General features: G+C 44.9%; 3 protein-coding genes across 3 annotated transcripts; 2 read left to right on the top strand and 1 right to left on the bottom strand.

The window, feature by feature from the left end:
* Positions 1 to 31,467: 31,467 nt before the first annotated feature.
* Positions 31,468 to 32,227, top strand: LOC133892176 (uncharacterized). The gene is made up of 2 exons (XM_062332892.1): positions 31,468 to 31,602; positions 31,682 to 32,227. The coding sequence occupies exon 2, from the start codon at positions 31,742 to 31,744 to the stop codon at positions 32,225 to 32,227; it is 486 nt and encodes a 161-aa protein (XP_062188876.1). The 5' UTR covers positions 31,468 to 31,602; positions 31,682 to 31,741.
* A 308-nt stretch (positions 32,228 to 32,535) lies between these two features.
* On the top strand, positions 32,536 to 33,351 carry LOC133892175 (protein ALP1-like). The gene has a single exon (XM_062332891.1). It carries the CDS (start codon positions 32,536 to 32,538, stop codon positions 33,349 to 33,351), a length of 816 nt encoding a protein of 271 aa, XP_062188875.1.
* A 10,959-nt stretch (positions 33,352 to 44,310) lies between these two features.
* Positions 44,311 to 45,073, bottom strand: LOC133893553 (uncharacterized). Its single transcript, XM_062334602.1, has 2 exons — positions 44,517 to 45,073; positions 44,311 to 44,421 (listed from the first exon to the last, which is right to left on the bottom strand). Exons 1-2 carry the CDS (start codon positions 45,067 to 45,069, stop codon positions 44,405 to 44,407), a joined length of 570 nt encoding a protein of 189 aa, XP_062190586.1. The 5' UTR covers positions 45,070 to 45,073; the 3' UTR covers positions 44,311 to 44,404.
* Positions 45,074 to 72,089: the final 27,016 nt, after the last annotated feature.

Below are 72,089 nucleotides of genomic sequence, written 5' to 3'. Positions count from 1 at the left end.
TTAGCGATAATGAATGAACATCCACCATACGATGGTTGATATGGTCGTCTACTCATGTGGCGGTTACATGAGGTTTCTCGTAAAGCGCTGGTACGAGAAGTTAGTACGTTGGGAACAACATATGAAACGTCGCTTGTGCGGCGAGTTGCACAAGCACCGTTTGCGCGGATAATTTATCTTTTTTTGCGAAGGGTAATGAATGTGATCATGATGAGTGTGACCTTGATGACTCCCCACAAGCATCGAGCGTATATTTCGGTCTTGGGGAGTGATGCATTCGAGAGAGAACACATGTAGAAAAGGATCGAGCATGCATTCATTTCTCTATTGCTCATACAACATGCATTTTTCCTGGTGTATAGCATTGTGGATCTAAACCAAGTAATGTCTAACATAGAAAAATAGCATTAGTTGGAGTGTGACCATTCCCCTATTTCAGAGTTTCTCTGCACCTTGGAGAGGGAGGTCTCCACCTATATGCTTTGAAGGTTGCCACAGCCACTGATCTCCTAAATATTCCTGTGGTTTGTGAATTTCCTGATGTCTTCCCAGAAGAACTGCCAGGAATGCCACCCGATAGAGCATTAGAGTTCTATATTGATCTTGTGCCCGGTACGGCCCCAATTTCGAAGATGTCATATAAGATGCCGCCAAACGAGTTAGCGGAATTGAATTAGCAAATTCAGGAGTTGCTTGCGAAGGGCTTCATTCGTTCGAGCTCCTCATCCTGGGGATGCCTGGCACTCTTTGTCAAGAAGAAGGATGGCACTCTGGAGATGTGTGTTGATTACCATCCTCTGAATGAGGTCACTGTCAAGAATAAGTATCCGCTTCCCAGGATCAATATTCTATTTGATCAGTTGACCGGTGCCCGGGTCTTCTCTAAGGTTGACTTGAGATTGGGCTACCACAAAATCAAGGTCCGGCTGGAGGATATTCCAAAGATGGCTTTCTCTACCTGTTATGGTTTTTATGAGTTTGTTGTCATATCTTTTGGCTTGACTAACGCTCCCGCGTTCTTTATGTACTTGATGAACATAGTCTTCATGGAGGAACTCGATAAGTTTGTCATAGTTTTCATCGACAACATTCTTATCTACTCCAAGACTGAAGAGGAACATTTTGAGCACCTCCGTGTTGTCCTTGGCCGACTTCGGGATCACCAACTCTATGCCAAGTTTAGTAAATGGGAATTCTGGCTCAAGGAGTTCGCCTTTTTAGGGCATGTTCTATCCAAGAACAGTATTGACATTGACCCGAGCAAGGTGCAAGATGTGCCCAATTGGGTTCAGCCCAAGAATGTCACCAACATCTAGAGTTTTCTCGGACTCGCGGGCTATTACTGTCGGTTCATCGAGAATTTCTCTAAGATTACCAAGTCCATGCCTGAGCTGTTGAAGAAAGGTAGCATGTTCGAGTGGTCCAGTGAACGTGAGTCAGCTTTCCAAACCTTGAAGAAACTACTCATGACTGCTCCCATTCTCACTCAACCAGAAGTGGATAAGGGTTCCAACGTCTATTGCGATGCTTCCCGCATAGGCCTCGGATGTGTCCTCATGCAAGAGGGCTGAGTTATTGCTTATGCCTCATGTCAGTTGAAGCACCATGAGGAGAACTACCAAACCAATGATTTAGAGCTCATGGTAGTTGTCCATGCGTTGGGGATCTGGTGCCATTTTCTGTTGGGAAATCTCTGCCGTATCTATACGAATCACAAAAGTCTCAAGTACATTTTTACTCAAGCCGACTGAATATGAGGCAGAGAAGATGGCTCGAGTTGATCAAGGATTATGAGCTAGAAATACATTATCATCCCGGCAAAGCGAATGTGGTCGCTGATGCCTTAAGCCAAAAGGCTCATTGTCATTGTCCTATGGTCTCGCCCAAAGATTCCACCCTCTGTGATGATTTTTGAAGACTTGGACTTCAGATGGTTTCGGAGGGTTACCTTTCCAACTTGGAGGTGAAATCTGCTCTGATCAACCAAATTAAGGAACATCAAAAGAAGGACAAGGGCATGGAAAGGATTTGTGATAAGATCAAGGAGGGGCAAGCCAAGTGCTTTACCCTGGACGATGAGGGTGTCTTGTGGTTTGAGAAGAGATTAGTGGTCCCTAAAGTTCTGGATTGAGGAAGAAGATCCTGGATGAAGCTCATGATTCCTTGCTATCCATTCACCCAGGTAGTACCAAGATATACCAGGATCTCAAGCCCAGATTTTGGTGGACACGCATGAAACGAGAGATCCCTCGATATGTAGCTGAGTGTGATGTCTGCCAAAGAGTGAAGGTGGAGCATCTTAAGCTGGCTGGCACACTTCAGCCCTTATCCATTCCATCCTGGAAGCGGAAGGAGATTGGCACGGATTTCATTACCGGGTTGCCAAAAACCTCTCATGGATATGACTCAATTTGGGTCATTGTGGATAGGTTGACGAAGTCCGCTCACTTCTTTCCCATCAAGACCACCTTTTTGGTCAAGCAGTATGAAGAGCTGTACCTCACTCGGATTATTTGCCTCCATAGGATTCCGAAGAAAATCATTTCTGATCGAGGTACTCAATTCACTTCCCATTTTTGGAAGGGCCTTCATGAAGCTATGGGAACTGGGCTCTTCCATAGTACTGCATATCATCCTCAGACTGATGGTCAAACCGAGAGGGTGAATCAAATCTTAGAAGATATTTTAAGGTCTTTTGTCCTCACATATGGGAAGAAGTGGGAAATCTTCTTGCATTTTGCGGAGTTCTCCTACAACAACAGTTACCAAGGGAGCATTGAGATGTCATTGTTTGAAGCTTTGTATGGCCGACGATGCCGAACGCCATTGAATTAGTTCGAGTCCAATGAAAGGGCTTTTCTCAGCCCAGATTTGGTCAAGGAGGCAGAAGAACATGTTCTGACGATTTGCAAGAATCTCCTCATGGCTCAGTCCCGACAAAAGAGCTATGCGGATCGCTGCAGACGAGATCTTGTGTTTGAGATTGGGGATTTTGTCTATCTTAAGGTATTGCCTCTCAAAGGGGTTCGATGATTTCAAGTCAGAGGTCAATTTCAAATCGTTGCTCAGTGTGACAAGGTGGCCTATCAGTTGGACTTGCCTCCGTCCCTCCCCACCGTGCACAACGTCTTCCATGTCTTTCAATTGAAGAAATGCCTTCATGTCCCAACTAACGTAAGTGAAATTGCAAACCAAGAATTGCAGCCGGATCTCTCCTATTGCGAACATCCAATTCGTATTCTTGAGGAAGCTGAACAGAAGACGTGGCGCAGGTTAATTAAGTTTCTCAAGGTTCAGCGGAGTAATCACTCTGAAGGCGAAGCAACGTGGGAATGTGAGGATCGGCTTCGTGCCGATTATCCCGAGTTTTTCTCCAAATTGTGAGTGTGCATTAGTTTCTATTTCTCACAGCGTGTAAATGGTGCTATAATAATGTAGACATAATGAAACACCCTGCATGATGTTGAGGTGCATTCACTTTTGAGTAGATAAAAGTTCCATCGTTCTACCCACATCACTTCTGGGTTAGTAGGAATCTTGTATTCCTGTTTTTCTTATATATGTACACAATCACCATCAAGTCACCAATGAGACCCCCCCCCCTCACCTTTGTTATCACATGAATATAAATAGAAGTTGTAACATTTTCATGTCAGTGAACTGAATTGAGAAAGGATGATGACACCTCCGTCACTCACCTGACACCTACCTTGTTATCTTGCAATATCCTTGTTATAAGATTAACTTGTCTAGGTGAATGTGGCACACAGAAACCTGGGACTTTTCTCGAGGTCTGAGAAATATGCCATGCAGCACTGTCGTATCATCTAGTGATGCCATTGTCATTGCAGTCATGGAAACTCCTTTTCCTCGCTCGCTTCCCCTGCACTTCACCTGAATCTCAGGACGAGATTCTTTTAGGAGTGGGGGGGGGGGAGTTTTGTGATGGCCCAAAGTTGTTAATTAGGTCATTAAGAATTAATGAGCATCATTAGCATCATGTTTGTTGTTTTGAGAAAGTTTTGGCATGCAATTAAATTAAACATAAATTGTTACATTTAATGTTAATTGGTGGATTGTGAAGCATCTCACAAAGATGCTATAAAACATAGAGCTGGAAATAATTTAGAAATTAGTCCATGCCATGTGTAGAATATAAATGAATTTTCTCAAATTTTTTAGAATAACTTTGAGGGCATAAAAATTGCCACAAGTTAGAAAAGCTTCCATCTTTGGACAATTTTTATTCAAAATTGGCCCATGCCTTTTTGATAATATAAGTTAAAATGGGTTGCACAAGAATTATGATTCCACACAAAAATTATCCCATAATTTTTGGGGTCATGAAAGATCTCCAATCGGATCAGTAAAGAGGTGTATATTTTGTTTCGGTCGGTACTATGCATGGCGGCCCACCCGTCATCCCCCTCACCCTCATTGCCTCTCTGCCTCTCACTGCTGGTTTTGTGCACTTTGGAGGCCGACCACCCACAACGCTGACACAACCTCTGTTGACTCCGAGCACATGGCCATCACCCTTATGTCCTCCTCTCCCTGCCCTCTACTCTCTCTCTCTCTCTCTCTCTCTCTCTCTCTCTCTCTCTCTCTCTCTCTCTCTCTTTCACTCTTGCTTCTCCCCACCGAGAACGCAGAGAAGAGTGCGAGCTCATAGCCGCACGCACCGCCAACCTAAATTCATCGAGCTGAGATCGAATCAGCCCCGGCCAAGCTCCTCTGAGCACCGAAGGGTGGTGCCAGAGCTTCCACCAAGCCCTCACCGGTCGATTTTGTGCATTTCCCGCTCGATTTGGAGGTCGAGCCGTCATCTTCTTCATCTCCAACAGTTTCACTCCACACCTCACCACTAAGCCACCGAACCACTGCCCCTCCGGCACAACCAAACCCACGGTGAGCTTCCTAGTGACCCCGTAGGGCTTTTGCACGTGCTCGTTTTGCCTTGTCCCGTCGCTGGCTCGTAGTTTCACATGAGCTGCCCACCGTAGCTGTAGTCGGGCTCATCGGCCAACAGGCGCGCCGTTAGATCCGCCTGCTCATGTAGAAGCTGAAGGGGTCCTCAACCGTCTCGTTTTTGACATTGGCGTGCTTGAACCGTGCCGCCGCCATGCTACGGCCACCTCTTGCCACCGCTGACCGCCTTCCGGTCATCACCAGCGTCCACATGTGCCCCCACTGTGTTCGCGCGCATGTGCTGGACCTCGTGCTACCCTCAGCTGGCTGGAGTCCATCACCGTCCGCCGCCGGCTAACTGCGCCAGCGCTGCCCGCCATGGCTGGCCTGGGCACAAGTCGATTTTAACCTGGGTCAAACCCACTGGGCCCGCGATCAGCTGTTGTGGCTAGAAGGCCACCAATGCAATAAGGAGTTTGGCATTTTAGTATTCGGAAAAAAGTCAAAAATTGCGAAATGGAGTTGTTGTTGTACTAATAATTCGGTTAGAAATTTGTAAAATGCCTAGAAAAATAAATATGGCTCCAAAAATAGTGAAACCAATTTTGTTGGCTTTGTGTCAGCATACTCTACGCATTAAAAATTCTAGGAGCTATGAATAGTTAATGGAATTTCAATGACTAATGAAATGTGTTCAATCTTAGGTAATTCATAATTAAATATTGGTAACTCCAAAATTGATGCTAATCTTTGTATATTATGCATTGTTCTTTAAAAATCCTCACGCTCATGATAAACATAGTTATCTTATAAATTTGATTTGAGCTTGCTTAATCATTTTTAAACTATTGAATGTTTAACAATGATTGAATTTAAGAAAACCTTGAGGCTTTAAACTCATGGAATGATGCATTGAACTATTTTCATACACCGTGGAGCATCCGTCATTGCACGTCATTCATGCTCATCATTGTAGCGTTATTCATTAGTGAATGAAGGTCCAGAGTGTGACGCGAGCGCAATCGAGGACAATGCCAACCTTCCGCATTTATGTTAGTTTTGTGCGAGAAGTATTGGGTAAACCCCGGAGCAGCAAGGCAAGCATCTAAGCATATGGCACCCTTTATGTATGCATGTGTTGAGTCCAGTGTCGGGCTGATTTGGGTAGAACCTATGTTCATGCATTGTCTCTGCCTTGACTTATTGATGAATCCTTATCCTTGTAGCCTTGATGATATAGTTGGTGTCTAGCTTCAAGGGTTATTTGAAATGCTTGGCAATGGAGTCTAAATTGATAAATTATATTTTATGTATGCATGTGTTGAGTCCAGTGTCGGGCTGATATGGGTAGAACCTATGTTGATGCATTGTCTCTGCCTTGACTTATTGATGAATCCTTATCCTTGTAGCCTTGATGATATAGTTGGTGTCTAGCTTCAAGGGTTATTTGAAATGCTTAGCAATGCTTAGGTCCTCGGTAGAAGTCAAGCGATGGTGCTGCCATTGTTCACGAGCCTAGGGCTTAATCACTGTTCACAGATACAAAGATGAGGTTGAGATGGATGGTTGAGATGTGAGATTGAGGCGAGATGTGGGCGGTGTTAGGGGTATCTTCTACCCAGGAGGACTCCTCTGGGTAGTTCGGGAGAGGAGCCTGGATGCCATAGACCGCTTGCATCGTTTAACACCGTCCGTCGGTGCAATTGGCTCTAGCACTTTCCGTACTCACCAGATGCTGATCTAATGGTAAGGTAAGCCAATTATCATATGCCATGCCAACACTTGCCTTGTGGCTCTATAATGTGTAAGAGAAAAAGGAAAGGAGAAGCAAGGTGGTGGGGAGCCGGAGGTGTCCGAGACACGCTTGCGGTAACCCTGGTGCCATAGAGGCATTGCAAGTGGGTGGTTCCGGGTATGAGAAAGGTTAACATGAGTTCCCCCTTGTGTGTACTTTCGCAAGTAGCACAAGCCGAATGGTCCTCGAGTCGTGTGGGTAAAGTTGTACCCCCTACATGGTGTAAGAGCAATTCGAATTGCCGCGCTCTCAGTCATGAGCATGCTTCCGTTCATTTGCATCGATCGTAGAGTTTACGTATTTGGGATGAAGATATGGTATGATGCAAATTGTTGGTGGATATTGTTGATGAGACACTATGGTTCCAATACATACATGTTAAAGTTGTGGATTGCAGGGTAGAAAGGTATTTTTGAGTTAAGTATAGATGCTCACACATACGTCTCTAGGTTGCTTACCACATATGTTTTACTTAACCTTTGTGGCCTACTCTTGCTAACAGCTCAATGCATAATTCTTGGAGTCGAGCTATGTATATGTGCTCTATATGGGTTAAGTCTTGCGAGTACCTTGATACTCATGTCTGTTCTTTTAGGTTCTGCTGGTGAGGATGAGGCGGTTTTTGGCTACTGCGTTCCCGCCGATGCAGGTGGTGGGCAAGAGTAGTGCATTCTACTCTGGTGAGGCGTAACTTTTGGGGTGGAGCATACAGGCATATGACTCCACTCTCCTTTTGTTGTTGTTAAGGTTTGAATCTTCTGCTGCGTAGTTTCTCTTTGTGTAAAATGTTGCAAATGGTTGCATGCTTAAGAACTTGTAATATAACTTTATTTACTTGCTCTTTCTTAAGCTATGTTGTGACGTACATGTTGGAAAGGCATGTGTTCCGATATTGGGAATAAAACACATGCCGAGACTACCGGGATGGTATTCTGGTTAATCATTGTGGTTGTGATTATGAGCAATGATCCTCCTGATGATTAATTAGAATGTTGTTTGGACGGTTCCTCACAGCCATGCTTCGTAGTGATCTCCTGGTGACACACCACTGGCGTGTGTTAAGTGTTTGCGCAACACATCAACATGGATATCATGACTCGTGGCTAAAAGTTGGACAACCTCTGCAGAGTGTAAACAGGTATAATAGATGTGCCCGCCGATATGGGAGGCTTGGATCCTCACATGATTAGTTGGTCATGGTAATGGTTTGGCTATAGGTTGATGCTACGGGTGATGGTTGGATGGTTATTGTTTGTAGGGTGGGTAGCCTTGGGTAATGTCTAGTTGTTGGGTTGTTGGGTTATATTACTTAACAACTTCTTAATGCATTTGAATTACACTACCATTTTCTTTACTCGCATTTACGCAAATATACCATGTGTTACCCTATTCTTGTTGTAAGCCTACATATCATTATCTTTCCCACACTTGTTAAGTACTCTATGTGCTCACCCTTGCTATCTTCACAATACATATGTTGCTCCGTGGAAGACTTTGAAGACTTTCAAGACGACGACCAAGTGCACTAGGAGTATGTTCCCAATCGGTGCCTGTGGAGTTGCTGTGGTCGCCGATGCTTTCATTTCGCTGCCATCGTTTAGTTGCTATCGTTTAGCTGATAGGTTGTTTAGGTGAAGTATTTTATGTAAGAGTTAAATGGTTGTAAGTTAAAAGTATTATTTTTGTTACTTCACCTATCATATCCTTATGTGTGTTAAACTTCCTGGGCACACATAAGCCGCACTTGGTTTTGCCCGTTAAAATCAGGTGTGACAGTGGTCGTATCAGAGCCATACTGACTGTAGGACCGTAAGCCTAGCTAGAATGGTCATGCTAAGGTTTTTCCTAGTTTTTCTAAACCCATAGGAGCTTTTTCGTAGTTCTCATACTTGTCTCTTGCTATCCTTAAGGTTAGTTCTTATGTCCTATCTTCTCCTTTATAGATGGTTCACTAGCTGCTCACCGCTCGCCAGTTAACTGGAGGACATCCACCCATTCTTTAATGTGTTCCAACTGAAGAGAAGAGTGATGATCCCACTTTTTGCAACATGGATCCGGTTCTCGACGTCTACGAGAGTGATGGTCTTCACACTGCACACCTTCCTCGCCTACTGTTGGAAATACTTTCTGGACTTGGACATATGAAAAAACCGATCAATAGGGGAGTTAAGAAGCAATACTCTGGATATGTGGAATGGAAGGTAGAAGTCACCATTATGACTACGAATGAAGCAAAGATGAAGGAATGGATGTTCGTCGAGTTGTGGGCATTCACTCAGTAATGACACCAAGAGCAACCTTCACTGCCGGTGTTCAAGATGCAGCATGACAAGCCATATCCCGTGTTCAAGACCAATACAACAACAAGATGGTCAACACTCCTTATGCATACTGTCCCCAAAGAACTCGTGGGAGTGGTGAACCATTCGTGAAGCGCCCTTTCAGAGAAAGCCTCAAACTACGTGAACAAGTTGCGCTCACTATGGCCTTGGAAGATGAACTGGACTGCGCCCTATGGGAGTTGGGAGATATCGTCAATGCCTCACCTTCGTCACTTCACTTCTCGAGGATGAGCATGATCCCAACTAAGGAGAACCTACAGAAGGTGAAGAAGAAGCCATGTCTATCCAATCAACCCCATGCAAGAGTATCTACCTCAATGCCCCCGCCATAGAAGAAGGATTGATTGATTCTTCCCCCTCAAGATCCCGTACAAGAGAGGAGTCTTAGCAGTAGAGTCTTTAGTACATCGTCATAGTTTTGCTAGAGTTGAGCGTCTATGTAATTGTTAAGGATAATAATGATAGGGTGAGAATTGTTATGGTGTTAAGTGTGTGATTTGGATTTTTGGTTTTCGTGTCGGTGTATGTTGTGGTATGCTTTGACACCTTGTCGATAGTTGCATCTTTAATATCTATAATATAATATAGTTGGATTTCCTTAGTTAAATCCTTTTCCAGTCTTGCTTATCTACTCCTATCCCTCTTTCCAACCCTAATTAGACGGTTAACACAAGAAGGAGCACCAATACCAACGAGGAGGACAACAACAACAAGAATCCATCCCCGCCTCCTCTAGTGACCTTGGAACAACAGATGGCTATGCAAACTCAGATCTTACAAGCTTTAGCTCAAACTATGGTGCAGATGCAGCAATAGCAGCCAAATCATGTTCCTCAACCGCATCAACCATCAAGAATTGGAGAATTCAAGAGAACTTAGCCCTCAATCTTCAGTCATGTAGTGGAGCCAATGGATGAAGATGATTGGCTAAAAGAAATAGAAAGGAAGCTAGAAGTTGCATAGTGGAATGACAGAGAGATTGTACTCTATGCTTCGCACCAACTCACCGGTCAAGCTTTGGACTGGTGGGAAGCATACTTCACTGGACATGACAACACAACAGCTATCATGTGGACGGAGTTCAAATCCAGTTTTCGCACTCATTATGTGTCATAGGATGAAACTTAAAATAAGGGGGGTAGACTTTCCATCAAATCATGTAGTCATGGAATCTAAGGGCACATATGTTATCCTCTAAATGGATTGGTTATCCAAGTTTGATGGAGTAATTAAGTGTGCCAGAAGAGCAGTCCTCCTGACCAGAGGAGATGCAACCAAATTTGAGTTCGTAGCTACTACCACAGCAGTAGAGGATTGTTCTCTCAATTTACTTAAAGAAAACCCCATTTATCAATTCAGAGTGGTTCATGAATTTCTTGAGGTTTCCCCCGATGAAGTGCTAGGTATGCCACCAGATCGAGAAATTGAGTTTATCATTGAATTTGTACCCGTTTGGCCCCTATAGCTAAAAGGCCATATAGAATGTATGCTAATGACCTAGCTGAGTTAAAGAGGCATTTCATGAAGAACATTTCAGAATTGTGCTACAGACACTCAGAGAGCATTGATGATATTCTAATTTTCTCTAGGAGTGAAGAAGATCATGAAGAACATTTCAGAATTGTGCTATAAACACTCAGAGAGCATCAGCTGTATGCCAAGCTTAGCAAGTGTGATTTTTGGTTAGATCAAGTCACTTTTCTTGGTCATATCATAACAGCCGGAGGTGTAGAAGTAGATCCAAGAAAAGTGAAGGATGTTTGAATTGGTTACCGCCTACCAATGTGTCAGAGATCCGAAGTTTCCTCAGTTTAGCAGGATATTATCACCGCTTCATAGAAGGATTCTCTAAGATAGCTCAACGTCTTACCTCTTTGCTACAGAAAAATGTGGTTTTTAAATGGAGCCTAGATTGTCAAGCAAGTTTTGAATAATTGAAGAGAAGATTGACTATAACCCCAGTGCTAGTTCTACCAGACATCAGCAAGAACTTTTATATCTACTGTGATGCTTCGTGACAAGGACTTGGATGTGTTCGTATGCAAGAATGTCAAGTTGTAGCTTATGTGTCAAGGCAGTTAAGGAAGCATGAGGAGCATTACCCTATGCATGACCTGGAATTAGCAGTAGTGGTTCATGCACTAAAAATTTGGAGACACTATCTCATTGGAAAATGGTGTATGATATATACGGATCACAATTCAAAATATATATCCACCCAACCGGATTAAACCTTCGTCAGCGCCAATGGCTAGATTAATCAAGGATTATGATGTCGGAATCCATTATCATCCAGGAAAGGCTAATGTGGCAGTTGATGCTTTGAGTCGAAAGAGTTATTGTAACTCGATGATGGTTCAAGATAGTCAACCCAAGTTATGGAAAGAGTTTAAGAAGCTTAACCTTGGTTTTGTGGCAGATGTAGAAGCAACTACCATGGAATTTGATTGCACATTAGAGTAAGATATTTGTAAAGGTCAACTTGAAGATGAAAGGCTCAAGGAAATAAGGTGGGTTATTAAGGATGATAAAGCACCAGGCTTTGCATAAGACAGTCAAGGTATTGTGTGGTTTAAAAAGAGAATCTGTGTGCCCAATCAAAAGAGTTAATTTTAAGGGAAGCCCATGATTCAACATATTCCATTCACCCCGGAAGCACGAAGATGTATCAAGATCTCAAGGATCATTATTGGTGGTATGGAATGAAAAGAGATGTTGCAGAATACATAGCCATGTGTGATACTTGCTAGAAGTCAAAGAAGAACATCAGAAACTAGCAGTATTGCTATAGCCCTTGAAGGTACCTGAGTGGAAATGGGAGGAAATCGGTATGGATTTCACTATCGGATTAGCCAGCACACAAGGAGGGTATGATTCTATAGGGGTTATAGTTGATCATTTGACTAAAGTTTCTCATTTTATCCTGGTTAAGACTAAATATAGTGGAGCCAGATTAGCAGAGATGTATATGTCAAGAATAGTATGTTTGCACGGAGTACCGAAGATGATTGTTCCGGATAGAGGAACTCAATTTACTTCTAAGTTTTGGCAGAAGCTACACGAGTCTATGGACACGAAGCTGAATTTTAGTTCTGCCTATCATCCTCAAACAGATGGTTAGACTGAGAGAGTAAATCAGATACTCGAGGATATGTTAAGAGCTTGTGCTCTGAAGTATGGTAAAAGTTGGGATAAGAGTTTGCCATATGCAGAGTTCTCGTATAACAACAATTATCAGGCAAGTCTCCAAATGTCTCCATTTGAAGCCCTATATGGAAGAAAGCATAGAATATCGCTGTTCTAGAATGAGACCGGAGAAAGTCAAGTTTTTGGTCCAAAAGTTCTACGAAATACAGAAAAGCAAGTTCAGATAATTCGAGAGAATCTAAGGATTGCACAATTGAGGCAAAAAAGTTATGCTAATAACAGACGTAGAGAATTGGTTTTTAAAATTAGGGATTTCGTTATCTCAAGCTTTTGGCCATAAGAGGTCTTCCTAGATTTAAGGAAAGTCATCACCAATATTCATTGGACCTTTCACGATACTGGGTAAAAGAGGAGAAGTAGCCTATTAGTTGGAGTTACCGCCTCAGCTGACATATGTGCATGATGTCTTCATGTGTCTTAGTTGAAGAAATGTCTTCGAGTGCCCTAAGAACAGTTGCCAATGAAAGAGTTGGATATTTAAGAAGATCTCTCCTATACAGAGTATCCTGTGAAGATCATTGAAAGATCAGAAAGGATTACCAGAACCAAAGTGATACCATTGTGCAAAGTCCAGTGGAGTCACCACTCGGAGGATGAAGCAACATGGGAAAGAGAAGAAGATATGAAGTCAAAGTTTCCTCATCTTTTCTCCATTCCGTCTGAATCTCGAGGGCGAGATTCATTCCAAGGGGGGAAGGTTTGTAACACCCTAATTTTCAAATTTGCAAGTTATTGATGGCAAAAAATGGCACGACCAGATTTTTTGTAGACACTGGAAGTCCGGTGATCAATGTCATGTCATCATCGTACTATCCAGTGCTTGTAGTTAGATTTCGGCCAAAAGACATACTTTCTGGAAAAAATAGTCCACTGAGGGGTTCACCGGACTATCCGGTGAGTGGGATGAGAATTTGGTGCAGCAAATCATGCTCCCTGTATAAAATAATCTGGCGAATGGTCTGATGAAAACGCCGGAATATCCGGTGTGTAGAAGGTAAAACGCCGAAAGAAATGGTTCGATGGAGATTCCAGGGTATCACTGGACTATTCGGTGAGAAGAAGAAGGTTTTGATCCAAAAAAATGTTCTCTAGTGAAAATTTTCTGCTGAGGTCTTTGATGGTCGCCGGATCATCCAGTGCATTCAAAAGGAAAACTTTGCCAAAAATTTGCTCTCTGCAAATATTGGTCCAGTGACATAATCCGGTGACTATAAATGTGACGTCGGAATATCAGGTGTGTGTAAGACCGAGTCTTAAAGTTTCAGCCGAGTGAACTCGTGGATGGTCCAGTGTTCTAGAGTTTGTTCTCACCAGACCATCCGATGTTCAGTCTGAAACCGAATCAAAGTGGATTCGTGGATTTGTTTGGATCTCTTTCATGATTTTGGCCGAACAGGGCATGTTTAAGGTTGGAATAGAGTCCTACTTTGATTCCCTAAGGTCAAGACCATACCCCCCTTATAAATAGTGGAGGGGTGGAGGCCGATTTCACATCCATCAGTCAATCGCATCTACTACATCTACTTTTCATTTTACCTTTACTTTCCTGCAATTTAGGGTTAGTTCTTCGCTGCTACATTTCGTTTTTCCTTTACTTTCCTGCTACCAAATCGTTGCTGATTTTATTGTTGATCATCATATTGATAGTGATGCATTGGTTAGTTTGATTAGTGTGTTTCCATGGAAATTATACTTTGATGGCTCGGCTTGTAGAGAAGGTCAAGGTGTTGGCATGGTTTTAATTTCCCCTGGAGGTGTTATTTTTGAAACATCGGTTCGCTTAGAATACTTTTGTACCAACAATCAAGCCGAGTACGAAGCTCGTTTGTTAGGTTTGCAAATTTTAAAGTGCATGGGCATGACACATGTAGAAGTGTTTGGTGATTTATTATTAGTGATGCAACAAGTTTCTAGAGTTTATCAATGCTTTGATGGGTCATTAAATTGCTATTTTATATAGATGCTTAGATATCATAGAAAGTTTTAATAATTTCACCATCGCCACATATCTAGAGAAGAGAATATGAGGGTAAATGATTTAGCGCAGCAAGCATCTGGTTATCAAGTGAATAGAGGGATGTTCTTTATGTTAGAAAAACCATTGTTAGCTTGTGCTAGTGTTCTTTTGGCCGAACAATAGGAAGAAGGTTCGGTTTTTCTCAAAAAATTAGATTTGTATATGTCTAGTGATTTGAGAAAGTAGATGATCAAATATTTAGGAAATCCTAGTTCATCGGTAGATAGAAAGATTAGGCGAGAAGCTTTAAAATATGTGATGTTGGATGGTGAATTATATCACCGAACCACAGATGGGTTGCTTCTAAAATGTCTAGGTTTGGAGCAAAGTAAAATTACTATGGGTGAAGTACATGAAGGTATTTGTGGAACACATCAATCGGCTCACAAAATGGTGTGGTTGTTAAGGAGAGTTGGATTTTATTGGCCGACTATGTTTGATGATTGCTCTAGATATTACAAAGGATGTGAAACATGTCAAAAGTTTGGTGATATACAGTTAGCTCCTGCTTCTATGTTGAATCCTATCATCAAACCATAGCCGTTCCGAGGATGGGCTTTGGATTTCATCGGCCAAATTCATCCTTCATCTTCCAAAGGTCATCGCTTTATTTTGGTTGCTACGGATTACTTCACAAAGTGGACCGAGGCCGTTCCCTTGAAGAACATGACACACAAAGAGGTAATCAAGTTTAATTTGAAACATATTATTCGTAGATTTGGTATTCCGCAAACTTTAACTACATATGAAGGTTCTTCTTTTATTTCTCATCAAGTGCGTGAGTTTGCCGAGTCACTTAGAATTAAGCTTCTCAATTCCCCACCATATTATGCTCGGGCTAATGGACAAGCCGAGTCTAGCAATAAAATTTTGATTAAGCTTACAAAGAAGAATATAGAAGAACATCCAAAAAGGTGGCATGAGGTTTTGAGTGAAGCATTGTGGACTCATCGTATATCTAGGCATAGTGCTACTAAGGTTACTCCTTATGAGTTAGTGTATGGACAAGAGATTGTTTTGCCCGTTGAGGTAAATCTTGGCACATTAAGAGTGGTACGACAAAATTAACTTGTCAGCCATTGATTATTATAATGCAATGATAGATAGAGTAGATAACCTCAATGATGAAAGGCTCAAAGCTTTGAGAGAAATTGAAAAGGATAAGTTGAGAGTAGCTAAAGCCTATAATAAGAAAGTAAAGGCAAAATTGTTTCAAATAGGAGGGGGATTTAGTTTGGAAGAAGATTTTTCCTATTGGGTCTAAAGATGATAAATTTGGGAAGTGGTCTCCTAGTTGGGAAGGTTCTTTTAAACTTGTAGGAATTGTGCTTGGGAATTCATACATGTTGCAATGTGTACAAGGAGACAAGATGCCTCACACTATCAATGGGAAATACTTGAAGAAATATTATCCAAGCGTTTGGCAAGATGCTTGAGAAGGTAACTATACATGGCCGATGTAATTTACTATCGTCCTAAAATATATCATTGTGCACGGCCAGTGTGAATGTCATCGCCCTTAGAACATGCACATATGGCCGACATGTTGTTTGTATCACCATAAGTCTTAACTTGGAGTAGAAGATGAGGTATTCATGATTATCCTTTGTAAAAATATTTTTTGGTGCGTAAGCTTTACCAAACAATAGGAGGGCATGTATTGATGGCAAAAAATGGCATGACCAGATTTTTTGTATACACCGAATAGTTCGATAATCAATGCCGTATCATTGCCGGACTATCCGGTGCATGTAGTTCGATTTCAGCCAGAAGACATACTTTCTGGAAAAAATAGTCCGGTGAGGGGTCATTGAACCCCGGACTATCCGGTGAGTTGGATGACAATTTGGTGCAGCAAATCATGCTCTCTGTATAAAATAGTCCGGCGAATGATCTGATAAAAACACCGGACTATCCCGTGTTTAGAAGGTCAATTTACGCCGAAAACTTGCTCTTTGGAAGAAATGGTTCGGTGGAGATTCCGGGGTATCACCGGACTATCCGGCGAGAAGAAGAAGGTTATTAGCCGAAAAAATGTTCTCTGCTGAAAATTGTCCGGTGAGGTCTTTGATGATCGCCGGATCATCCGGTGCGTTCAAAAGGAAAACTTTGTAAACAATTTGCTCTCTGCAAATATTGGTCCGGTGACCTCGGAATATCCGGTGTGTGTAAGACCGAGTCTTAGAGTTTCGGCCAAGTGAACTCGCTAGATGGTCCAGTGTTCTAGAGTTTGTTCTCACCAGACCATCCGGTGTTCAGTCCGAAACTGAATCGAAGTGGATTTGTGGATTTGTTCGGTTCTCTTTCACAATTTTGACCGAACAGGGTTGGTATAGAGTCCTACTTTGATTTTCTAGGGTCAAGACCGTAGCCCCCCTTATAAATAGTCGAAGGGTGGAGGCCGATTGTATATCCATCAGGCAATCGCATCTATTGCATCTTCCTTTTGTTTTGCCTTTACTTTCCTGCAATTGAGGGTTAGTTCTTTGCTGCTACTTCGAATCCCTGTGGTTCGCGTGGTAGTTCTTTATCGATTTACTTGTAAATCATCCGAGCGGCGATCCCCAAGGTTGCTGGCCGAAACCTTTGCTTGTTTGCTTGTAAACAGGTTACGTGTCGTTGCGAAAAGTGACAAGTATCCTTGACTTACCCATGTTGGCGAGGTGTTGCCCAATTCCACGCCAACACAAATTGGCGACTCCGCTGGGGAACAAGATTTTTTGGCTACCTCTTGGCTGAATTCTGAAACCCTAGCCATGTCTACTTTGGAAATCGACAATGACAACATCATAACGGCGTCCAATTGCCAGAAGAGGCGCATTTGGCGCTCGACACCGATGTGGAACGAGATCAGCAACAGCTCCTTTCGTGCTATGTGAAGACTCAGCAAGGCGTGTTCAAGAAAGAAGACTCTCCACAGCCCCTCGACCAAGTTCAGGTAAAGCCCAATGTAAGTGATGTTCCCCATGCTTTGCAAGAATACATTGTGCATACAGTCGATCAGTCCTTAGGAGCTGCAGTGAGTAATAAAATTGATGCTTTAGCTCAGGGTTTAGATCAATCACTTAATAGATGCTGCGATTCTATAGCTGTCGATGTGCAAAGCATTAAGGACAACAAACAAAGCATTAAGGACACATTGAAACAGCCTTTGTCATGTGATGCTAGCACTTTGAATCCTAATAACTATGGCAAATTTCAGCATGTCCTGTTTAGTTCATTGGCACAGTCTATGACACCCATACCTATGCAACAAAACATGCCGATGCGACAAATTCAAAGCTAGAACAATGTGGGTTTGGCTAATGCGGCGACATCTCCATTTAATACATATTATACTAGTAAACCGGAGGTTTCATCATTGGTTTTTCCGGTTCCAAGCACTTCATCTAGCATAACTAGTTCGGTTCCACACATAACTAATAACCGAGCTACTGAAATTTCAGCAAGCATGCTGCTAGGTCCATACAATACCATGGCGTATAGCACACCTCCCATACCTCGACAAGGTACCGGCATCCCTTATGGTCCATTACCAGATACTTACTTCAATGTGTCTCCACCAAATACTACACATGCGCAATCCGTAGTGCCTCCGCAAAGCATTCGACAAAGTAGTGCAAATCCTATTCGGCCCATGGCCGAACAACCTATGAGATGTGAGAGCATTAGAGAGGAGATGGCTAATCTTTTGAAGGAGCACTTTGGGGTAGAACCTAAAGGGAGGGCACGTGTTCATCAAAAGCCATATCTTGATAATTATGATACAATTCCATATCCCCATGGGTTTAAGGTTCCTGATTTTGTTAAGTTTAATGGGGATGATAGTAGAACCACAATAGAACACATAGGGCAATTTCTTGCACAATTTTGTGAAGCCAGTAGTAGAGATGCTTGTCGTTTGTGTTTTTTTCCTTTATCACTTTCCGGCAATGCATTTACTTGGTTTACTTCGCTTGCACCTAATTCTATTTGCACATGGGCGCCACTTGAGCAAAAGTTTCATGAATAATTTTATACTGTAGACACGGAGTTGAGGTTAATTCATTTGACATCAGTTACACAAAAGTATAATGAGTTTGTTTTTGAATACATTAGAAGATTTAGAGATACTAAAAATCAATGTTTCAATTTTTCGCTCTCCGATAGAGATCTAGCTGAGTTAGCTTTTGCCAGGTTGCATGCACACATTAAAGAGAGGTTAGAAGTGCAAGAATTTTCAGATGTGAACAAAGTTTTGTAGCGGGCTCTAGCTCAGGAAAGCCGTGCCAAAGAACATAGAAAGGTTCAACAGTTTAGTGAAAAACACAAGGTGGATCATCCGGGTGTTGATGTAGTTGAATATGAGGACGATTCGTTAGATTATGATAGCATAGATGTGTGTTGCCGAATGGACATGGAAGTCCAAATCTAAGCCATTCTTGTGCTCTGCATTGAAGCCGACTCCACAAAAGAATCGGCAAGAAGAGATGAAATTCACATTCGATGTCACTTAATGTGATAGGAAATTTGATCTCTTGTTACAAGGAAAGCAAATTAGTTTGTCTCCTAATCATGTTATTCCATCATTTGAGGAGATTAAAAAACATGCATATTGTAAATGGCATAATTAATATTCTCACGCTACTAATGATTGCAATATTTTCCATCGACAGATTCAATCGGCCATTAATGAAGGACGATTGAAGTTTGCTGAAAAATTCTAAGATGAAGCTAGATAATGATCCATTCCCCATCAACATGATGAAATTTGAAGGGAAGAAGGTCTTGGTTCGGTCGTCTCAAGCCGAATCGACTAAAGGCAAGAGTGTGATCATTGGTGATAATAATGTAAGGCCAAAGATGATCAAACCTAAAAGTCTAGAAATTGGCCGTTGGAAATTGAATTAAGATAAGAACAAAGATATTAATAAGCATAAGAAGACAAAACTTACATTTCATACACTTTTGGCTAAGTATGAGAGTGGCAAGGCTGGCCAAAAAAGGGGCAGCTAGCCCGATGCTCTTAAACGTCCAAGATCACCTCCGAAGCGTGAGTTTGAAGGGAGGAGGAGGCAATGGGAGGATAATATTGCAGCAGCTTCGTTCCCTCCTTTCGGGCCGCCAATGCCTATGATGTGGGGGTCTCCTCCGATGGTTTGTCCTCCATGTTCGCCGTGGGGTTGGTGTGCACCTTGGGCACCACCTTCTATGCCATTTGCACTATTTCACCTAGGGTGGACAGCACCACTACCTTCGGCATTCGACAGACTATCTCATCCTAGACAAGACCGTTTTGATCCCAAAAATCAGTCAAATGATAGAAGGGATAGGAGACATGTTAAGAAGGTCTATCGTGTGAAGAACACGAGTGTTTCTAATTACAAATCAGATCTGGAACCGAAAGAAAACAGCTGGTTGTTGATGAAAGCAAAGTGCAAAAGCAATCGGCTAATGACAGATCAAGTGGCAGCAACAAAGGGGAAGTTGTAGGTGTAGTTGGTACTGATCTTGAGCTTAAGGGGGTACCACCTACAGCATTACAATGGCCCATGGCGCCAAATGTTCAAGAAGCCACTTCTGGTTCAAAGCCGATCGCTAGTTTAGACGATCTGAAGGTTGAAAAGGAGAAGTCCTTGCTACCCGGGACTAAGCCATAGCCACTGTGGTGTCCTCGGGGTCTCTCACATTCCCAAAAGAGGAGACTACAAAGGTTACACAAGCAAGAGTTGGGAGAAGCACAAGCTGAAAAGGAGAGATCAAGTATTCAATGAAATCAAGCCAATGGTGCCTATTCGGCAAGAATGGAGAGTAAAGCAAGTCATAGAGCCTATTGTGACGTCTAGTGATGATGAAGATGATATGCTAGGAGATTCCAATTCTTAGAGATGGCATTCTGCCGCATGATAATATGGATATCAATATGGTTTTTGTTTTACCTTCGGAGTTTCAGGCTGTTATGAGGAGGTTGCTCAACTAAATCTTGGTTCGAAGGAAGCTATATTTGAAAAGTTCAAAGAATCGAGCCCACATTTGAGACCATTGTATGTCAAGGGGCATATTGATGGAAGGTCAATTTTGAGAATGCTAGTGGATGGTGGAGCCATTGTGAATCTAATGCCATATTCAGTTTTCAAGAAGCTAGAAAAACAAGACAAAGAGCTCATAAAGACAAACTTGGTGCTTAATGGCTTCACTGGCGAGCCTACAAAGGCAAAAGGCATAATTTCCATGGAGCTCACTATTGGGAGCAAGACAGTTCCTACGGCCTTCTTCATCGCCGATGTGCAAGGTAACTACAACATTTTATTAGGCCGTGATTAGATTCATGCAAATCATTTTGTACTTTCTAGCTTGCACCAATTATTGATTCAATGGGTAGACGATGAAATTGAGGTTGTACATGCGGATACATCGGCTTTTGTTGCTTTGGCTGATGCTTCGGTAGATTGGCAACATGGGAATGTACAGTGTCTCTTCGTTCAAGACCTTCCGGAGTATGATTTTCTTAGTGTTACTAGAGATGGTTTTGTACACGTATCCGTACAGCCGATTTCTTCATCTCAGCTTAGCAATGTAATGTTATAAATGAATAAACAAAGTAATTTAGAATGGTCGCAATAGCGTGTGGAGCAATATCAGTCTAAAAAGTACGATATTTATGAGACTATTGATGATTTTGATCAGATAGAAAAACTTGGACAAGGTTTTTCGTCGACTGATCCATTAGAAAAGGTAGATATAGGAGATGGTACTGTTCCTAAGCCGACATTTGTGAATAAAAATATACATGATGTTCAGAAAGGCGAAATGATTGCATTACTCAAAGAATATATCGATTGTTTCGCTTGGGAGTATCATGAGATGCCGGGACTTAGCCGTGAGCTTGTAGAACATCAGCTTCCTATAAAGTCGGGTTTTAGACCTCACAAACAACCGTCTAGAAATTTTAATCCTAACATGTATGGGAGAATCAAAGAAGAAATAAGCCGGTTGCTCGTTGTGGGGTTTATTTGTCCTTGAAGATATGCTGAATGGATATTTAATATTGTCCCGGTTGAGAAGAAAAATAGTGATAAATTGAGAGTATGCATTGATTTTATGGATCTAAATAAAGCTACTTCTAAAGATGAATACATGCCTATCGCCGGTACGTTGATTAATGATGCTTCGAGTCATAGAGTTATTAGTTTTTTGGATAGTAATGCGGGTTATAATCAAATTTTCATGGCCGAAGAAGATATGTCTAAAATAGGTTTCCGTTTCCCAGGTTTTGTTGGTTTATTTGAATGTGTTGTTATGACATTTGGTTTAAAGAATGCCAATGCTACTTATCAAAGAGCTATGAATTTGATCTTTCATGATTTGCTTGGTGTAATCTTGGAGATTTATATCGATGATATTGTTATCAAACCGGATGCTATGGATAGTCATTTAGCCGATTTGCGTCTAGCTTTTGAAAGAATGCGTTGGTATGGTTTAAAGATGAACCCACTTAAGTGTGCTTTTGGTGTATCGGTGGACAAATTCTTAGGTTTTATAATACATGAAAGGGGCATAGAGATAGATCCTAACAAAATAGTAGCTATAGATAAGTTGGGAGCGCCACAATCAAAGAGAGAGGTCCAAAAATTGCTGGGAAAGGTCAATTATTTGAGGCATTTTATATCTAACTTATCCGGCAAGATTAGTGCTTTTACTCCCATACTTCGGTTAAAGAAAGAAGCCGGTTTTACTTGGGGGCAGAACAACAACGAGCTTTTGATGACATCAAAAAATATTTGTCATCACCTCCTGTGTATGGCGCCCAAAGCCGGGATTCTGTTTCAGCTATATGTTGCTGCACAAGAGACGGTAATAGGTGTTGTTCTTACACAAGAAAGCAAAGGGAAAGAATATGCGATCACTTATTTGAGCCGGTGTCTCTTGGATGTGGAAACAAGGTATGCGTTTATTGAAAAATTATGTTCACCTTTATACTATGCATGCACCAAGTTGAGATATTATTTGGTTTCTAGTACTTGTCTAGTTGCACGCCAAACCGATGTTATTAAGTACATGTTGCAAAATCTGATTTTGAGTCGTAGAATCAGAAAGTGAGCCTATGCTTTAATTGAATATGATTTGGCTTATGAACTGTTAAGATCTATGAAAAGCCAAATCGTTGCTGATTTTATTGTTGATCATCCTAGTGACAGTGATGCATTGGTTAGTTTGATTAGTGTGTGTCCATGGAAATTATACTTTGATGGCTCGGCTTGTAGTGAAGGTCAAGGTGTTGGCAATGTTTTAATTTCCTCTAGAGGTGTTATTTTTTAAACATCAATTTGCATAGAATACTTTTGTACCAACAATCAAGCCAAGTACAAAGCAACTTTGTTAGGTTTGCAATTTTTAAAGTCCATGGGCGTGACACATGTAGAAGTGTTTGGTGATTCATTATTAGTGGTGCAGCAAGTTTCTAGAGTTTATCAATGCTCTGATGGGTCATTAAATAGCTATTTAGATAGATACTTAGATATCATAGCAAGTTTTGATGATTTCACCATCGTTCACATATCTAGAGAAGAGAATATGAGGTCAAATGATTTAGCGCAGCAAGCATCTAGTTATCGAGTGAATAGAGGGATGTTCTTTGTGTTAGAAAAACCGTTGTTAGCTTGTTCTAGTGTTCTTTTGGCTGAACAACAGGAAGAAGGTTCGGTTTTGCTCAAAAAATCAGATTTGCATATGTCTAGTGATTGGAGAAAGCCGATGATCGAATATTTAGAAAATCTTGTTCCATCAGTACATAGAAAGACTAGGTAACAAGCTTTAAAATATGTGATGTTGGATGGTGAATTATATCGCCGATTCATAGATGGGTTGCTTCTAAAATTTCTAGATTCAGAGCAAAGAAAAATTACTATGGGTGAAGTACATGAAGGTATTTGTGGAACACATCAATCGGCTCACAAAATGGTGTGGTTGTTAAGGAGAGCTGGATTTTATTGGCCGACTATGTTTGATGATTTCTATAGATATTACAAAGGATGTGAAACATGTCAAAAGTGGACCGAGGCCGTTCCCTTGAAGAACATGACACACAAAGAGGTAATCAAGTTTAATTTGAAACATATTATTCATAGATTTGGTATTCCGCAAACTTAACTACAGATGAAGGTTCTTCTTTTATTTCTCATCAAGTGCGTGAGTTTGCCGAGTCACTTAGAATTAAGCTTCTCAATTCCCCACCATATTATGCTCGGGCTAATGGACAAGCCGAGTCTAGCAATAAAATTTTGATTAAGCTTACAAAGAAGAATATAGAAGAACATCCAAAAAGGTGGCATGAGGTTTTGAGTGAAGCATTGTGGACTCATCGTATATCTAGGCATAGTGCTACTAAGGTTACTCCTTATGAGTTAGTGTATGGACAAGAGATTGTTTTGCCCGTTGAGGTAAATCTTGGCACATTAAGAGTGGTACGACAAAATTAACTTGTCAGCCATTGATTATTATAATGCAATGATAGATAGAGTAGATAACCTCAATGATGAAAGGCTCAAAGCTTTGAGAGAAATTGAAAAGGATAAGTTGAGAGTAGCTAAAGCCTATAATAAGAAAGTAAAGGCAAAATTGTTTCAAATAGGAGGGGGATTTAGTTTGGAAGAAGAATTTACCTATTGGGTCTAAAGATGATAAATTTGGGAAGTGGTCTCCTAGTTGGGAAGGTTCTTTTAAACTTGTAGGAATTGTGCTTGGGAATTCATACATGTTGCAATATGTACAAGGAGACAAGATGCCTCGCACTATCAATGGGAAATACTTGAAGAAATATTATCCAAGCGTTTGGCAAGATGCTTGAGAAGGTAACTATACATGGCCGATGTAATTTACTATCGTCCTAAAATATATCATTGTGCACGGCCAGTGTGAATGTCATCGCCCTTAGAACATGCACATATGGCCGACATGTTGTTTGTATCTCCCTAAGTCTTAACTTGGAATAGAAGATGACGTATTCATGATTATCCTGTGTAAAAATATTTTTTCGGTGCGCAAGTTTTACCAAAAAAATAGGGGGGCATGTGTTGATGTCAAGAAATGGCACCGCCAGATTTTTTTGTGTACACCGGATAGTCTGGTGATCAATGACATGTCATCACCGGACTATCCGGTGCTTGTAGTTTGATTTCAGCCAGAAGACATACAGTGAGGGGCTCATTGAACGCTGGACTATCAGGTGACTAGGATGAGAATTTGGTGCAGAAAATCATGCTCTCTGTTAAAATAGTCTAGCGAATGATCCGATGAAAACGTTGGACTATCCGGTGTGTAAAAGGTCAATTTGCGCCGAAAACTTGCTCTCTCGAAGAAATGGTCTGGTGGATATTCAGGGGTATCATTGGACTATCCAGTGAGAACAAGAAGATTTTAGCCGAAAAATGTTCTCTAGTTAAAATTGTCCGATGAGGTCTTTGATGATCGCCGGATCATCCGGTGCGTTCAAAAGGAAAACTTTGCAAAAAATTTGCTCTCTACAAATATTGGTCCGATGACATAATCCTGCGAGTATAAATGTGACGTCAGAATATGGGGAACAACATAATCGCATACCATGTTGTAGAACATGATGCTTCCCAGCAAAACGTACAAGTACACCTTATAGTGTTGTATTACTGTAGCCTCGTCAGCATCCGGTGGGCATGGACCGAACTGTGGTAACACATGAATCCAGTACATGGAGAGGCAAACATCCTTCTTGTTATATGGCACACCAAACCTACAAGATGCAGATGGTCAATGAAGCTTGAATAGCTATACGATATTTGAACTGCAGTACATAAAAAATAATTACCTGCCCTCCACGTAACCCTTGCACTGTTCCTTCGCTGGTCACGAAACTACTAATGGGACGCCCCTGATTGGCAGCCCGGTTAGCATGGCCACATCCCTCAATATTACGATCATCACTCCAAAAGGAAAGTGGAATGTGTGCGTCTCAGGACGCCACCGGTTGACGAGACCTGTGAGCAGTGGTTCCTCAATAGGCAAGAGAGGTGTCTTGGCACCAACCATCATGGGAGCTCCAGCCATCATGAGAGTGAACAGTAGTAAGCCTGCCCGTGCGAGTGGCACGTGGAATCGAGGGTCTAAGTCCTTAATCGTGTGGACACTCTGGGCTCGCAACGGAAGCAACTATAAAAGGTATCCAATACATGTACTGTGTTAGTAGCAAATTATGTTAGCAATTAACAGCACATATATTCGTGTTACCTGCTGCCTTGTGAAAATCATCTGCCCTCAATGGTTCTCATTGTACCACTGCTGAAGAAGCTCGGGAAGACCAGCATGAGCCATGACAATGATTTCAAGCTACATGGTTCAATAAGTAGGTGAACAACAAATATGAATATGTTAAAGCTTCATGATTCAATAAATAGGTGAATAAAAAAATATACTACACAATAAATAGGTGAATAACAAATATGAATATGTTACAAGCTCGGGAAGACCAGTATGAGCCATGACAATGATTTCAAGCTACATGGTTCAATAAGGAGTTGAATGACAAATTAGAATATGTTACAAGCTTCATGGTTCAATAAATGGGTGAAAAACATGCTTCATGGTTCAATAAAATGCAACAACTCTAAAACACTACAGTTTGATAGTGCATGATAGTTTACTGTTGGGTCGGGCATGTTCTCTTGTCATGGCCAGATTGTTTGCAAAGTTTGCACTTGCGTAGGCCGTCAATAGCATCTGCTTCATCCATGTCACCTTGCAGCCTCATTGATCTAGGACTTCCAGGATCTATACGTCGTGCTCGAGGATAAGGTACACACATAGGCCCCTCGATCACTTTGTAGCTGCTTCCGATGTTGAAGGACTGCATCTTTGGAAACCATATGCTCCTCAATGTATCTATCGTGGAGTACGATGCTACGTACTATGATCCGTCATTGCCACCCATGTCCCTACAAGCGGCTAAGATATGCGAGCCTGGGATATGGTGCAGTTTTGGCTTATTGCATGTGCACTTCGCCTCGTGAGGCCCAAGTTGACATTGCTTCACGGTGTCCCCTGCGCTATACCCTGAAGTATACCTACGGTGACACATGACCTCAAAGTCATTGTTGGTCATGTCGTAGATCCTCGTCTGATGAAAGTGTGCCTTGTTCCTCCTTCTTGTTAAGGTTGCCTCCATCTTAGGTGCAAACCACGTGCTTCAATTCATAGCGGCATTACCATAGTCTTGAAAGTAGTCCGTCGTTCTATAGAATATGAGCTCAATAATGGCACACAACGGGAGGCCCCTTACTCCCTTTATGACATTGTTGAACGCCTCCACTATGTTTGTTGTCAAGATGGCGTACCTAACATGGGATATAAAATTTTAGATGGCCTATTTGCATAAGGTAGGGTTCAATATGTAATTTAAATTTTAAGTGCTAACCTAGCATTGTGAGTGTCATGGATTAGGGTCCAATGCTCCACCGGCTTCTCTGCTATCCACTGGCTAAACGTAGCACGTGAACGGCTAACGATAGTTTGTCCCCCAACCATTTGCGTTTGCATATGGTCCTCCTGTTCTTGTTGATCTGTCATCATCTTGCGAGTGGTCTCATTTCACTCTCTCTATATGTCGTTGAACTTCGTCTGCTGGTTCTGCACACATAATCCTTTGAATCTCTTTACAATAGACTTGCTGAGGTACCTTGTGTACAGGTTCGCTCCCAAGTGGCGCATGCACTACCTTCTCTCCATATCAGGACATGCAATAGCGTAGTTTGTGCTATCATGAAGCACGTCCAACACATGCAGAAGGCCCTTGTTACGATCAGAGATGACGCAAACACATTCCCTGTTGCCCACGACACGTGTCCTCAACAAAGTGAGGAACCACAACCAGCTATCATTGTTCTCACTCTCAACCAATGCAAACGCGACAAGAATGATTTGATTATTTGCATCCACTGCCATCGCTGTCATAAGGGTACCATGGTACTTGCCGCTCAGAAATGTGGCATCCACGCATAGAACCAGCCTGTAATATCTGAAAGCTTTGATGCATTGTCCAAAGGACCAAAATAACCTAATGAGGTATCGGTTAGTGGTGCTGTATAACCCATCCTCTAGCTTGATCAGCTCATCCTCCATCGCCCATTGAGTCCCTGAATTCGTCATGGCAATCTTCTGTAGTAGCCATGGCGCATAGTTATAAGACTCCTTGAAGCTTCCAAATAGCATCTTCAACGCCTTCTGCTTCGCTCGCCATGCGGTGTGTTAATTGATTAGCATACCCGTCTTAGTTTGCACCTCCTCCATAATGGATTTTAGCAACAAACAAATGTTCGTGCCAACAAGGGTGATGAGGAGTTGGGCTATGAACCTTGCATCAATGGCGTGCCTCACATTCCTAATAGCCTCTTCGCTGCATGTATGTGGGGTGTGTCTACTGATCACAAAATAGTTCTCATATTTAGGCTTATCTGCTCATACGAAGTAAGGACAAATCAGGTGTTTGAAACACCTGACCTCATACTCTGTAGGGTTCGATCGGACGCACTTGTGGACCCTTCTGGTCATTACAGCATAGTTACTAATAAAGTGGACGACCTCCCCCCTGTTACAAAATTGTTACCTGACCTGGATGTCCCTATTCTGGTATCCCAAGTTACATAATGTGTTATACTCAACGACGGCATAGTCCAGCAAACCAGCACCACAAAAGTGGCACTGGGTCTTCATTGTCAGCATCTTCTTCATTCCCGCTACCACCGGTTTCATCATCCATGCATTCTGCATCTACATCAGAATGGTTCACTCTAGCTCCATCTCTACCGGAACTGCCCTCCCTAACATGCCCTTCATCCTCTTCATGCATCACCTACTGCTCTGATTCTTCCACGGTACTCACTGCATCACCTTGCACCAGTCGTGGCACTATGTTTACGTATACCCCATTATCAAAGTTCTCCTCCAATGTCTTGCGTGAGTACAAAGCCCATGGGTTGTTTCTTCTCATCTCGAACAATGTATGGACAACGACCAAGCTGTTTAGAACAACCCGTAGCCGCACGCTCTTTAGGACAACAATATGGGATTGTAGGTTTACACGCAAAAGGCTCATAACATGTGATTTCAGGTCAATTAGGTCATTAGGTACTTCAACCGAACTCTCTATGTGCTAGCAGTTCTGAATTGTTACGAGCCTCCTATACAAAACTGCGGGACGTTCTCCATAATAAATATAGAAAGTCATATCGTATTTGGTAAACAAAGGTACATCTAATAAAATTACTAATATATTTCCACAATACACATGCTAAATATGTAAGTAATTAACAATGCTAATTAAATCATCATTATTACATAAAAATGAAATAATTAATATTCAATATTAAATATTGAATTAAAATATTATTTAAATTTACATGAAAATTACATTGAGTAAATATTAAATCTCCTTATAAATTAACACTGCACTGTTAACCTATTCATAGATTTATTTACGCTGAGTGAGCTGAGTTGAGGTGCTCTGAGTTTTTTCCTAATTAATTTCACGCTACATACTATTATACAATCTACTAACCTAAGCAAATAAATACTATTACATAACAACACGCTAATTACTATTATACATATTTACACTGATTACTATTACACTATGGTACCTTTTGCATATTTGTTTGTTCCTTGTGAAATATAATCTTCATGCGTCGCTTGATCTTATTGACATGTCCCATCTTTCTTAATATTAAATGGTTTTCCATCCTCATGAGTATTGTTTTACTAGCTCTTAAGTTTTAATACTTTGGTGTTTCTTTTTAATTGTTCTCATGGTGTCGCAATTTTAGTTCAGGATGGTAGCATCATTATTGTCCAAGGGGAGCGAGGAGTCGATAAAAAGTGTGTTTGGTAGAGCTTTAGTTTTAAGAATTTTTAAAACTGGTTATTTTTAGCTCTAGACATTTTCAAAACTAGAGCTATAGACAGATTAAGGGTATTTAATTTAACAATCTTCTTTTTATTTTAAACTAAAAATATATATTTAAACTACTTTATTTTATCTAATAAACTTCAGATCTTATATAGATCTTGGAGCTGCTGATGTGTCAAACAGGACCAATATTTGGTGTCTGCTTTTGACATTGTTTCCGCGATGGCAGCGGTTGGGTATGTTTTTTTTTCTTTTTCTTTTCTTGTCATTGGTGAGTAGATGTGTCTCCTATGTTAGGTCGTGCTGTACGCAAATTGACGGGCTCATCCTGTTCCGAGGCTCCGAGCCATGGGCCATGCAGAGAGGGACAAAACTCGAAATGCCGGTCGGCCTTGCGGTTGAAACGGCCATCCATCGCATGGCAGATAAACATTATAACCTCCATTGCGGTAGCAATGTTTGATGTAACATGAGGTTTGAAAAAATATGAACTGATTCGATTGATAGAAAAGACTGAATCAAATTGAAGAAAAATGAATCAATCTACTCCCAACCCCTGAATTTTTCTTTTTTATTAAACCATTTTAGATAAAATTTTAAGAACAAACCTACGGAACAATATTTTTTGAAAATAAGTGTTTTTGATACGGCCATAGCGAGTGGTGCACTACTCCATTATAAGTTGGGTGTCAACATTGTGTCGCCACACAATCCACAGTAGAGTGGCAAAGCAGTTTTGCCATGCCACGGTTTTTCTCATCGGTAACCTTTTTTAAATATATTCATAAGTTTTTTTTTAGACTCTTGTTGAAAAGATTTTGAAAAATAACAATTACCCACCTCGGACTTGTGTAGGGTTCGGATCGAAATCCTAGAACCCCCAACCCTAGAACCAAAGTCGTAAACCCGCAAGTAGAGCTAGGATATGGGACAGACTTTTTTATGACTCATGGCACAATAGTTTGGCACGGACTAAGGCTGTGTTTGTTTGGGCTTCTAGTTAGCTTCTAGCCTCCAAAAGCAAGAAGCCCAAACAAACACCACTACTTCTGAACCCACACTTGCAGAAGCAAAAGCACAGAGAAACCCAACACGCAGTGTATTTTCTCAAAGCAGCTCGGCGGGTGCTTCTGCGGGTTGAGATATGAACCTCCCCATCAAGTTCCAGGTTATTTACCCGCCTCTACCATCGCTTATATTGGGCAGCCGGTTCGTTTTTTTTTCGGCCTCTCTCATCGAACTCGAGTCGGGCGCTCTCCGCAAGATAGGCGACGGCGGCGGCTAGGGTTTCGCCTCCTCCCTCCGACGCACTCTCAGCCCGCCGAGAAAACCGCGACCCTACAGCCCCACGGTGAGGTCCTCGTCTCCAGCTCCATGGCCTCGGTCCGCGTCTCCAGCTTCACAGCCTCGGTCCTCGTCTCCAGCTCCACAGCGAGGTGCTCATCTCCAGCCCGACGGCCAGGTACGCGTCTCCAGGTCCACGGCCTCGGTCCTCGTCTGCGGCGGGCGCCCTTCCTCCAGCGAGATCCATTCCTCTGACAAGTTGGCATCCCTCCGACAAGCTGTCGGTCTTCCTCTGCCAAGAGCTCCTCAGTCCGGTTTTGCTACGAGGTAACAGAAGCTTGCCGTCCCCAATTGATTGATGGCACCTTTGTTTAATTTTTCAGTAATTTGTATGGTCATCTACAATGGATGTTGTGAACCAAAATTTGAGACTTTGGATAATTGTATGGTCATCTGCAATGAATAATTGTAATGTCTCATGCTATGTTGTTTTCCTAATTAGCTAATTGGACATATATCGCTCAATTATGTGCTGACAATATGTTGTTTTCCTAATTAGCTAATTGTACATATTTGTCAAGAAGGTATATTACTCAATTTTTATGCTGATTCGCTATCCTGTTCCTTTCTATTTGTTTGCAATAGACATGCTACTTTAGGTGTATGTCAATGGCAAGTTGGCCGATAGTGGTATTGATATACAAGGAGTAGATATGCATACTGAACATGCCATGTATACATTGGCATAATGGCATGTTCAGTGAGATTGTTCCATGTTCAATTTGTTTGTACTATTAATTCAATTTGAGAAATTTAGATGGACAAGAAGGACAAGAATGTTGCAAAAGCAGATTGGGATCCCCGTAGTACCACAATTTTTTGCAAGCTTGCTGTTGAGGAGATCCATGCTGGTAATAGACCTCTTGGTGGATTAAATGCAAGAGGTTATCAGAGCTTGGGTCAGAAGTTTTTGGCTCAAACAGGGAGGAATTACACTTAGAAGCAATTAAAAAACCGTTGGAACAACCTGAAGATCTTGTACACTTTTTGGAAATCACTCTTGAACAATACTGGGCTTGGGTGGAATGCAGAATTAGGAACAGTTTCAGCAAGTCAAGAATTTTGGGAAGAGGCCACTAAGGTTATATATTCCCCAGCATTGTATATATACATTGCAATTTATTATACTATGAGGCCACTAATTTTATTTCATTGTCCAGGGACAAAATCAGAGAGAGAAGAAGGCGTTGCGTTATGGTCCACCAAATAACCTCAAAGAAATGGAGTTTATGTTTGAGAGGAGTCATGTATCCGGTCTGTCTGCATGCATCCCAGGTGAAGAAGGCACTGGCAGCCACATAAATGTTGATGATGAGGATGCGGAAGGTATGGAGGAAGACATTGCACCCATGATGGCTGCTAGGACGCAGCAGAAGCGGAAGGGAAATTCTAGTAGCCCAACGAAGATTAGCCCAAGGAAGAAGGGGAAGAATCCTATGGTTAGGGTCATGTCACGCATGGTGGATGATGTCATTAGCTCTAACTCAGTAACCTCAAAAGCATTGACTGGTGACTACACTCATCAGGCAATTAGAGAGGTGATGAATTTGGCAAAAGAAGCACGAGCAGTTGAAGGGAGTGATGAGCATTTCATGGCTACAAAACTGTTTGTGAAAGCTGGAAATCGTGAAATATTTCTCACTTTTGAGACAAATGAAGGGAGGCTCAATTGGCTCAAGAGATGCTATGAAGAAAGGAAGAAATAATATCCTATTTATATTGATGTTTTATTTCTTGAAATTCAACTTTTATGTAATAATGTGACATGAGACTTGGCTATTTATGAATGTTGTTGCATGAGACTTGGCTATTTATGAATGTTGTTACATGAGAGTTGGCTATTTATGCGTGTTGTTGCATGAGACTTGGCTATTTATCTGTGATGATGCATACTTCGACATATATGTATTATGTAATCGTTCATCTTTTTTGTGTAATAATGTGGCATGAGACTTGGTTGTTTATTATTCATTCAAAATTTATATATTATCTGATTCTATTTGTTGCTTTGTAGATGAGTTCAAGTGACACTGACAGTTCAAGTGATGATGATTACGCTAAAAAATTGGATATTGCATTGAAGAGGAGAAAGTTGGTTCTAGATGCAGCAAATGTTTTTGCTATGTACTATGGTCAAACTTTCTTGAAGAAGGCAGCAAGGAGACAACCTGATGTGACCGGTTATGATTGGGTCATCAAAACTTTGAATCAACCTAGATCTTGTTACAAGATGTTTAGGATCACCAGAGCAGTGTTTGATAGTTTGCATGATACATTGGTGTCAAACTATGGATTGAAATCAACTTCAAGTATGACATCTATCGATAGTTTGGCCATGTTTTTATGGACTTGTGGTGCTCCACAATCTTTTAGCCAAATTGACAATCGGTTTGAGAGGTCTAATGAGACTATCAGTAGAAAGTTGGCATATGTGTTGAATTGTGTCAACAATCTAGCAGTGGATATTATCAAACCAAGAGATCCTCACTTTGTTGCAGTGCATTCTAGGCTTCAAGATCCTCGTTTTTCACCTCACTTTAATGATTGTATTGGAGCAATAGATGGTACTCATATTCCTGTTGTTGTGCCTTCTGCTGAGACGGTTGCACATGTTGGACGGTATCGATATACTACTCAGAATGTGCTAGCTGTATGCGACTTCGATATGAGATTCACTTTTGTTGTTTCTGGATGGCCGGGTTCTGTGCATGACACAAGGGTGTTCAATGAAGCATTAAACAACTATGCTGATAAGTTTCCATTTCCTCCTGAAGGTATCAACATTACCTCTAAAGTATATTTATTTACATCATCTAGTTCATATCGCTGACATAGTTATTATATGTTTAGGAAAGTATTACCTTGTTGATTCGGGCTATCCCAATCGGAAGGGTTTTCTATCTCCATACAAAAGCGAGACGTACCATTTAGCGGAGTTTCGACAAGGCCCGGGTCCTATGGGTAAGAAAGAAGTGTTCAATCATTTGCATTCTTCCCTTCGCAATGTGATAGAGAGATCATTTGGTGTTCTCAAGATGAAATGGAGAATACTTCTTCACTTGCCAAGGTATCCAATGTGGAAGCAATAAAAAATTATCATTGCATGCATGGCCCTTCACAACTTTATTCGAGAAAGCCATTTGCAAGATAATCTATTTGATAGATGTGATCAAGATGAAGATTACATTCCAAATGTTAGTCAAGCATCATCATCTCAACACGAAGAGAGCACTAGTGCACATGAAGAGAGCGACATGAACACTTTTCGTGACAATATTGCAAATGCTTTGATGAGCATGAGAGGATAGGCTAGAAGTTATGATCCGTGTCATCCTCAAAACAGGAACCATGCTGTTCTTTTTGTTCTTCACCTTGAGAGCTATGATCAGGGAGTGTTTGTGTGAGGATAAGGTTAAACAATGAAGCTTTTGACTGGATGTCTCTTGGTTTCTGCCTCTTGAGCTGTCCGTTTAGCCATCGTTCTTTTTGTGGAGTGTTATTTATAGCTCTAGTTCAGTAGTGCATTCTGAAAGCCAAGGTTTCCATGGTGGTAGATAGATAAAATTTCAGAAATACACCATCCAAAGTAATCAACCTCAAAAATACATGGCACACACCAGCAAGGCATCCACGAATGCCAATTGCATCCTAATACCAGTTTACAAAACCTAAACAAATCCACTCCAAACATTCAGGGGCATAAGAGACATTTCAGCTCATAGCCAATCATCCACAGCATCCAGAAGTGGGGTCGCCAAACAGGTCACTACTTCTACAGAAGCAGCTTCTGGAGAAGCAACCCCTCCAGCACATAAGCCAGAAGCAAGCTTCTCCAGAAGCAGAAGCCCAAACAAACACGGCCTAAGTACGACATGATATGACACAAAAAGTTATTGGGCCTGCTGGTTTGGCATGTAACCCCAAGCTATGCCATGCTGTGACTGAATGTGCAAGCCATTAGGCAACACGGCCTAACAGAAAATGATCCAAACGGCATACTAACCTACTAAATATACGTAGCTATCAGTGACATGGGAACCAAGGGTCCCTAAGTCCCGAGACCAAGACAGCAGAGTGCCACGTGGTGCCCTCCCTTGGGGATTATCTTCCCGAGGTCCAAGAAGACCAAGTTTCGGGAGAGGGTGCTCAGGGTCATGAACAGTGGTCCCCGAGTACTCGAGTTCCCCGAGGACCCGAGAAGTACAAGTTCCGGAAGAGGGCGCTCAGGGCCATGAACAGTGGTCCCTAAGTACCCGAGTTCCCCGATGACCCGAGAAGACACAGTTCCGGGAGAGGGCTCTTGGGGCCATGAACAGTGGTCCCCGAGTGCCCAAGTTCCCCGAGGACCAAGAAAGGTATATCCGGGAGAGAGTGCTCAGGGCTATGAACAGTAGTCCCCAAGCACTCATAGTTCCCCGAGGACCTGAGAAGTCCTTTGCCGGTGGTCCCCACAAGAGCTCAGTGGTGAGGTGTCAATTGGTGAGAGGCCTGATGCTGCATTTAAGAGGGAGCATGGCCTGTCACTTCTAACCACTCCCCCACGCCTGCTGTCAGTCCCTGCCACTGCTTGGCAGGGAGGCGTGGGGACATTTAATGCGGCGGGTCCCATCGCGCATCATCCGGCGCGCCTCGGGATATCATCATAGGGCTCGAGGCATATCGCTTGCCGCTCTGCTGTGTCAGGCTCGTCCTGACCGAGTAGGTACGCGGGGTTGCTCGGTGGCTGCCCGGTGGGCCCTCCTTGCTGCACCCGCTGAAAAGTGGGATGATGATGATAGAACCGGACAGGGGCGCGTTTTCAACCCCCTCGTAACGTCAAGCTGTAGCCCATGATGGTTGCTTTCCATTTATGCCACCTTGGAACTCGTGCCCTCCTTTCTAGACACGCTAGGCCACCCCGACGGGGTAAAAGAAGGGGCGGGCTCCCTGAAGGAGCGGGAGGGAGACGAAGGCAGAATGAGTTCTTCAGGACCAAGACAAGTTCAAGAAGCACAACAGAGTAGAGGCTCACGTAGACCGAAGCTCTAGACTTAGACAAAAAAACCCTTGTAACACAAGAGATCCTTAGAGAGGCATTTCCAGAGCATTTATAGCATACACACAGGAGTTGGGTATTACTCTTCGTGCAGCCCAAACTTGTATAAAATCCCCTGAGCATTTATTTCCTCTAGCATCCGATCATCCATCCCACCTGCATCTCATTTACTCCAATTTATCTCACGTACGAGATAGATTCAGAATCATCCCTCCGGCCGAATCTCAAGGGGGGTCCCTCTGGATCCCCGCTTGTGGAGTTCATCCTTCGACAGCTGGCACGCCAGGTAGGGGGTTGCATCCCTGAATAAATGCTCAGGGGACATCTGCAGGAAAGATGGCAGGTGGACATCACCTCCAATGCACCGGCTCCAACTCTAGCAAAGAGGTGGAGCCCATCGCTCAGGAGGCCCCAGTTTCTGCTGTTCCTCAGTAGCAGTAGTGGTCGGCCCGTATGGTAGCCCCCTCGCTTGGGGACAACGATGCTGGGCCCAGCAGGGCCATCGCCACCGTCGCAGGTGGGCCTCCTAACCCTCAGCAAGCGACAGACGCCCATGCCGCGAGATCTACGTCCGGACAGCGGTGGGCACCGTTACGGCGTAGGCTCGCCTTCGGTGACGCTAGCCCTGGGAGTATGTTGCTTGCGGTGCAAGCACTCCTCAGGCACCCGCCTGTCCAGGCAGTGGGGGAAACTCCAGAAGGCCGTTGGCTGTAGGAGGTGGCCGCCGTGGTGGGCACAGCTCACTGGTAGGTGCTGGCTGAAAGCTCTCGTGCCACCTCCCACCGTGGCGCAACCAAGGCCGGTCCATCCTCAGGTGGCGGCAGAGCCGGCCGGGGGGCCTCCAGGCGGAGTGATGCCCCCCTGGCCACAACCGGAGCCCAGGACCTTCGCTTACATCTCAATGAGCGGAGGGCCATCGAAGATGCGTGCGTCACGCTTGAGCACCACCGGAAGTCCCGGCACGAGGTCGAGGCAAAGGACCAGGCTTCCTCTATGCCAGCCCATGACCGCCGGGTCTCCCCGGTGCGCTGGCGTTCGCCTCCCAAGGGCGCTGCTCGCGCCGCTGGATACGACACAGCTGTCGCGCATTCACCAGCGAGCTCCGTTGGGTCAACTGGCCCATGAGTTTCAGGCCAGAACTACCGGAGAAGTACGACGGGTCCATCGACCCCGTTGAGTTCCTCCAGATCTACACCACCACTGTCAGGGCAGCGGGCGGCAGTGAAAAGGTTATGGCCAATTACTTCCATGTAGCCTTGAGGGGTTCTACCTGTTCCTGGCTTATGAACTTACCTCCAGGGTCTATTAGCTCCTGGGATGATCTATGCCACCAGTTCGTGGCCAATTTTTGGAGCACCTTCACACGCCCCGCCTTGGATTGCAACCTCCATGCCGTGAAGCAACAAGAAAGAGAGATGCTGGGACGCTTCATACAGCACACTTCAGCCAGGTCCGCAACACCATTCCGCGGATAACCCCCCATGCCATCATCGTCGCATTCCGGCAGGGCGTCCGCGACGAGCGGATGCTCGAAAGGCTATGTACGCATGAGGTCGAAACCACCGCGGAGCTCTTCGCGTAGGCTGACAAGTTCGCAAAGGCGGTGGAGGCTCGGGCGTGGCATGTCCCACGCCCTGAGCAACCCACTGCCGACCAACATGGTTCTTCCCGCTTCGACAAGCGGGAAAAGAAAAAGAGAAGTAGGCGTAACGCTACCCCTGTCGTGCCGTCGGAGGGCCCTACCTGCAGGCCGGCACGCCGGGCGGCTCCCGACAGGAGGCCCGCTCCCGCGAGGGCTCCTGCTCCCCTAAGGGCTCCCGCTCCCGCGAAGCCTGAGCCGGGAAAGTGGTGTGAGATCCACCAAACTAACTGGCACGACCTCACTGAGTGCTGATCAGTTAAAGGACTCATCGAAAGGCGCCAGAAGGAGTGCGAGGAGCACCGCAGGGGTGGCGACGACAAAGCCGCCCCCGAGAACCAAGAGCTCGGGTTCCAAGAGCCCGAGCACACTGTCGCCTTCATCAACAGGGGCACGTACACACCCTCCTCTCGTCGTTGCGTCAAGACAATGCGGCGTGAGGTGTGCTCGGCTACCCCCAGCACGGCGGCCGCAAGGCCTCTGAGGTGGTCAGAGACCCCAATCACCTTCAGTCTGGCGGACCACCCCGCGAGTACTGCAGGCGTGGGGCGACTACCTCTAGTAGTGTCCCCCACCATCTGCAATGTAAAGGTCAGCATAGTGCTGATCGATGGGGGTGCAGGCCTGAACCTCCTGTCCCAGGAGGCCTTCAAGAAGCAGCAGGTGCCTTCCAGGCGCCTAAAGCCATCGCTCCCGTTCTACAGGGTGACATCGGGACACACTCTGCCCCTCGGACAGGTCGAGCTACCCGTCACATTCGGGAGCCGGGATAATTTCCGGATGGAGAACGTTGTCTTCGACATCGCGGAAGTCCCCCTGCCCTACAACACCATACTCGGGCGCCTGATGCTCGCCCGATTCATGATGATCACGCACTATGCATACCTCACGGTTAAGATGCTGGGTCTTGCTGGCCCCATCTTCGTGCCCGTCGAGATCGGCAGCGCTGTCTCCTGGGCTGAGCAGCTCTACTCGGCCTTGGTCTCTGCTCGGGCCGAGGTCGAAGGACACCTAGGGGGCCCAAGACCCTCTTCATCGAAACCCTGACTCGTCGCCGACGCCTCCATCCCTACGAAGGAGGTCGTGGTGGGCGAAGACTCGTCCCAGGTCGTCTGGATCGGTGGTGACCTGGGCGACAAATAGGAAAGCGCGCTCGTCGCCTCTCTTTGGGCTAACATCGACGTGTTTGCATGGTAGCCGTCCAATATGCCCAGGATCCCTAGGGAGGTGATCGAGCACCACCTTGCTGTGCGGCCAGACCCACGGCTGGTGAGGCAGAAGGTCCGGCGGTAGGCGCTCGAGCGCCAGGAGTTCATCTGGGAGCAAGTCAGCAAGCTCCTCAATGCCAGCTTCATCTAAGAAGTCCTCCACCCAGAGTGGCTGGCAAACCCAGTCATCGTCCCGAAGGCCAACGGCAAGCTACGCATGTGTGTCGACTACACCGACCTAAACAAGGCTTGTTTGAAAGATCCTTTTCCTTTACCCCGCATAGATCAAATTGTAGACTCCACTACATGATGCGATCTTTTGTGTTTCTTAGATGCAAATTTGGGTTATCACCAAATCCGCATGGTCAAACAGGACAAGGAAAAAACATCTTTTACTACCCCGGTGGGGACCTATTGCTATATCTCAATGCCTTTTAGTTTGCGCAACGCTGGGTCGTCTTTTCAGCGGGCCGTGCGCATTACCCTTGATTCGCAGGTTGGCCGCAACGTCGAAGCTTACATCGACGACCTCGTGGTCAAATCCTGAGACTGCGCCACCCTACTGGAGGACTTAGCCGAGACTTTCAATAGTCTCCGCACTACTCGCCTGAAGCTCAACCCCGAGAAGTGCGTCTTCGGGGTACCCGCATGCAAGCTCCTCGGTTTCTTGGTTTTCAGCTGAGGAATCGAGGCCAATCCGGAGAAGATCTGGGCCATCGAACAGATGCGTCCCCCGGCTCAACTCAAGGAAGTCCAATGTCTCGCTGGTTGCATGACGGCCTTGGGGCACTTCATCTCCAAGCTCTGGGAGCGAGGGATCCCTCTCTTCAAACTCCTGAAGAAGATCGGTCACTTTGACTGGACATCGGAGGCCGAGCAGGCCTTCAAGACTTGAAGAAGTATCTCACCTCACCACCCGTACTGGTGGCCCCCTCCGAGGGCGAGCCTTTATTGCTCTACGTCTTGGCCACCCCTCAGGTCGTGAGCATGGTACTGGTGGTGGAGCGTGATTAGTGCTCTGGGCAAGGTGCTGGGTCCGAGCTCCCAGCCGCCCTCGAGCAGCATTCGATTCTCGAGGCTCCTCCCGAGAAGGTAGTGGAGCCCGAGACCTCGGCTCCTCCCGACCAGGGAGTTGAGCCAGAGAGACAGACCGGCCCCGACCACTGCGCCGAGCTCGGGGGCTGTGATAAGCCCTCGGGCGAAGCCTCAGTTCGGGCCCGCTGTATACAACGACTGGTGTACTTCATTAGTGAAGTCCTTCAAGACGCCAAGACAAGATACCCTCAAGTCCAGAAAATGCTCTATGCCGTACTCGTCGCTTCCCGGAAGCTGCGCCATTACTTCCAGGCGCACAAGGTCTCGGTGGTAGCCACATACCCACTGGGGCCGATCCTCCAGAATCGAGAAGGCACTAGGCGTATCATCAAGTGGGCAGTGGAGCTGGCGGAGTTCGATCTGCACTTCATCAGCCGTCAGGCAATCAAGAGCCAGGCTCTGTCCAACTTTGTGGCAGAGTGGACATCGGTCCTCGATGAAGGGTTGCGGGTAGGCTACGCTAGCACAAAATAAATTTTCTCTACCGCATTCAACCAGGAAGCCATGCGAGTAGGGGATCATGAATCGTTACCACTTGACGAGCAGTGCAGCGGAAGAAGAGTTGGAGCAGACCAATCCAACGTCGTGCGCGTCAAGTAGTCGATCGTCAACCTCATCCCGAGCACGTCCCGAGCACCTTCCGAGTACTCGCGGGTACGTCCCGAGTACTCCCGAGCAGATCAGCACCGCAATAGTAGCAGCGCCTCCACGGTATCCACACGTACAAGGATGGAATCGCCGTGCGCCGGTGTGCTAGCACCGTGCGCCCGGCTAGGGTTTCGAAGGGAGTTCGGGAATAGGAGGCGGCTAGGGTTTCTAAAGAACACCATGCGCCTTGGCCCCTGCCTATTCTTATATAGAGCACACTAATGGGCCTTTAATCAACATTAAAGCCCATTATGACTCTAAACCCTAATGGTCCTTTAATCAACAATAAAGCCCATTAGCAGATCCAATCCGCAAACTCGATCGCCTCTAGGGCATATTACCAACAATCTCCCACTTGCACTAGAGTCAGCACAAGTTTTATATTCCATCCCCTTAAGTGTGTGACCCGTTAGGTTCATGTGTAAACGGCCGCTATCCGGAAACCCTTTTCCGAATTGCAAGTCAATAGCGGTACCTAGCAGGACATATTGACTCCCGAATGCACACAAAGATCATATCGGCTGAACCTTGATATACTCATGCACCAATCCCTTTACCACACGATACCAGTCAAGCTCAAGGCGAGATTCATGCCACCCTTGTGATAGCTCGACCATTCACTCGATCAAGTAGTGGATTCACCATGATTAACTCTTTAATCACATTGGCATGGCCAAGGACTTTCCAATCCAACTACCTCGAGGGGCCCAGAGATATCTCTCCCGTTATTTAGGAGGGGTAAATTCCATCTTGATCACTCACATCCCATGACATGTTTCATAACATACCCGAAAGCAACCTTTATAACTACCCAGTTATGGAATAGCGTTTGGAAGCCCCTAAGTGTGTTACTACACATTCTGGAATCAATGATGATCTCAGGTCAAAGGATTCTGTAGGTACACCATTTGAGATAACAACTGATGGCACATTAAAAATAACAATCCCAGCAGTATCTCAGGGTGGGTCTATCCAACATCATGTTCTCTAACATGTGTCCACATTACTGATTTGATATCTCCATATCTATGATCCGTGAAACATGATCATCATTCAGTCAAATGTGCTAATCTATAAATCATTATTGTCCCACACAATGATATGAGATTAGGGACTATTTAGAATAACATCATAAAAACAAAGAGTTTCACAAACAAGTCACATACTTGCTGATCAATGTAAATGATAATTATTCATGGAACCAGATAACAATTATCCAAAAGTACATTAGCATAGACAGAACACATTCTCTCACATGCACTAGAGTCTATCCCGCAAGTATCTAATACCCATAGAGCTCAAGTGTGCCTCATGCTTGGGCTGTGGGAGAGGCTTCGTCAACGGATCAGCAATATTCGAATCCGTGTGCACCTTGCATATCTTTACATCACCTCTATCAATAATCTCTCGAATGAGGTGATAGCGCCGAAGTATGTGCTTGGACTTCTGGTGCGACCTAGGCTCCTTGGCTTGTGCAATGGCACCACTATTGTCACAATAGAGGTCCATTGGACTGGACGCACTAGGGACCACACCCAACTCAGAAACAAATTTTCTGATCCAAACAGCCTCTTTTGCAGCTTCCGAAGCTGCGATATACTCGGCCTCCGTTGTGGAATCAGCAACCGTTTCTTGCTTGGAACTCTTCCAACTCACCGCACCTCCATTGAGGCAGAACACAAAACCAGACTGCGATCTCGAGTCGTCCTTGTCGGTTTGGAAGCTAGCATCGGTGTAACCATTTACAACGAGCTCCTCCTCACCTCCATAGACTAGGAACATATCCTTAGTTCTTCTCATGTACTTGAGGATACTCTTTACTATAGCCCAGTGACATTCACCTGGGTTCGATTGATATCTGCTCGTAACACTTAGAGCATAGGAGACATCTGGGCGTGTACAAAACATAGCATACATGATGGACCCGATAGCAGAAGCATACGGGACCGCACTCATCCTCTCGAGCTCATCAGATGTCTTAGGACATTGATTCTTGCTGAGAGTGATGCCATGTGACATTGGCAAGAAACCTTTCTTGGAATCTTGCATATTGAACCGATTCAATACCTTGTCAATGTACGTGCTCTGGCTTAATCCGATTAGTCTTTTCGACCTATCTCTATAGATCTTTATGCCCAATATGTATGCTGCCTCTCCTAAATCTTTCATTGAAAAACTCTTTTGCAATGAAGATTTGACAGCATCGAGCATTGGAATATTATTTCCGATCAATAATATGTCATCCACATATAAGACCAGAAACACAAGTGCGCTCCCACTAGTCCTTTTGTAAACACAAGGCTCTTCTTCATTCTTGATGAAACCAAACCCTTTGATCACTTCATCAAAACGAAGATTCCAACTCCGAGAAGCTTGCTTTAGTCCATAGATGGACTTTTGCAGCTTGCAAATCTTCCCAGCATTTTTCGGATTGACAAAACCTTCAGGCTGTGTCATGTACACATCCTCACTTAGGTTTCCATTAAGGAAAGCCGTTTTGACATCCATTTGCCATATCTCATAGTCGAAATATGCAGCAATTGCTAGGAGAATCCGAATAGACTTTAGCATTGCGACGGGCGAAAACGTTTCATCATAATCAACACCTTGAATTTGCCTGAAACCTTTCGCCACCAATCGTGCCTTATAGATGTGAACATTTCCATCAACGTCTATCTTTTTCTTAAAAACCCATTTACACTCGATAGTTTTCACACCATCAGGTGGATCGACCAAGTTCCAAACTTGGTTTTCTCTCATGGATTCTAACTCGGATCTCATGGCTCCAAGCCATTTTTCGGAGTCTGGTCCCACCATTGCTTCCGAGTAAGTCTTAGGTTCATCATTGTCCAACAATAATATGTCGCGCTGCCCCGTGGTTAGGAACATAAACCGCTCGGGTGCACGACTGAACCTTTCCGACCGACGTGGGGCTGGTGTCTCGACAACAGGTTCTGCAACATCTTGCATACCGAGTTGTGGTTCAATAGGAGCTGAAACACTTTCAAGTGGTTCCCGAATTTCTTCGAGTTGCACCGTGCTCCCACTAACTCTCTTCGCGAGAAACTCTTTCTCAAGAAAGACACCATTCCGGGCGACAAACACTTTGCCTTCTTCCCGGTTATAGAAATAATATCCTTTGGTTTCCCTAGGATACCCCACAAAGAAGCATTTATCAGATTTGGGAGTGAGCTTATCAGACGACAAACGTTTTACATAAGCCTCACAACCCCATATCTTAAGGAAAGACAATCCGGGACGCTTCCCGGTCCATATCTCATATGGTGTCCTCTCTACAGCCTTAGATGGAACCCTGTTTAACGTGAAAGCAGCAGTTTCTAGAGCGTATCCCCAGAAGGACAATGGAAGATCAGATTGGCTCATCATCGACCGGACCATGTCTAACAAAGTTCGGTTCCTCCGCTCGGACACCCCATTCCATTGTGGCGTGCCCGGTGGAGTCAATTGTGGAACGATTCCACATTGCCTTAGATGATCACCAAATTCATGGCTCAAATATTCACCTCCACGATCTGATCGCAGAAATTTAATTGTCTTGCCTATATGATTTTGTACTTCATTCTGGAACTCCTTGAACTTTTCAAAGGATTCAGACTTGTGCCTCATTAGGTAGATGTAACCATATCTACTAAAGTCATCGGTGAAAGTAATGAAATACTGAAAACCACCTCTAGCTGTAGAACTCATCGGTCCACATACATCTGTATGTACTAGGGCCAATAATTCATTTGTCCTCTCACTTCGACCAGTGAAAGGCGTCTTAGTCATCTTGCCAAGTAAACAGGACTCGCATGTATCAAATGATTCGAAATCAAATGAATGTAGAAGACCATCTTTATGGAGCTTCTGCATACGCTTCTCATTTATATGACCTAATCGACAATGCCAAACAAAAGTGGGATTCAAATCATTAAGCCGAGGCTTCTTTGTATCAATGTTATAGATAGTTATATCCTCAAGATCCATTATATATAATCCATTTACTAATGGACAATTACCATAGAGCATACCATTCAAAAATATCGAACAACACTTGTTCTTTATTATGAATTCATAACCGTCTTCTTCCAAACATGAAGAAGAGATAATGTTTTTGCCCAAGGCAGGAATATAATAACAATTATTTAATTCCAAAACTAATCCTGAGGGTAGCGATAAGGAGTAAACGCCAACGGCCAACGCAGCAACTTTTGCACCATTGCCGACGCGAGCATCCAGTTCGCCTCTTGCACACTTCCTAGTCCTTTTCAGTCCCTGCAACGATTTGCAAGTATGAATCATTGATCCGGTATCAAATACCCATGAATCATCAGGACGAGTAGCAAGATTAATTTCAATAACATTTATACCTGAAGATGAAGTCTTACTTCCCTTCTTCTTTTTGAGTTCTTCCAAGTACAATTTGCAGTTCCTCCGCCAATGACCAGTCTTATGGCAGTGGTGGCAAGTGTCAGAAGCGGCAGGGCCAGCCTTGGGCTTTCCAACAGGTTTAGGCTTAGAACTCGAGATCTCATCCGAAGTTTTAGCCTTGTCCTTGCGCTTTCTCTTCTTGCTATCCTTTTGAACCATCATCACATGACTAGAGCTCTTCTTAATGCTTTCCTCAGCAGTTTTTAGCATCCCATGCAATTCAGCCATGCTTTTCTCCATGCTGTTCATATGAAAGTTCAAAATGAACGGCTCGAAGCTCGCAGGGAGCGACTGGAGAATTACATCCGTAGCCAACTCAGGGCTAAGGGGAAAACCAAGTTTTTCCAGGCTTTCAATGTAACCAATCATTTTGATCACATGAGGACTGACTGGACTGCCTTCTGTTAACCTGCACGCAAACAAGGACTTTGAGGTGTTGTACCTCTCGGCCCGAGCTTGGTTCTCAAACATGCCTCGGAGTCCCACAATCATATCATGGGCATCCCTGTTCTCATATTGCTTCTGAAGCTCAGAGGACATACAGGCAAGCATGAGGCAGCTAACATCCAGTGAATCGTTGGTGTGCTTCTCATAAGCCCTCCGATCCGCGGCAGGAGCATTATCAGCTGGTTCATCAGGATAGGGGACCTCTAGAACATATTCCTTTTTCTCTTGTTTGAGAACAATTCTCAGATTTCTATACCAATCAATAAAGTTTGTTCCAGAAAGCTTCTCTTTTTCAAGAATCGATCGCAAATTAAAACTGGAAGTGTTACTAGCTGCCGGTGCCATGATCTACAACAGAAAATGCAGGTTCAGCACTATGCCTATGTGAATCTTCTATTAAACAATTTAACAAAAGGTACTCAACTATATGTGTTTTCCCTCTAACAACATATAGAGGATCAAGATCCATATTCAACTAAGTTCTAGTGAGCTTTGGCATCACTGCTAGAAACTTAGTGACATAGGTAAGCAACGCCTTGCTAATCACATCCCTATGTGACTCTTGTTTGCTGGGTGGCATCGAATGCCCCGGCGCCCAACACCATGCCCCAAAGCCCAAAACCGTTTTGATAGCTTTATCAAGTAAACCAATACTATGCGTGTGGATGTCCGACATCCACTCTAACTGGTTAAGATAAATGATGGCACCCTGCTTTGGCAGACCTACCACACAATGATCAAAACCTTTGTAGGTGCAGCTATTGGAAGGGCATCAATTACTCTTGATTTTTCTGAGGGAAACTACTCTATCATGAAAATCATATCCACCACATATAAAACATGAAAGAATAGTATGACAGGAACATAAAAACATCACAGGCAATCATATTAACTGTGACATAGTATGGCCCCTTCACATGGTGATCTTCATCGCCACGGTTCCTGCCCTCCGGGTCATCATGCTTCAAATCTCCATGATCTTGTTCTAGTCTATTACACCTAATAGCACTAGATAAATTACATGAGAAGAAGCATCACAAGTCGACACGCAGGCCGTTATACAATAACATGACAGCCTTGGGCTGCAATTAACCATGACACGCAGGCCATGAAAAATTACACACATGCATCACATATCACAAGGCCATACCAGTCACAACATTCTCTGCAAAAACGAGTTAAGCGTAGAATCGAATTCTAATGTCATGATGGGATCATGTTATTACAACAATCTATGCGTGTACGCAACGGCTATGAAAACCTCTCGGAAATACATAGATCGCATCTATGAAATCGCTATGAAAATCTCATCGGATCGATCGTATCGAGCCAATTCCGAGTCATTCATAATGCCTCAATTTCCATTAGATCAATCCCATTGATCATCGCGTGAGGTTTTTCCAGAAACGATGACAGCACACACGACCTCGATCTGCTGTTCTCCCGACCATGTCGCGATGCATGCAGTTAGCCCCGATGGTGATTCCAGCCGGTAGGGGCAAGTCGCACGCAAAAACAGGTGGGAGATCGAGCTAATCTTTTTGGCTATGTGGTTTCATCGACTAGCATCTCATCCGATCTCTAATTCACCTAACCAACCGTGCATTGATCAATCCATCATATGAACTGATCAAAAACAATAGATCTAATCTATTTCTATCACATGTCTTCTATATGTGACTGATCCAGATCGAAAACTACGCAGGATGGCTCTGATACCACTGAAGGGTTGCGGGTAGGCTACGCTAGCACAAAATAAATTTTCTCTACCGCATTCAACCAGGAAGCCATGCGAGTAGGGGATCATGAATCGTTACCACTTGACGAGCAGTGCAGCGGAAGAAGAGTTGGAGCAGACCAATCCAACGTCGTGCGCGTCAAGTAGTCGATCGTCAACCTCGTCCCAAGCACGTCCCGAGCACCTTCCGAGTACTCGCGGGTACGTCCCGAGTACTCCCGAGCAGATCAGCACCGCAATAGTAGCAGCGCCTCCACGGTATCCACACGTACAAGGATGGAATCGCCGTGCGCCGGTGTGCTAGCACCGCGCGCCCGGCTAGGGTTTCGAAGGGAGTTCGGGAATAGGAGGCGGCTAGGGTTTCTAAAGAACACCATGCGCCTTGGCCCCTGCCTATTCTTATATAGAGCACACTAATGGGCCTTTAATCAACATTAAAGCCCATTATGACTCTAAACCCTAATGGTCCTTTAATCAACATTAAAGCCCATTAGCAGATCCAATCCGCAAACTCGATCGCCTCTAGGGCATATTACCAACACTCGAGATCATCAGTGAAGAGATTTCCGCGTACCCCGGGCAAGATGGGCCTGGGTACTAGGTCATGCACTTTGATGGCTCCCTCATGCTGAAAGGCACAGGGGCTAGAGTGGTGCTCACCTCCCCAACGGGTGAAGTACTCCAGTACGCCGTACAACTGCATTTTCGAGCAACCAACATCATGGCAGAGTATGAGGGCCTCATTGCTGGCCTCCGAGTAGTGGTGGGCCTCGGGATTTGGCGCTTGCTGGTTAAGGGAGACTCCCAACTGGTGGTCAAGTAAGTATCCAAGGAGTACCAGTGCGCGGATCCTCAGATGGCGGCGTACGTGGTGGAAGTCAGGAGGCTGGAGCGGCACTTTGATGGCCTGGAGCTGCGGCACATACCTCACCGTGACAACGCTCTAGCCGATGACCTCTCCCGCCTAGCCTCTGCCCAGGCGCTCTCCCGCCTAGCCTCTACCCAGGCGCTCGTCCCAGCCGGAGCCTTTGAAGAAAGGCTCACACGGCTGTCCGTGCTGCTTGCCGACCAGGATGAAGGGGAACCCTCGAGCCTAGTTGAGGGAACCCAGGCAGCACCCTCAGTGGGAGGTCCCGTCAGGGTGCCGCCACCCAGTGAGCGCGCTGCTCTTACTGGTGGTTCTCAAGATGCCTCGTGGATCGACGAGATTCGAGGGTACTTGAAAGAAAACATCCTTCCTGGGGATGATGCCTCTGCGGAGAGGATTGCACGGCAGTCCAAACGCTATGCCATAGTGGATGGGGATCTCTACTGGCGTGGCACGGACGGTGTCCTCCTGAAATGCATTACCCGGGCAGAAGATAGCGAGCTCCTCACTGAGATCCACGAGGGCGAGTGCAGTGGCCATGCATCGTTCCGCACACTGGTCGGGAAGGCCTTTCGGCAAGGTTTTTACTGGCCTATAGCTCTCCAGGACGCTTTTGAGTTGGTTCGGCGCTGCAGGGCGTGCCAATTCCACACAAAGTAGATTCACCAGCCAGCTCAGGCTCTCCATACCATCCCTCTGTCATGGCCCTTCGCGGTCTGGGGGCTGGACATCTTGGGTCCATTCCCTCGAGCAATCGGGGGCTATGAGTACCTCTACGTTGCCATCGACAAGTTCACCAAGTGGCCGGAGGCAGTCCCAGTTATCAAGGTTACCAAGAACACGGCACTTTAATTCATCCGCAGTATCACAAGTCGCTTCGGCATCCCGAACATAATCATCACCAACAATGGCACCAAGTTCACAAGTGCCCTGTTCACAGACTACTCCGAGGACCTCGGCATCAATCTTTGCTTCGCCTCTGTTGCTCATCCTCAAAGCAATGGGCAAGTCAAGCATGCAAATGCCGAGATACTGAAAGGGCTCAAAACCCGGACCTACGACGTGCTCGCAAAGCACAGGAAAGGGTGGATCGACGAGTTGCCTGCTGTGTTATGGGCCAACCGGACCACGCCAAGCCGCGCCACCGGGGAGACTCCTTTCTTCCTCGTGTACAGTGCCGAGGTGGTCCTCCCCTCTGAGCTCACTCTCAGCTCCCCTCCGGTGAATGCCTACTCTGAAGGTGAACATGAACAGCAAAGACGCGATGACGTCGATCACCTGGAGGAGCGTCGGCAACTAGCCGCCGTACGAGCAGCCAGGTACCAGCAGAGCCTGTGGTGTTATCATCAGCGTTACATCCGGGCCCGGTCACTCGAGGTTGGGGATCTAGTTCTCTGACGTGCTCAAACGCGTGAAGGAAAGAATAAACTGTTCCCTATGTGGGAAGGCCCCTTCACCGTGACCGGTGTCCCGCGACAAGGCTCGTTTTGGCTGGCCACAGAGGACGGGCAGCCGCTCCCAAACGAGTGGAACATCGTGCATCTGCGTAAATTTTATCCATAAGACAGCATGCTTGTGCTTGGACCAACCAGGCCAGGAGTCCCCCCTGCCCAAGTTGGCCGGGGGCTGCCACTAACCATGTAAGTTACCACTTCTGTACAAATTGTCAATATACACTCTTATTCCGAGTTTCCTCTCTGGAATCCATATGTTTAATCTGTTTGTTGAGATCCTCGATTTGTGCGAGAAAAACACGCTCTCTCATTTTTCCCATTGATAAAAACGGATCCCGATCGGTATGCGCACAGGCAGTAGCTACTGACTTCGGTCTATTGTGGTAGGCTGTGGTGTCCGGCTACATGGTAGTACCCCGAGCACTACTGATCCTTTGCGGTTCTCGGGTAATCCTACCACTTGAGCAAAGAGTGGTCGGGACTGCCTAGACCCCAAGGGAGGGCTGTCGGTGCTCGGCCTGGTCAGTCCTGCCCTAGGCACCACCGAACCATTGGACCTCTTGGTTATGCCTCTGTCTGTACACTTTACTGGTCCGGGTATTCAAGAGATCTCGGATAAAAAATGAGAGCAGTCTATAATCAGTACCACACTAACAAAGCGCACTGAGCAAGGAGTATTTTTCTATTTCTTAAGTTTACAGATCAATGATCAAGAACCGGGCAGCCTAACCTCAAGGGCCTCAGTGCCCAGGGCGCTGCTCAAACCTACGGGATCCTCGGGTAATCCTACCACTCGAACATGAGTGGTCGGGACCGCCTAGCCCCTGGTTCTCTCACCTGCTTTCCAGTGCTTGGGTGCTCCGTACGAGGGAACCAAAGTTCCCGGGTGCCCCGAGCTCGAGGCATCTACCCACTCCTGGATTGGTCGTTCGGAAGCCTGACAGCTGTCCGGTGAGTAACTAAAGTTATATGAATTTCCTTTCATACATACGCAATAAACTATTGTTCCCGAGCTATCCTCGAGAGCCTCGCAATCTAATCTGTCTGGCGAGATGGTCTCCTCACATGCAAAACCCTGCCCACGTGTTCGCTTTTTTGGAATGACAAAAACAAATAGTAGTCGATGTACCGTACAGGCAGCGATGGCTGACCGAGGTCCTTTATGGTGGCCGTGGTGTTCGGCTGGCTTGGCAGTACCCCGGACACTACCGAGTCTCTGGGGTTCTCAGGTAATCCTACTGCTTGAACAAAGAGTGGTCGGGACCACCTAGACCCTAGGGGTGGGCTGTCGGTGCTTGGTCTGGTTAGTCCTACCCCAGACACCACCAAACCGTGGGGACTCTTGGTCGCGTTTCCACCTGCACGTTTCTTCGGTCTGCTCGTTTGAGAGGTTGCAGGGTGGAAAGTGTTCGCTGGTCATGGCGTGCACCATGCTGGATGAACTTATCTCCCGAGCAAGGAAGTTCGTATCTGTGTCTCTGTCTTAGCAGCTGTGGACTCACGAGGACTCGAGGGCTGGACGCTCGGGTGGTCCCACTACTCGTATGATGAGTGGTCGGGGCAACTTAACTCTCGGGGGAAGAAGGCTGGGCTCGGTCCGACCAGTACCTCTCGGGACATCAAGCAAAAAGGAAACAACATAATGACAAACACAGTGGAGTTTCGATCCCAAAGAAAGGCTTCTATTATATTCAAAGGAACCATTCTGGAGGGGATCACTCCCATATTTACAACATTCCAAAAACAAAAAACCTAACAATCTGCAGGCTCCGGAGGAGGCAAAGATACATCGCTGCTATCGTCGCTGCTCGGTTTCGGCTCCGGCTCCAGCATAAAACACGCCGCCACCTCGGCGGCAACATCGCGGAAGGCTTCCCAGGCAGTAGCTTCCTCGGCCTGAACCACGCCCTACCGGAATGGCTCCAATGGGAAGGCAGGGTCTCGGCTGCGATAGCAGGCGAGAACATGCTCGGCCACCGCTTGGGCCAAAGCACGCCCCTCCCGGGACGCCAGCTCCTGCACAGCGTCTGGAAGGGCCTCGAGGCGCCGAGCGATCTCCGCAAAGCCGAGGGCGATGTGGCCAGTCGTCTTCTTGTCCAACGACTGCTCACCCACCTACACGTGCCTGAGCCCGTCTGCCTTCACGGAGTTCCGTGCTTGCTGGAGGATGTCCCGCATCATCAGCTTCACGTTAGTCTACTCGACGATGACGGTCTCGAGCTCGTCCTTTGCGCTCTTCAGCCGGTCCTCGAGGCCGGTGTCGTCAGATGCGCTGGTAGGGACGCCCCTTGCAGACAGGATCTCGGTCTGAGCGTGCTGTAGCTGCTCGGCCCGGGCATCAACTGCCTGCACCCGGGCAGTCAGGTCGGCCTCCCGCTTGGCGACCAGCTCCTCCTGGGCGGTGATGGCCGACGATGCTGAGGCGGCATCCGCCTCGTGCCACACGATCTGCTCCTCCTGGGCATCAAGGGCCACCGCCATTATCTCGACATCGGTCTCGCGTACCGCGACCTCCTCCTCCCGGCGGAGGACTTCGGCGCAGCTACGCTCGAGCTCATCGTTCTAACGGGCCAAGTCCGCCTGGGCAGACCGCACGGCCTCCTCCCTTTTGCCGACCGCCTCCTCCCGAGATAGCAGCTGCTGCTCCCGAGCAAGCAGCTCTGCGGCCTGCCTCCGGGATGACTAGTCGCGCTCGGTCACGAGCCGCTCCATGCGGCTGCCCTTCTCCTGTGCAGCAACAGCCTCATCGCGTGTCTCCTCCAGCGCCTCCCGCTCCTCGGCCACCTCACGCATGGACTTCTTGTAGGACGAGCGGGTCGAGGCGATACGGGTCTCTAAGAGCTTCTGGGCCTCCTCCAGTCGGCCCCTCTCGGCAAGCAGGGCGACGCGCTCCTTCTAGAGTTCCGCCCGCTCTGCTACCACGGCCACTTCGAGCCGCCTGATGACCTCCCGGGCACTTCCCAGCACCTCCGGGAGGGGTTTCGGGGCCTGGCTAGAAGGTGGCCGGGGGCTGGGTCCCCTGCAAGCCCTCTCTACAGAGGCACTCGGAGTCCCCGACGGCTGCCGCGCAGGCGCCGCCCTCGTCGCAACCACCTCCCCCGCGGCCACTCGCTCCATCCTCGGAGGGCTCGGGGTAGGATCGGTCGGTGCTTGCTGCCCGGGACCGGCCGGTTCCCTCGGCTCAGGACTGGCTGGTGCCCTCGGCTTCAGGCCCGCTGGTGTGCTCGGCTCTCTAAGAGGCCCGCTGGCTAGCCTCGGCTCCTCCGATTGCCTTTTGGCCTCCTGTGGGGTCTTTGGGCGGCCTGAAAACAAAAAAAGGTTAGTAGCAAGCCAAAATCCGGGCAGATATGCTCGAGATAGAAAGGGAGCTTACATGGTCTTCGGCCCGCGGTACCGCCACCGAGACTCCGGCATCCGAAGTCGGGGCTCTATGGATTCGGTCTGAGCTCCGCCTTCCTCCTCTTCTGTGGAGGGCTCTGGCCCTCGGGCTGTTGTGGGCCGGCCCCAGCGGCCGCCCGGAGCCTGCCTCCGGTGGCTGGTCAGTCTGGCTGCCAACCATTGCGCCGCTAGCTGGGTCCTGGCCCTCGGGCACCCGCGCCCTAGATCTGGCCTCCATCCCGGACTCCGGTCCCAAAGATTGGCCGCCTCGTCCACCCTCCGTCGCACCGCCCGCCGCCGGTCGTTGTCACGGAGGTGACAGCGACGACGATGAAGACGCTTCCCTTAGTCTCCTCAGGCCGCCGGCATGTTGCCTTCGACGGCGACGCCCCGCCCTATGTTGTGATCCACCCCGTGGATCTGTATGGTCCTGGGGTTCCGGCACCCTGGACGATCCACCAGTCCTTGGGCGTCGAAGTCCGGCATGGACGCTTGCAGTGCCACCCAGCCGAGATCCGTGCAGAGCGCCAGCTCCTCTCGGGGCAGGACCACCCGGGTGAGGTTGTCGATTCCGGTCACCACCTTCAGCAGGGTCACCAGCATCGCCTCGTCGAGGTCCCCGTCCGGGCCGATGTGGGTCCTCGTCAAGTCGCCCAAGCCGGTGTATGTCCAACCCGTCAGATCCTTTCCTCTTCCCGGCCGCTCGAAGGATGAAGAAATGCCAAAACAGAGCGACCGACGGCGGCACTCCCGCGAACATCTCGCAGAAGTGCTCGAAGATAGCCAGAATCACCACCGAGTTCGGACTCAGGTGGTCCAGCTGGATGCCAAATGTGTCCAGCACTTGGAGGAAGAAAGTTGAAAATGGCGGCACCAGTCTGGCGGCGACGAAGGACACGAAGATGACGATCCGCTCCGGCCGGCACGTGGAGGGCGGAAAGTTCGCCGGCGTCAACACCAATGCCTCCCGCTGGCCGGCGGGCACCATCAGCTTGCGGACTTTCTACGCCCCCTCCTCGTTCACAATGCGGGACTTCAGCAAAACGCTATTGGAGCTTGATGTGTCCCGGCGGCTGCTTCCTGCCCTCGGCATTTTTTGGGTGGGGAGTGTGCTGGAGGGGTTGAGAAGGAGGGTGCACTGCGGGCTGAAGAGGGCGAGAGCTCCCGGTGCGCAAGGAAGAAGAAGAAGACAGAGGTGGCGATCGCAAGAATGGTGTGAGGGGGCAACAGTTCATTCCCCCTCTCCTTTTTATATCTTGGGGATGGGGATTTCAAACGTCACTTTCCGTGGCGCATTCTGTGAAGCGCATTCCCCTCGATCTGTGCGGTTGCCAGGCGCACTACCCTCGATCCGCGTGGTTACCACGCACGCCTCCCTCCTCGTTATCACTCTCCTCGGAAGTCGGAAGGACACACGTCCATTCGGTTCCTCGCCTGGGCCGTACCACAAGCTTGGGCCAGAAAGACTGCTAAGACCGCAAAATTCCAGCGTCTGAGAACAAGCCACGTGGCATCGATGCTGGGATCGGCCTCGAAGAAATAAGGGCCCCATCCGCAGTCTCTGGATCATTGCCTGCCAATGGGCCCGGGGCTGCTGTCGCTGACATGGGAACCAGGGGTCCTCGAGTCCCGAGGCCAGGACAGCAGAGTGCCACGTGGCGTCCTCCCTCAGGGATTATCTTCCCGAGGTCCGAGAAGACCAAGTTCCGGGAGAGAGTGCTCGGGGCCATGAACAGTGGTCCCCGAGTACCCAAGTTCCCCGAGGACCTGAGAAGTACAAGTTTCGGCAGAGGGCGCTCGGGCCATGAACAGTGGTCCCCGAGTACTCGAGTTCCCTGATGGCCCGAGTAGACACAGTTCTGGGAGAAGGCGCTCGAGGCTATGAACAGTGGTCTCCGAGTGCCCGAATTCCCCGAGGACCAAGAAAAGGTATATCCGGGAGAGAGTGCTCGGGGCTATGAACAGTAGTCCTCGAGCACTCATAGTTCTCTGAGGATCTGAGAAGTCTTTGTCCTAAAAAAATTGATGGATTCTTTGACGGTTCAAGTCGTCTCATCGACCTCGCGCAGGCATGACACAGATATGAAATAATTTACTGACAGATTAGGATCTGGGATTCAGTGACAGTGGTTGTTGAGGAGAATGCCTAATTGAATATCATGTTTTCTTTTGGCTACATTTGTTTGACGCCACCAAAAGATCATCGATTCAGTTTTTCACCACCAAACTGGACTGGTGCACTTTAATGTCGGTTGATTACTGTTCCGCTGGTTCACACACCTTGCAGGAAGTATAGCCTAAAATACTTCCTTTTGAGAAATTTTGTTTCCATATTGATTGAGATATTAAGCAGTGAGTTGCAATATTCGCTGGGTACCGTGAACCAATTTGGACAACTGATTCGCAGTTTATGTGTAAAAATTAAAATTTATCTTCTACTCTACATTGAGGTAAACATTCTATGATTTGTAAATCCCCTCTCCTGACTCGTGAACTCTATGTCTGTTATTATATGGGCTTTGTCCGAACACCAAAGCACACCGCTATTGCATTTCGATTATTCAATTACAGAATAGTTTGAACACTGAAGTATGAGCTAAATCATGCGATGCAGCAATACAAGGCTAAACTGGGGTCAGGCTGAAAGATACTTTTATTTTGCGTGGGAAATAATATCTTATTACAGATATTATGTACTTCTTTGACTCATATCCTTCAATTTTCACAACGAGGGAATAGAAATAAAACTAAAACTTCCATTTCATATGGCATTATGCCTTTTCTAAAGTTCCCCACTCTCGAAACCCCACACGTCTTCTCTCTTTCAAAATCCTAGAGGCCGCCACAACCATTGCAGCAAGCTCCCCGCCCTTTGTCGCTCGTATGTGCGCGGGGCTGAGGCTAATGTTGGCAGTGATGAATAGGAGCAGAACATGACCCTAAGGAGAAGTCGCCGCGTCCAACTTGCCGTAACTGAGGACGGGCGGATGGTTGTGACGATGTGGGAAGCATTTAAGGGCACGCGGGTGCCTGCTGGAATGATATCAAGCCAGCAGGTACGATTGAATTAGATATTTTGATAAAGATCTGTAGACCCAAACTATTTTGGACATGTAAATCTCTTCGGAAGAAGACTGACTTAGCTCAACATTGTACAGGGGCATGTAGACTGCAGTCTGTTAGGAATTGTAAATCCATCATGTAAGGGGTAGTAACTTTGTTAGAGTGTACGCGGTGACTGCGTCGAGCAGATGCGTGCGGGCATTGGGACCGCGTCCAGGTGCGCAGCACGTCATGGCTGTTGAAGTAAATGGATGTTGGAGCAAGAATTTATCTTGCCTCAGTAACTATGATGAGAATTTTTTAAGGAGGAGATTCAGATTTGGAGACGAAGTTTAAGAGAAAGAGGTACCACAAATGTATTGATTGTAGAAAAAATAGATCGATCTAGGAGAGTATCACATCATGATTTGGTATTTTTCACCTCTGTGTCTCTCTGCCATTCAACCTTCCTTTTGCCCAAGCGACCAGAGCTTATATTTATAGGGTCATACGTAGCTTGACGTATAAGTTATCACAATGTACAAATATCTAGGATGTGACCGAATCACTGGGTCTTATACCGGATAACTACTTTCTACCCTTCTTGAGAGATAAATATCCACCGTAGTAACTATCGTGGTGCCTGCCCCCTGAAGGGGGTGAGCCAGTCGCCAATTGCGGCCCGGCGCCGCACCGCCAAGGGGGTCAGGGCGGCGTCCACTAGCCTAGGCATTTATTGCCGATCACTTCCTCGCAGGCAAAGTACGACTGGTTCCTCCCTTTTGGCAGATTTTTCCTGAGGCCTGATGACTCATCCAGTAATCTCCGGGAAGTCGGTCTGGGCAGCGGGAGGCCGAAGCCTCGAGGACTGGGCCTTCAGGAGGCTGAGCTTCGGAAGATCGAGGCTTCGGAAGAGGAGGCTTGGGGAGGCTGAAGCCTCGAAGACTGAACCTTCGAGAGGCCGAAGCCTCGAAGACCGAACCTTCGAGAGGCTTTGAGAGGCTGGACTCCGAAAGGCCAGAGCTTCAAAAGACGGAGACAGACTCAGAGCTACTTAAACCAAGAGACTGTCGGAGGTCCTTAATAACGACCTCAAACAACGGAGAACGTTCCTCCTCTTCTCTCCAACAACAGATCTTGTAAAGCAATGCTACTATAAATAGAGAACTAGATTCAGATTGGGTTGGTGTCTTCGGCAATTGTGATGTTAATGCACGGGACTAGGCTTTTGCTCTAATGTTGTTTTGCGTATCTGGTATTATGTAATAAAAGAATTGTGCAAGATCACTTATTATAAGTTTCTCAATACATCTTTAAAATAATCTTTATTATCGGGATAGAAATTTGAATAACTTTGTTCTTATAGATATTCAATAATTCACTGACAGATTAAGAGCTTGGATTCAATGATAGACAGATAGTGCTGTTGTGCGGAATGCCTAATTGAACATCATGTTTTGTTTTTGGCAACATATGTGTGATCCCACAAAAGATGATCGATTTAGTTTTTCGACCACCAAACAGCACTGGTACACTTTTGTACCAAACAGCACAGGTACACTAGTTTTTCACCATGTCTGACTCCTCGGCCACCGAACACACCCTGTCAACTAACATAGTGATGTTAGCTGATAATAAAACTTAGTGATTAACCACAGTATACGGTCCGCAGTGTGATGAGGACAAGTCGCTTTTCCTGCACGAGCTGGTTTCTCTTCGGCCTCTCATGAAGTCAGAGTGGTTGTTAAATGAAGATTTTAATCTCATTTACCAGGCAAAAGACAAAAGCAACGACTGCCTAAACCTGTGCATGTTGCGAAAATTTAGAAAGTGTATGGCTCTTTCAGATACGATCAATACCGCTAATAATCCTCAAATCATATGAGGTCCAATTACAAGAGTATGTGCACGATAATTAGACCACCAGGTGAACTTGTTTCTTATTGTTCATACTTTCTTTAATGAATTACTACTAAATTCTTGTGATGTTTTATTACTTAGGAACATGAGAGAAGCGCCACAAACTTATCCGGACGTCACCCCTCGAAGGCTAAGTCTACTCGGACTCGAGGGTGATCTCTAGTCGTGGTCGTGGTCGAAGTCGTGGTTATGATCCTGGTCGAGTCTCAGAACAGCACGTTACTAAAATAGGTATAACTCTCTTATACGAAGTCTGTTTAAGACGATCTTGGACATTCTAGAAAACTTACGATGAGCCATTTCCAATGGATATGAGCTCGACCAAATATTTTTTATAATTTAGTCAGAGTAAAAAAAAAAAGGTGTTGCGCCACTAAATTTTGAATCTAGTTGGATCTTGTAATTGTGTCGGGGTCAGAGTTCAAGTTGTGTACGCCTCTTTCCATGGCTGCATTATTGGGTAACGGGCAGGCTACGCTAGCCTAAAACAAAATATTTCTACCGTATTCACCCAGAAAACCATGCTAGTAGGAGATCATAAATCGTTATCACTCAACGCACAATGCAGCGAAAGAAGAGTTAGAGTAGACCAATCCAACATCGTGCACATCAAACTCCTCGAGCAGCTTGTCGATCATATCCGCGACTAGCCCCGCGCAGGTGGTCACGCTACCCGACCAACTTCGAGCAAGTGGTTGTGCTCCTCGACCCATTCCTCGACCAGCTCCCGATCAGGTCTGTTGCGTCCTCAAACAGTTTTGAGTGGTCATGTCGTGCTGTCTGACCAGATCCAAGTGGTTGCATTGAGCTCCGCGATCAGACAACCAGGTACATCAACTAGTTCATCACAACTGGCAACCAATCCCGAACGCGTTGTGATCAATTTGCTGTGAAGATCAGCGCTGCAATAGCAGCAGCACCTCTACAGTATCCCCACGTACTGGGCAGAAACGATGAGCGCCGATGTGCTAGCACCGCACGCACGGCTAGGGTTTTGGGAGATCGTGTAGAAGGCTGCTGCTAGAGTTTTAGAGTAGCTCTACCTTAGCACGCCCTACCCACGGCTCTCATTATATAGATCTCACCAATAGGCTCTCACATTGGAAGCCCTTTAGGACTCTAACTTCTCATGGATCACAATCCAATCAAAACCCATATACGAATCCAATTCACATATTTTTTTCAACCCATTATGTGTGTGACCCGTTAGGTTCACATACAAATGGCTACAACTCGGAAACCCTTTCCAAACCGAAATCAATAGCGGTCCCTAGCAGGACATGTTGACTCCCGAGTATACACAAAAGATTATATCGGCTGAACCTTGATATAGACATGCACCGATCCCTACACCTCACGATACCAGTCAAGCTCAAGGTGAGATACGTGCCACCCTTGTGATAGCTTGACTATTCACTCAATCAAGTAGTGGATTTGTCACACCCGGTTTTATAAAGGGACAAAATCAGATGCAAACCACATGTATGCTAGGATCAAGTTTCATACATGCAACGACTTCATCAGTGTATCACACACAGTGCCATTATTACAACGTTTAACTTGAACAAATTATATAGACTACAAAGTATTTGACTAAAGCACTCAATCTAAACATAGAGAAGCTCACATCTTCCAGAGGCAATTGACCAGGGGATCTACTAGCTTAGCAATCTCTGTCTTCATCGATGTAGAAGTATGGCTCTCCTTCAATGTCTCCATTGTCTGAGCAGCAGTTGGATGCATATTTGGATGGAAATAGCAAGTGTGAGTACATATAATACTCCTCAAGTGTGGGAAATATTTGACATGTAAGCTTGATTAAAACAATAGGCTATAACAGGTAAATTTGCATAAATGCTAACTATGCTATCGTAAAAGAGTTATAAAAACATCCTATTTAACTATGTGATTCATCACTAGACTTCCAACTCCTAGGAATATCTCCACATGATTCCCAACTACATGAATTCCACATCAGGTTTCCAAACCAACCAACTTGATACCCATCACAGGTAACCAAGAACCATAATCTGACATCTACCCTTCACAGGTAACCATTCAAAACAACTAAACCAAACCAACTAATCATATGAGGATCCAAGACTCTCATGACTGCGATCACGACTGATATATCAGATTGTACACACTGTAGAGGTTGTCCAGCTTTCCTCACGAGTCATGATTTCCTTGTTGCCATGCCGACCAAGCATAGTGGCTCATAATACACACGCCGGTGGTGTGTCACACGGAGATCACTACAAGGCTATTACAAAGCATCCTCTCAACAAGAATAAGCCCGCTATGGTTTCACCGCCATCAAAGTGGAGTCACACCACCCAGAAGCCCCCTCATACACCTTGTAGCTCCGGAAAGAATGACTAATCCCTTCCACTACACCACTAGTGGCTCATAATATGCTGAGGATCCGCTAATTACTAAGCTAGGCCATACCCATATAAGCCTCATAGATGGACGATAATTCTTGGGTTGTTACTCCATGAACCAGTCCTTAAGACACCGAGCAAACACTACCACCCACCAAAGTGTTTCACACACTTGTGCCTCACGCACCATCATCAACCAACCTTTTGCTCGACATTCCTAAGTTCCATGTTGCCACACAATTTACAATAATTCCCAACTCATAGTTGCATAGTTCATTAATCATGTTTAACTGATAACCCATCCATACCCTTGTGCAAAGCTAAGCATAAACTATCCATAAACCACTACTGACAACTAGGCGATAAGAAATATATGGAACATGGAACTATAAGTAAATGGGATTCAAAATTAATAGCATGCATGTTTCAAATAAAAAACACATTTAAAAATAGGGATCAAAATATTCAAGGACACTTGCCTCTTCCAACTTGCTGCTCAGACCCTTCAAAGGCTTGATCTTGAAGATTCTCGAACTACTCTTCGTCTGCTCTCAGAACACACCAAAAAAGCACACACAAAATGCTAAGATCAGTACAACAAACAATAGCTAACATCTAAAAAAGGGTACTAAAAGATCGTACACCCTACTATGAACGCGAGAGCGCAAAAATCGCTTTAAACAGAGCTAAAACAAGAAAGTTATGCTAAAAACAAGTTTAGCATTAAATCTAAAAAGAAAAAGACCTATTTTGAATTAAACAAAAAGTTTAGGGGTCTTTTTGTAAAAATAGAGGGACCTATTTGTAATTATGGGAAAGTTTAGGGCCTAAGATGTAAAAAGAAAGGGGCTTTTTGGTAATTTCAAAAAACTTTAGGGGCTTATTTGCAAAATTGGTTTTTTTTCTGGAATTAAAACAAATAGAAGCTGACTGTATAAAAGCTTTGCTGATGTGGCGTGACACATAGGCGATTTTTCTGAGGTGGCCGGCTGATGAGGGCGATGATGTGGCTCTGGAGGCTGACTGGATTAAAGTGGCCACATGTCATCACGGGATTGGCTCGGGCGAAGGGGTATAAATAGATCTAATCTAGGCCTTCCATCTCGGATCCGATGGCTCAAAGATGGGGGGGATTAACTGACCGGTGGCAGGGAGAAGGCGGCAGCGGGAGGGGAACCGCAGCGGTGGACTCGTCGGAGAGAGGCGGAGAACTCGTCGCCGTGCACGGATGACGACGGCAAGTGGTGCAAAAGACTTAGGAGAGTGAGGTGTTTTCGTTTGATGGCTTACCTAGGGCGGCGCGGTCCGAAAAGGTAGTCAGCAGCGAGAGGGGCGATGGCGGCGGCACACGTGTCTTCGTCGATGGTAGTGTTCTGGCGGCGGAGAGGTGACAAACAGAAGCGGAAATGATTCCTCGCTGGCACATGGTCCCAGGATGTGCTTAGATGCGGCAAGCAGCGGCGGGTTTCAGCCTGCGGCGGGCTTGGCCGAGCGATAACAATGGCGGCAGTGGAGGCTCTGTGCGGGGCGAAAACAGATGAAATGGGAGGGGGGGGGGCGCACGCACTTATATAGGTGGGAGAATGCATAGGGCGTTCGGATTTGGTGGGGTTCGGTTGGGATACGGGCTCGGGAGAATCAACGCACGGCGTCAGGTTCATCTCGGACTCGGTCGGCGCAGGGCAACGATGGAGATGGCGCATGCGGGCGTTTCGCGAGGGAGAAAGTGGCTTCGACCCAGCGTCTTCAGCCGGCGCGGACAGAGCGAGGATGGGTTGAGACACGCGCAGCCCAGGCAGATGGCGAGGAGAGGAATCGGGCGAAGAGAGAAAAGGGTGATGGGTCGCCGAAAAATGAAGAAAAGAAGAAAAGAAAAGGGAAAGGAAGATATTTCGGCCCAAAGAAGAAAAATTTAATTTTTCTTTTATGAATTCTTTTAAAAAAATTCAAAAATCAAACGTCGCACCTTGGGGTTTTCAAAAATTCTGAATGCACCTGTACACAGCATGAATGCAACACAAAAATATAACCTAGGGAAAATTCAATTTATTTTTTGAAAATAGGTTTTAACCTAATTTGTTGATTTAAACCCTAATTAAATTCTAGCAAATTTTTAGGGAATTAGAAAATTTAAAACCAGGGTGTTACAGGATTCATCATGACTAACCCTTTAATTATATTGGCATGGCCATGCACTTTCTCGATCCAATTACCTCGAGGGGCCCAAAGATATCTTTCCCGTTATCAATGAGGGGCAAATTCCATCTTGATCCTCACACCCCATGACATGTTACATGACAAGCTCGAAAACTACCTTTATGACTACCCAGTTACAGAATAGCATTTTGCAGCCTCAAAGTATACCACTACACATTCTGAGAATCAATGACGATCTCATATCTAAGGATCCTCTAGGTATATCATTTGAGATAACAATTCATGGCACATCATAAATAATAATTCCAGCAGTATCTCAAGGTGAGTCTATCCAACATCATGTTCTCTAACATAAATGTTGACATTATTGACTTGGTATCTCTATACCTATAATCCATGAAATGTGATCATCAATAAATGCACGTGCTGGTCTTATGTATCATCACAATGATATGTGACCACTGATAGATTAAGAATAACATCATGATATAAACAACAAGTTTCATGAACAAGTCACATACTTACCAATTAATGTAAAAGATATCATTCTTGGAATAACATATTATTCAAAAGTACATTAACATAGATGTGTGATATAATAATCTTTATGATTACATCTGGGGCATATCACCTTCAATCTCCCACTTGCACTAGAGTCGATCATGTAAGTATCTAATACCCATAGCTCTCATGTGTGCCTCATGCTTTGGTCGCGGGAGTGACTTTTTCAACGAATCAGAAATATTCAAATCCTTGTGCACCTTGCATATCTTCATGTCACCTCGATCTAAAATCTCTCGGATAAGGTGATAGCGCTGTAGTTTGTGCGTGGACTTCTGATGTGTCCTAAGTTCTTTGGTTTGCGCAATGGCTCCACTATTATCACAATAGAGATCCACTGGACTAGAAGCACTAGGCACCATATCTAACTCAGAAACAAACTTTCTGATCCAAACAACCTCATTTGCAGCTTCAGAAGCTACGATATACTCGGCCTCTATCATGGAATCGGCCACTATTTCTTGCTTGGGACTCTTCCAACTCACTGCTCCTCCATTGAGGCAAAACACAAAACCAGATTACGATCTCGAATCGTCCTTGTCAATTTAAAAGCTAGCATCAGTGTAACCATTTACAACGAGCTCCTCCTCACCTCCATAGACTAGGAACATATCATAGTTCTTCTCAAGTACTTGAGGATATTTTTTACTATTACCCAGTAAGCTTCACCCGGGTTTGATTGATATTTTCTTGGAACACTTAGAGCATAGGAAATGTATGGGCATGTACAAAGCATGGCATATATGATGGATCCGATAGCAGAAGCATACGAGATCTCACTCATTTTCTCAAGCTCATCAGTGGTCGAAGGATACTGACTCTTGCTGAGAGTGATGCCATGTGATGTCGGCAAGAAACCCTTTTTGGAATCCTGCACATCGAACCTTTTCAATACCTTGTCGATGTATATACTCTCACTTAATCCGATCAGTCTTCTCGGCCTATGTCTATAGATCATTATGCCCAATATGTATGCTTCCTCTCCTAGATCTTTCATTAAAAAACTCTTTTGGAATGAAGATTTGACAGCATCAAGCATCTTAATATCATTCCTGATCAATAATGTCATCTACATACAAGATCAGAAACATAAGTGCCCTCCCACTAGACTTTTTGTAAACACAAGGCTCTTCTTCATTCTTGATGAAACCAAACCCTTTGACCACCTCATCAAAACAAAGATTCTAAGTCCGAGAAGATTGCTTCGGCCCATAGATGGACTTTTGTAGCTTACATATCTTCCTAGCATTTTTTGGATCGACAAAACCTTCAAGCTATATCATGTACACATCCCCACTTAGGTTTGTATTAAGGAAAACCATTTTGACATCCATCTACCATATCTCATAGTCAAAATATGCGGCAATTGCTAGGATGATCCAGATAGACTTTAGGATTGCGTGGGTGAAAATGTTTCATCACAATCAACACCTTGAATCTGCCTGAAACCTTTTGCCACCAATTGTGCCTTATAGATGTGAATATTTTCATCAATGTCTATCTTTTTTAAAAAAAACCCATTTGCACTCAACTGCTTTAACACCATCAGGTGGATCAACCAAGTCCCAAACTTGATTATCATGCATGGATTCTATCTTGAATCTCATGGCTCCAAGCCATCTCTTAGAGTCCGGACCCACCACCGCTTCCGAGTAGGTCTTAGGCTCATCATTGTCCAACAATCATATATCACGCTGCTCCGTGGTTCAGAACATAAACCTCTCAGGTGCGCAACTAATCCTTTCCGACCGTCGTGGGGCTGGTGTCTCCAGAACATGTTCTGCAACATCCAATTGTGGTTCAATAGGAGCTAAAACACTTTCTGATGGTTCATGAATCTCTTCAAGTTGCATCATGCTCCCATTGATGTTACTTGAGAGAAACTCTTTCTCCAGAAAAGCATCATTCCAGGCGACAAATACTTTACCTTCTTCCTGGTTATAAAAGTAATATCCTTTGGTTTCCCTAGGATACCCCACAAAGAAGCATTTATTTGATTTGGGAGTGAGCTTATCTGATGTCAAATGTTTTACATAGGCCTCACAACCCCAGATCTTAAGGAAAGACAACCCGAGACGCTTCCCGGTCCATATCTCATATAGTGTCTTCTCTACAGCTTTAGATGGAACCCAATTTAAAGTGAGCGTAGCAGTTTCTAGAGCATATCCACAGAAGGATAATGGAAGATTAGATTGGCTCATCATGGACCGGACCATATCCAACAAAGTCCAGTTCCTCTGTTCGGACACTCCATTCCATTGAGGCGTCCCCCATGGAGTCAACCGTGGAACAATTCCACAATGCTTTAGATGATCACCAAACTCATGGCTCAAATATTCACCTCCAAGATCATATCACAGAAATTTAATTATCTTGCCAAGTTGATTTTGTGCTTCATTCTGAAACTCCTTGAACTTTTCAAAGGACTCAGACTTGTGCCTCATTAGGTAGATGTAACCATATCTACTAAAGTCATTGGTAAAAGTACTAAAGTACAGAAAGCCACCTTTAGCGATAGAGCTCATTGGTCCACATACATCAGTATGTATAAGGGCCAATAACTCACTCGACCTCTCTCCTTGACGGGTGAAAGACGCCTTAGGCATATTGCCAAGTAAACAAAATTCGCATGTATCAAATGATTCAAAATCAAATAAATCAAGAAGACCATCTTTATGGAGCCTCTGTATGCGTTTCTCATTTATATGACCTAAGCGACAATGCCAAATAAAAGTAGGATTCAAATCATTAAGCCGAGGCTTCTTTGTATTAATGTTATAGACAGGGACATCCTCAAGATCTAGAATATATAATCCATTCACCAATGGACAATTAATGTAGAGCATACCATTCAAATAAATCGAATAACACTTGTTCTTTATTATGAAATCATATCCATCTTCTTCCAAACATGAAGAAGAGATAATGTATTTGCCCAAGGAAGGAATATAATAACAATTATTTAATTCTAAAACAATTCCTGAGGGTAGCGATAAGGAATAAACATCGACGGCCAACGCAACAACTTTTGCACCATTGCCGACACGAGCATCCATCTTGCCTCTCGCATATTTCCTAGTCCTTTTTAGTCCCCGCAACAATTTGCAAGTATGAATCATTGATCCGGTATCAAACACCCATGAATCATTAGGACGCGTAGCATGATTAATTTCAATAACATTTATACCTGAAGTGGAAGTCTTACTTCACTTCTTCTTCTTGAGTTCTTCCAAGTATAGCTTGCAGTTCCTCCGCCAATGGCCAGGCTTATGGCAGTGGTGGCACACATCAGAAGCAATAGGACTAGCCTTGGACTTTCCAACAGGTTTAGGCTTTGAGCTCGAGATGTCATCTGATGCTTTACTTTCGCCTTGCGCTTTCTCTTCTTGCTATCCTTTTGAACCATCATCACATGACTAGAGCTTTTCTTAATACTTTCCTCAGTAGTCTTAAGCATCCCATGCAATTTGGCCATGCTCTCCTGCATGCTATTCATATGAAAATTCAAAATTAATGACTCAAAGCTTGCAGGGAGCAAATGAAGAATCACATCCGTAGCCAACTCAGGACTAAGAGGAAAACCAAGTTTTTCCAGGCTCTCAATGTAACCAATCATCTTGATCACATAAGGACTAACTGGACTCCCTTCTGTCAACCTGCACAAAAACAAGGACTTGGAGGTGTTGAACCTCTCGGCCCTAGCTTGGTTTTCAAACATGCCTCAGAGTCCCACAATCATATCGTGAGCATCTGCGTTCTCATATTTCTTCTGAAGCTCAGAGGACATGGTGGCAAGCATGAGACAGCTAACATCGAGTGAATCGTTGGTATGCTTCTCGTAAGCCCTCCGATCAGCTGCGGATCCATTATCAGCCGGTTCATCAGGATAGGGAACCTCTAGAACATACTCCTTTTTCTCTTGTTTGAGAACAATTCTCAGATTTCTATACCAATCAATAAAGTTTGTTCTATATAGCTTTTCTTTTTCAAGAATCGGACGCAAATTAAAACTGGAATTGGCATTAATAGTAGGTGCCATGATCTACAATAGAAATAAATATGCAAAGTTTAGCACTATGTTTGTGTAAACCATTCATTAAACAATTTAACAAAAGATACTCCCACTATATGTTTAGAAATCGTTTCCCTTTAATGACATATAGTGGAACAAGATCCATATTCAGCTAGGTTCTAGTGAGTTTTGACATCATTGCTAGAAACTTAGGTGACATAAGTAAGCAACATCTTGCTAATCACATCCCAATGTGACTCGTGTTTTTTGGGTGGCATCAAATGCCCCAGCGCCCAACACTATACCTTAAAGCCTAAACCGTTTTGATAGCTTTGTTAAGTAAACTAACACTATGCGTGTGAATGTCCGACATCTACCCTAACTGGTTAAGATAAAAGATGGCACCCTGCTTTGGCAGACCTACCAAATAATGATCAAAACCTAAGTAGGTGCAGCTATTGGAAGGGCATCAATTTTTCTTAATTTTTTTTGAGAGAAGCTATTCTATCATGTAAACATATTCATCTTATAGAAAACAAGAATACATAACATGACAGGAATATAGATAAACATCATAGGCAATCATATTCACTGTGACATAGTATGGCCCCTTCATATGGTGATCTCCATCACCATGGTCCCTATCCTCTGGGTCATCACGCTTCGAGTCACCATGATCATGTATTAGTCTATTACACCTAATGGCACTAGACAAACTACATAAGAAATAGAAGCATCACAAGTCAGCACGTAGGCCGTTATACAATAACATGACAGCCTTTGGTTGCAATTAACCATGACACGCAAACCATAAAATGCATGCAACAGATACTCATAAAGGCCATACTATTCATATCATTCCCTACAAAAACAAGTTAAGCGCAGAATTGAATTCTAACGGGATGATGAAAACATGTTATCCCTAAAAGCACTAGGCTTGGACAGCACGGCGGTCCCGCTAGCTAGTTAGCGGGTGGGGGGTCGAGATGGAAGCTGCCCCCCACGGGTTTCAGGATAGTGCCCTGAAAACCTCTTAGAAATTCATAGATCGTATCTATGAATTCGCTATGAAAATCTCATCGGATTGATCATATCAAGCCAATTCCGAGTCATTCACAATGCCTCAATTTTCATTGGATCAATCATATTGATCATCACGTGAGGTTTTCTGGAAATGATGACAACACATACAACATCGATCTGCTGTTCTCTCGACCACTAAGCGGCGTGCGTTGTCAGCCCTGATGGTGATTCCAGCTGATAGGGGCAACTCGCACGCGGGGCTAGGTGGGAGATCGAGCTAATATTTTTGGTCGTATGGTTCCATCAACTTGCACCTCATCCGATCCCTATTACACCAAACCATGTAGTGACCAATCCATCACATGAACTGATCACTAAAATAATAGATCCAATCTAGTACTACCACATATCACATATATGTGGCCGATCCAGATCAAAAACTATGCAACCTATCTTTGATACAACTGTTGGGTAATGGGCAGGCTACACTAGCCTAAAACAAAAATTTTCTACCGTGTTCACCCAGAAACTATGCCAATAAGAGATCATAGATCATTATTGCTCGACACGCAGTGCAGTGAAAGAAGAGTTGGAGTAGACCAATCTAACATCATGCACGTCAAACTCCTCTAGTAGTTTCTTGATCAGATTCACGACCAGCCCACGCAGGTGGTCACGCTCCCTGACCAACTGTGAGCAGGAGGTCGTGCTCCTCGACCAGTTCCTTGACCAGCTCCTGATCAAGTCTGTCGCATCCTCGACCAGTTTTGAGTGGTCGTGTCATGATGTCCAACCAGATCCATGTGGTCGCGTTGTGCTCCATGATTAGATGAGCAGGTAGGTTGACCAGTTCATCACGGCCGGCGTCAGTCCTGAACACGTCATGATCAACTCACCGAGAAGATCAACGCTGCAATAGCAGCAGCGCCTCTATGGCATCCACAAATACTGGGCAGAAACGCTGAGCGACAATGTGCTAGCACCGCACATGCGGCTAGGGTTTTGGGAGATCGTGTCGAAGGCTGCGGCTAGGGTTTCAGAGTGGCTCAACCTTAGCACGCGCTACCCATGCCTCTTCTTATATAGAGCTCACCAATGGGCTCCCACGTTGGAAGCCCTTTAGGAATCTAACTTCTCATGGATCACAATCCAATCAAAACCCATATACGAATCCAATTCGCATGTTTTGTTCTAACCCATTAAGTGTGTGACCCGTTAGGTTCATGTACAAATGGCTATGACTCGGAAAACCTTTCCAAACCGAAATCAATAGCGGTCCCTAGCATGATATGTTGACTCGTGAGTATACGTAAAAGATCATATCAGTTGAACCTTGATATACACATGCACAGATCCCTTTGTCTCACGATACCAGTCAAGCTCAAGGCGACATATGTGCCACCCTTGTGATAGCTCGACCATTCACTCGATCAAGTAGTGGATTCATCATGACTAACTCTTTAATCATATTGGCATGGCCATGCACTTTCCTGATCCAACTATAATGCACATTTGCCCGATCTTCCGAAGGTAACATGATAAGTTGATTGGTGGAGTTTCGGTGTTGATGACCCAAAGGCTCCGAATAGAACAGATCGAGAACCCACGCAACCACTACATCACTACTTTGTGGATATCAACTGTGCCAAGATGCGATTGACGTCATCAAGAAGGCTTTTCTTGCAAACGAATCAAGAACACAAGCAAGAACAGGTAGATGTAATATGAATAATGCTAATTACCAATGAAGTGGCGAAACTATATAAAACAGAGTAATCTAAGCAAAACTCGAGCCTAAACTACGACGGCTACTATGTATATATAGGGGGAATGTGAGGAGGTCGACCTAGAGTTGTGCAGCCATGGAAAGAGGCGTACACAACCTAGATCCCGACCCTGACACGATTACAAAACCCAACTAGGTCTAAAACTGTGGCACATCACCTTATTTCTTTGAGTCTAACTAAACTATAAGGAATGTAAGGTCGAGGTCATATCCATTGGAAAGGGCTCATCGCAAGCTTTCCAGAATATCCAAGATTGCCTAAAACAGACTTTGTATGAGAGAGTTATGCCCGTTTTACTAACGTGTTGTCCTACGACTCAACCACAACTACGACTAGAGCTCAGTCTCGAGTCCGAGTAGACTTGGCCTTCGAGGGGTGACATTTGGGTAAGGTTGTGGTGCTTCTCCCATGTTCCTAAGCAATAAAATATCACAAGAATTTAATAGGAATCCATCCAAGGAAACATGAACAGTGAGAAATAAGTTCACCTGGTGGTCTAATTGTCGTGCATGTGCTCTTGTAATTGGACCTTGTATGATTTGAGGATTATTGACGGTATTGGTCATATCCAAAGGAGCCATGTGCTCATCATCCTCCGCCTCTTGAATTGGAGTGTCCTAGACTCAACCTCTTCTTCTTCTCCCAAGTAGGGCTTCAGATATGAAATGTTAAATGTAGAACTAACCCCAAAATCTAGAGGTAGGTACAATTTGTTTGCCTTATCATTGATTTTCTCAATTATCTTAAATAGTCCATCAGCTTTAGACATTAATTTTGGCTATTTAGTTCCAGAACCCTATCCTTCCTCAAATGCAACCAAACAAAATTAGCCAGTTCAAATCTTATTTCCTTCCTACCTTTACTTCCAGCAATACTATGCTTTCCAGTCATGCTCTCTATATTCTTTTTAGTGGTTTCATGCAACTTAAGAATAAATTTAGCACGTTTCTTAGCATCTAAGTTAAGTATTTCAAAAGTAGGCAAAGGTAGTAAATCAATAGGAGCACGGGGATTAAATCCATACACTACCTGGAACAGACTTACCTTGGTGGTGCAGTGTACCAACCTATTGTAAGCAAATTCAATATGTGGTAAACACTTTTCCCACATCCTCAAATTTTTCTTTAGAATTGCCCGTAACATGGTCAACAATGTATGATTGACAACCTCTATTTGACCATCGGTTTGGGGATGACATAGTAGAAAATAGCAGTTTCGTCCCCAATTTATTCCAAAGTGATCTCCAAAAGTGACTCAAAAACTTTGTGTCCTAATCCGGTACGATAGTATTAGGCACTCCATGTAGTTGAATGATTTCCCTGAAAAACAAATCAACTATGTTTGTAGCATCATCGCTCTTGTGATAAAGTATAAAATGTGCTATTTTAGAAAAATGATCCACAATTACAAATATGTTGTCCCTCCTTCTCTTTGTCCTAGGCAATCCTAAAGCAAATCCATGGAAATATCCTCCTAAGGTGCACTAGGAACAAGAAGAGGAATGTAAAGACCAAGTGGATTTAAGCGAGACTTAGCTGTATTGCAAGAGGTGCAACATGACACATAGCGCTCGATGTCACATCTCATCTTTGGCTAAAAGAAATGAGTAGCCAACACATCTTCAGTCTTCTTTGCTCCCAAATGTGCCATCAATTCTCCTCCATGCGCCTCCTGCAACAACAAAAGACCAACAGAGCTAGTTGGAATGCATAACTTGTTAGCACGATAGAGCAATCCGTCTTTCAGCACAAATTTATTCTATGTTTTCCCTTCTTTACAATGTTCAAGCACTTCTTTAAAGTCTAAATCAGCAGCATACAAGTCCTTAATAGTCTCTAAACAAAAAGCTTATGATCAAGTTGAGATAACATGGTATAGCGCCTAGAAAGTGCATCAGCAATCACATTGTCCTTTCCTTTCTTATGTTTTATGACATATGGAAAAGACTCAATAAATTCTACCCATTTAGTATGTCGTTTATTTAGTTTAGCTTCACTTCTAGTATGTTTCAGCGATTCATGATCAGAATGTATAACAAATTCTTTAAGCCATAGACAATGTTGCCAAGTTTCAAGAACACGAACAAAAGCATATGAATGTATAACAAATTCTTTGAGCCATAGACAATGTTGCCAAGTTTCAAGAACACGAACAAAAGCATACAATTCTTTATCATAAGTAGAATACTTCAGACTTAGCCCACTTAATTTATTGCTGAAATAAGCAACATGTTTATCTTCTTGAATTAGCACACTTCCAATTCCAATCCGACTAGCATCACATTCTAGTTTAAAGGTCTTACAAAAATCAGGGAGTTGGAGCAATGGAGCATGGGTGGGCTTTTGTTTCAACAACTTGAATGCTTGTTCTTCTACACATCCCCATTTGAAAACTACTCCTTTCTTTATCAACTCGTTTAAAGGAGCGGCAATGGTGCTGAAATCCCACACAAATCGTCGATAGAAACCCGCAAGATCATGAAAGCTTATCACTTATGTAACTGTCTCAGGAGTTGGCCAGCTCTTTATGGCTTCGATTTTTGCTTTATCCACATCTATTCCCTATGGAGTAACAACGTAGCTAAGAAAAGAGACTCGATCCATGCATCTCAAACATTAAAAATAGCATGTAAATGATCAAAGTGTTGTTGTGTCTTGCTGTAAATCAAGATATCATCAAAATATACCACCACAAATTTTTCAATGAAAGCACATAAAACTTCATTCATCAATCGCATGAAA

Source organism: Phragmites australis, chromosome 15 (assembly GCF_958298935.1).
Source record: "Phragmites australis chromosome 15, lpPhrAust1.1, whole genome shotgun sequence".
Classification (NCBI taxonomy): domain Eukaryota; kingdom Viridiplantae; phylum Streptophyta; class Magnoliopsida; order Poales; family Poaceae; genus Phragmites; species Phragmites australis.
Note: the sequence above shows the minus strand (reverse complement) of the source record. Positions and strands in the feature narration are given on the sequence as shown.

Excerpts from the sequence above, each read along its gene's own strand:
- LOC133892175 (XM_062332891.1), top strand. The coding sequence starts at position 32,536 with ATGAGTTCAAGTGACACTGACAGTTCAAGTGATGATGATTACGCTAAA.
- LOC133892176 (XM_062332892.1), top strand. The coding sequence starts at position 31,742 with ATGGAGTTTATGTTTGAGAGGAGTCATGTATCCGGTCTGTCTGCATGC.
- LOC133893553 (XM_062334602.1), bottom strand. The coding sequence starts at position 45,069 with ATGATTGTGGGACTCCGAGGCATGTTTGAGAACCAAGCTCGGGCCGAG.